This window comes from Garra rufa, chromosome 8 (assembly GCF_049309525.1).
Source record: "Garra rufa chromosome 8, GarRuf1.0, whole genome shotgun sequence".
In the NCBI taxonomy this organism is placed as follows: domain Eukaryota; kingdom Metazoa; phylum Chordata; class Actinopteri; order Cypriniformes; family Cyprinidae; genus Garra; species Garra rufa.
Genome location: NC_133368.1, coordinates 24,681,360 through 24,753,448, shown reverse-complemented (window position 1 = coordinate 24,753,448; position 72,089 = coordinate 24,681,360). Strand labels below are relative to the sequence as shown.

Genomic DNA, 72,089 nt, shown 5'->3' with positions numbered 1-72,089 from the left:
AGCCTTTCACACTTTCACCACAAAAACAGCTCAGATTCAGCATGAGGCAGAGAAAAATTACAACATAGCATAAAAAAGACAACAAACATTAAAGCTCACTGCAACATGATAAACACACACATTCAGGTACATTCACAGTGCAGAAGACACAGTATTGTGTCATATGAGTGTTTTTGGTCAAGTACATCCTGTGAAAGGAGGACATCTGATTTAAACATCAGACTACTTGGATGGACTGACAAACATCCTCAATATCCGTCCTCAATGACGTGAAGGTTAAATTGTGAATGGGTATCAGAAGCAAGAAAGGCACCGTTCTCTCATTTGATTCAGGATGACAAAGTATCATTTCAGCTCTCAGGTAAGCGATCCTGAATCAGTCTATCAGCCGTCATGAGCGGATCAAATGATGACGGATCAGATGGATGCTGCTGAGCAATGTGTGAGGAACACAGATGGACCACCAACAGGATTCAAACATTACAGTACAAAATAAAACAGAAAAGCTGTGCAGACAGCAACAATCTCATGGCTACTGTGACTGTGGCAGTGTTTCTAATAATTCATCTCAGGTTATAAGACTGTAGTATAACCATAAATATAACCGTGATGTGTTTTTAACACCACAAATTGTGCACAATGATATAAAATCATCATATTGCTTGTCAATCCAGTTCGTGAAACTCAAGATAACACCTCCAGACGGAACATTATGCTACTCAGACTTGCCTTTCAGCTTCAGCTAATGCAAAAGAGTGTTAATAAGAAGTGATCTGTCAAACACAGGTACTTCAGTACCTACATGCATTACATGTGCATTCAAAGCTAAATGGCTTAAGGCAGAAATGACAGATCGAAGATAGAACAGGCAAAGAAATCCAGTCACGCTCACATATAGACATGTGAACTGCAAAAAAGCTAAACAAACACCTAAAGCTGCTTTGACACCTTTAAAAGTCAACATGAAAATGCATTCGTAATCCATTTGTCTTCTGTAATGTAACATGTTAGATGTGTATATGATACACAATGTTTGCAAAAACTGACTGAATATTATGCTAACTGTCTGTAATGAATTGCAAAGGCACACAAAACTGTTAAATAATGCTATAATGTAATTAAAAAAATGTTGATATGGGGAATCAGAACTGAGGCAAATGCTTCTCAGAGTCAAATGAGAAAAGTAATAACATTATTTTAAATGAACAGAACAGTTCCCAATGGTTCACTATACTTTGAACTGTTCAGTCACTATCCACAATGCGATTATCTGAATCAATACAGAAAATAAAATAGTTCAAATTTACTTAGGTCGGAGCAAATGTAGTTAGTGTTCTCTGCTCCATTTCGCAATATGTGACCCTGGACCACAAAACCAGTCATAAGGTTAAATTTTACAAAACAGATATATACATCATATGAAAGCTCAATAAATAAGCTTTCTATTGATGTATGGTTTGTTAGGATAGGACAATATTTGGCTGAGATACATCTATTTGAAAATCTGAAATCTGAGGGTGCAAAAAATCTAAATACTGAGAAAAACACCTTTAAAGTTGTCCAAATTAAGTTCTTAGCAATGCATATTACTAATCAAAAATTACATTTTGATAGGTTTACAGTAGGAATTTTACAAAAAAAGTTTCATGGAACATGATCTTAATTTCCTAATGATTTTTGACATAAAAGAAAAATCAATAATTTTGACCCATACTATGTATTTTTGGCTATTGCTACAAATATACCCCAGCGACTTAAGACTGGTTTTGTGGTCCAGGGTCACATATTTATTTTTAAAAATTCTTTGGAAAAACATGCACTGAGTCATGGACGAAATCAGGAAGTAAACGGGGTGAATTGATTTTGAAATTCTGGCCGCTACGGATAAAAGATAATTATGTTATATATCATTTCATGTAAGTAGATTACAAATAAATCACTAAAAACAAAAAACAATCTTTTTAAGTTCTACAAGAGAATTTAGGAATGCCAAAATGAATATTTAAAAAGTATGGAAAAGAGTAATATCAGATACTGATAAATTAATACATAAATAAGTCAAATAAATAAATTAAATTGTAATATCCACTAAAAACCTAAATGATATTAATGTTTTGTGTATCCCTATCCCTATTATGATTTCATGTTGACCTTTATAATAACTAAATCTGACACATACACTCCCACACCAACACACACACAACAGTACAGGCTAGTTTCTCACACACTGATTAAAATTAGTCTTAGACTTTAGTTTAGTTCGGGCCGAGGCTTAACGTGTCTGGGAAACTAGCCTTACGAACAAGAGGTATTGCTCATGAATACAGACATACTGTACCACCAAAAACAAGTATAATACCCTGTACAGAAGATACAAATGATGACAAACGACAAGTCACATGACTCCAGATGTGCTGGTCCACTGATGTCACTAGTCCATGTGATCCCACTGAATACACACAGGGTTCTAAGGCTGTTTTGGTCTAATCTGGTCTGAATTCATACAAAGCCCAGGTCTTGTAATCTCAGTGCAGACTCACGTTTAAAGTTTGCAGGGAGGTCAAAAGTAGCAAGAACAGACCAAGAGGGTCAGGGCTGCAGACAGGAAATAAGTGACTCTGTAAATGTGCAGCGGACAAAAAGCCAGCATGCCCACACACAGCGGCAACAGTAGATGAAGCGTCAGATTCAGCATCAGTTTGCTGTAATACAAGTATAAATACAGACACACACCATTTTTATTACTTGTTACAACTGATTTGAAGTTGGCAAACATTACTGTTCAAAAGTTTGGGGTAAGATTTTTAAAGATACTTTTGCTTAGCAAGGATGCATTCAGTTAATCAAAATATACATTTATGGCATTATAAATGTTACAAATTATTTCTATTTCCGAAAAAAATATTAAAGGAGAAGGTGAAAATTTTCGGATAATTTACTGACCCCCATGTCATCCAAGATGTTCATGTCTTTCTTTCTTCAGTCGTAAAGAAATTAAGGTTTTTACAGAAAAACATTCCAGGTTTTTTCTCCATATAGTGGAGAATATACAGTGCCTTGCAAAAGTATTCATACCCCTTCGTTTTTTTCACATTTTGTTTTGTTGCAGCATTATGTTAAACTGCTTTAAATTAGTTTTTCCCCACATCAATTTACACTCCATAGCCATAATAATGACAAAGCAAAAACCAGATTTGCAAATTTTACAAATGTATTAAAAATAAAACACTGAAGTAAGTACATTGCGTAAGTATTCATACCCTTAACTCAGTACATAGTTGAAGCACCTTTACAGCCTCAAGTCTTTTTGGGTATGATGTGACAAGCTTTGCACATCTGCATTTGGCAATTATCTGCCATTCTTTGCCTCACTTTTTCACCTCTCAAGCTCTGTCAGCTTGGATGGGGGCTGGCAGACATTTTCTAGAGTCCTAGTTGTTCCAATCGTCTTCCATTATGGATAATGGAGGCTACATGTTTCTGTGAACCTTCAATGCAACAGATTTTTTTCTGAACTCTTCCCTAGATCATTGCCTTAACGCAAGTCTGTCACTGAGCTCTACAGGCAGCTATCTTGACCTCAGGACTTGGTTTTTGCTCTGATATGCATTTTCAGCTGTTAGAACTTTTCTGAGAGGTGTGTGCCTTTCTAAATCATACTCATTCAAATGAATTTGCCACAGTTTAACTCCACTCGAAGTGTAGTAACATCTAGAAGCAATATGAATGCTCCTGAGCTAAATTTCGAGTGTCCCAGAAAAGGGTATGAATACTTATGCAACAGGATCTTTTCAGTTTTTTAAATTTGCAAAGTTGTTACAAACCTGTTTTGTGCTTTGTCATTATGGTGTATGAGATGTAGATTGATGTGAAAAAAAGTAATTTAAAGCAGTTTAACATATGCTGCAACAAAACGTGAGAAAAAAAATAAAGGGGTATGAATACTTTTGCAAGGCACTGTATATATATATTTTTTTATTATAATAATACTTCACAATATTGTTCTTTTTACTGTATTTTTGATCAAATAAATGCATTAAAAACATATAACAAAAAAATCTTACCCACCCTAAACTTTCAAGAGTTTATATATATTGCATATATTACTTACTATATATTTGTGATGATTTCAAATTACAATTAAGCAACATCAAAACATCATTTAAAGCTCTTTGATATGGCAATATTAAGCTATTTGAAGTGTGCCATTAAAGGGTTAGTTCACAAAATAATAAATTCTGTCATTAACTACCCTCATGTCATTACAGACCTGTAATACCATTGTTCATCTTCAGAACAAAAATGTAAACATTTTTGATGAAATCAGAGCTTTCTGACCATCCACAGCAACACAACTGGCACTTTCAAGGCCCAGATAGGTAGTAAGGACATTGATAAAATAGTCCATGTGACATCAGTGGTTCAACTGTAATTTTATGAAGCTTCAAGAATACTTTTTGTGCGCAAAGAAAAAAAAAAACTTTATTCAGCAATTTCTTCTCTTGCCTGTTAGTATTTGACCACTGGTGTCACATGGACTATTTTATCAATGTTGTTACTACCTTTCTGGGCCTTGAATATCGTAGTTGTGCTGCTGTCAATGCAGGGTCAGAAAGCCTTTGGATTTCATCAAAAATATCTTAATTTGTGTTCCAAAGATGAACGAAGGTCTTATGGGTTTGGAACGACAGGAGAGTGAGTAATTAATGACAGAATTATCCTTTTGGGGTTACCTATCCCTTTAATAAACAAGACTATTTGAAATTACGTAAAACAACAATTAACTTTGTAAGAAATGCACACAAACCTGCGTTGGAGTGTATTTGTGTTACAGTTGATGAGCAGTACAGAGCTGATCAGCAGGGGTACAACGTGAGGCCAGCAGGGGTCAGGATCCAGATGAACCCAATATCTGAAGACACATACATGTGTACAAATTAAAATCACTCTTGGAGGCTGTAGAACACTTTCTCTTCACTGTCAGGCAGTTACTCTCGTGTAGAACTTTACTTGAAGCACTTACATGAAAATTCAGAGAGGAAAAAAAATAAATTATGAATTCATACCTTAAATGACTGTTACCTGAGATTGTGCTTCCAGTGGATAAGGGAAGGGATGCTGAACATCATGGTAAGAGTAAGTAGTGTGGACAGACTAAAGTGAAGCTGCAGATCATCTCTGACGTCTTGTAGCACTGATTCTGACAGTAAAGGGCTGCCGTTACATTCTTTAACCTTAGTGTGACAATCACCGGCATGAAAACCATTTTCAGATTTTTGTGAAACTTTCTGGGGCGCCTGGTTTAACAGAAACAAAGCATTTTGAAATTAGAGGTATTGTGACTCAACTAGAAATTCAAAAATTGACGTAAAAATAAGACATTCATACCAGGTTCAACATGTGGCTTAGTGATCTCTCTGTCATCTGTAATCTAAGCACCTGGACAAAGACAAATAATCACAAGAGATTAAAGTCACTATAAAGAAAACTGTACATTCAAATTACAAAAAAAATAAATATTCTAGTAAATATTATAGGCAACAGTATATGAATATGTGCTTGATTAAGGATGAAAAGGCCACTCACCCTGTAGAGGTGGAGAAGAGACGAGACCAAAAGAGCCAGAGCTCCACATGTGACACCTCCCAACACACTTAAAAAGATAATTAGAAGAATCTGACCATGACGACGAAGCGTGCCGCAATCCCGAGACACTGAAGGTCTGCAAACAAACACAGTGTCACACACATACACACGACTTATGGAAACATTTCTAAAAAAACTTGCATAAACAGTTACTAATTAGCTTCTATGGCAAAAAGTTCACAATTTCACATATTAACTGCACTGGGGTGGTTGTTATAACATATACATACATTTTTTCCCCCCCAAAATCAACAGTCAGGACTTTAGATCAAAATTCACATACTTTATATACAAGGAAGTCTCTTTATTTTTTTAAAAGACATTTCTTACGCTCATCAAGGCTGTATTTATTTAAAAACAGTAATATTGTGAAATATTATTTAAATGTAAAAAAAAAAAAAGTGAATATATTTTAAATTTTAATTTATTCCTGTGACACAAAGCTGAATTTTCAGTATAATTTCTCCAGTCTTCAGTGTCACATGATCCTTCAGAAATCAGTCTAATATGCTGATTTATCATCAACGTTGAAAACAGTTGCACTGCTTAATATTTTGATGGAACCTGTAATACTTTTTTCAAGAGTCTTTAATAAATAAAAAGAATTTATTTAAAATAGAAATATTTTGTAACAGTATACAGTGCCATTTAAAAGTTCATGTTCAGTGAATTTTTATTCTTTTTTGTTTTAAGAGAAATTAAAACTTCTATTCACCAAGGATGTGTTAAATTGCTAAAAAGTGATAACTAAGACTTATATTATTAGAAAGATTTCCATTTTAATAAATGCTGTTCTTTTTAAACTTCTTATTTATCAAAGAATCCTGAAAAAGGAATCACATGTTCCAAAAACAATATATATTTGTATAATAAATCAGCACATTTAGAATGATTTCTGAAAGGATCATGCAACGATGAAGACTGGAGTAATGGCTGATGAAAATTATAAAATAAATGATAATTGAAAAATATATTAAGATGCAAAACCATTATTTTAAACTGTAATAATATTTCACAATATTACAGTTTTTCCTGTACTTTTGATCAAGTAAATGGAGCCTTGATGAGCATAAGAAAATCATTAAAAAATGCTGAGCCCAAACTTTTTAATGGCAGTGTACAGTATGTCCTGTAACCAAAGTATAATAATGTATGCTGTGCTGCATTATATTTTATAATACTGACATAATGTTTATATTTAATTATTAATGAACATCTAAGATTAGTAGACCATTAACAGACCTTTAAAAACCATTAAAAAAAAATCAAGTATTTTGCAAAAGATAAAGTTATATTACAGAATAGTAATAATATTACTACAATTTACAAATCACTGTTTCCTATTTTAATACTTTTTAAAAGTAAAGCTGAATTTTTGACAGCCTTCAGTGCCAAATGATCCAGAAATTATAATATGCTAATTTGCTGCTCAGGAAAAAAATATTTGTAGAATTATCATCATTAATGTTAAAAACTGTTGTTTTACATACAAATTTGGCAGAAAGAGTGATCATTTTTTTCAGGAACGAAAAAATACATTATTGAACTCAATTGTTAATTTTAGTCTGATGTTTCATTTAGATTAAAACATTTACATTTAGATAAAACATAACACTTCAAAAATCATCTTTCAATCATTACAGCATTTTCTACATGACTTTTACCTGTGCAGTGGAGCAAGAACAAAGGACAGGAAGTAGACAAACGCTCTGAGTACTGTGCTACCCCAGAATGCAATGGATGCACCTAGCACACAGAGCAGTGGAGACACTAGACGGGGCCATTCCTGCATAGAGGGCTTTGGATCCTGGTATAGATCCTCCACAGAGTTTAGAGGAACAGCATCCACTGCAGGAAGACCCAGAGTGGACCAGACATCCTGAAACCAGCTCTGCCTACGGTTGAACAATAGGGGGGAGAAAAAAAGAAAAATGTATATACACCATGTATACAAAACGTATTTGTATTGTCAAAATGGAACACTGCTCGAAAAACAAAAACAAATCCTGTTTTAGGACTCACCTGAGCAGCAGAAGTAGCAGGAGGACGGGCAGTTCCAGTTTGTGGAGCTGTAAGGATTTACTCATGCCCTCAAGCATTTCAACAGGATGTCCTAACCTTTTAATAGAGCTCAGCTGAGACTTGATCATCAGAAGAAGCATTACAGCTGTGTAGACAGGCAGAACCGGACCACAGAAACGCAGAATCTAAAGAAAAACAATTTTGAATTCAAGTAATACTCAGGGTTCAAAAAGTTGAAAAGCATGCCAAATGAAATACCACAATGTAAGCACACCTGCCCAAGCACTTTGGGAAACGAAGTCCGAACAGACACCTACAGAGAAAAAAAATAAAATACAATTTTATTTGCCTAAATGATGAGTTCAACTTTGAGAAAACAACAAATGTGGTTGAAATACCTTGTATTGGCAGTTGGGGGCAGTGTGGAGCTGCAGGAGGGCACTGGAGGTGTTGTCTGGGCGGCTGGTGTGAAGCATGCTGTAGATTTCAGATACTGAAGGAATACTTTGGTGGGAAAAAAAAAAAAGAAAAACTTAAATGCAAAAAGAAATTTGAGGAGAGCTGATGAAAGTTGGCTGAATAATGACAAGACTTTCTACCTTGCTGTATCAAAGGAGTCTTCACGAAACCAAGGTACCCTCAGTCTGTACACACTGGGCAGTCTATCTGTATAACACAACATGAATAGTATAACACGTGAGTCTTTTAATTCACCATGCTTTATTTCTGGCAGATAAAGCTGATAACTTGTTACCTGTGGTGGTTTTGCAGTGACTCATGATAGTTATTCTGAAAGCTTGATAAATCTGAAGGAAAACAAACAGATTCACTTTTATTAAGCTTTCAGGTATATGTCTTATTTTAATTCAAAGTCAAGGTGTAACAGCATAGAACATCGACCTAAGAAACTATTGTAAAGATAATTATAGAATTGGAACCATCACAAAAGCTTCTACTATAAATAATATTTGGAAAAAAAAAAAAAAAAAAAAGAGGGATAAACTCTATGGAGAATCTGAGGGAAGAGCGATCACCTGATGAAAGTCTTGTAGTTGCAGTGTATGAAGCAGTCCAGAGGAGTTAATGCTGATGTCACTGACAGTCAGACCTACACACAAGTCACATACAGGTTAACAGTGTTGGGGAAAGTTACTTTTAAAAGTAATGCATTACAATATTGCGTTACTCCCTAAAAAAGTAACTAACGTTACTTAGTTACTTTTCATAGAAAGTAATGCATTACATTAATTTTGCATTACTTTTTAAATCCGGGCAGGGCTTGCTAGTTTTTATTAATATAAAAAGTTTGATTTTTAGAAAATGTAAAAGGCTTATCCATTTTTACTTTTTGGTGTAAAAGGGCTACGGCTGAAGGAAAAGTAAATTCAAGTCTGTACAGTAGAAATGTAGGAGGAGGAAGTCCACCACTTCAGCAATGATAAAAAAATAAAGCACTAAAGTAAGTTGTGCTTATTAGTATGGTTAAATTGGATGAACAAAGGTCAGCAGCAAAGACATTGGTTAATAAAATGGGATAAAATACATAAAGGAAACAAAAAGTAACTCAGATATTTTCTTGTAAACGGAAAAAGCAATGCATTACTTTACTAGTTACTTGAAAAAAAAAGTGATCTGATTTGACATCATTGGTTCACCCCTTATGGGTTTGTAAAGACATGAGGGTGAGTAATTAATGACAGAATTTTCATTTTTGGTCGAACTATCCCTTTAAAAGTAAAATGCAAAAACAAGTATCCAGTTTAGTGGCCTTACCAAAGGACAGCACATGCGGCACCTGCAATGAGACAGTCAAGCTCTCCTCTCTCTGCAGCTCACACTCCACTACAAACTACAACCAGACAATCAAACATTTAGAAAGTATCATAAACAATGAGCTTATACAAATTATGTTGACATAAATCATTTAATGCATGTTTTAAGATGGGAAATGTCTGCTAATGTGGTCTGTCATTGTGAACGTCATGATGTAGACTGTAAGTTAACCTCTAACCTGTGTTGCACTGGGGTTCGAGGCATCAATAATGAGATGAGAGACAGACAAAAGTTCACTGATTTTCACTGTAACAGCCTATAAAGAAACAAGACCGTTTATACATTAAATGTTATTTTAAATGTAGCCATATAAGGTGTGTCACTGAATAAACTAGAATGACCTTATAGGCTGGAAGTAGTTCCGTCTGAGATGAGAGATCTACTGCCTGAACACTGGGTAATAGAGAACAAATAGGTAAGAAAGCAATTTAGATTATCAACATGTACATTCACATCCAGAAGGATGTAGGGTTCAACATACGTATGTGACGCACCAAACTCATGAAAATGTGTACAGTCCTGTTAACCATTTCTCAAATGATGTTTTTGAAAGAGGAATACATGTGGTTCCTTTTACTCACCACATTGAGCCACTCATCTGTGTGCAGCCATACAACCAGCTGGTCATTTCCTGTTGAACATGTACAGACACACATCTTTTCAAAACCTGACCTGAATAAAATATTTCACATAAATTATGTCCACAAGAGAAAATAACAGTTGAATTAACAAAAAATGACCTTGTTCGGAAGTTTACATACACTTGATTCCTAATACTGTGTCCTGAACAATCCAAGGTTTTTATTTAGCACAGTGGCTAGATTAACAAATAACCAAACACCTCCTGACCTGAATATTCCTGCACAGTTTAACAGTAACGTCTTTATGAATTTCTTTACTGATAAAATAGACAACATTAGAAATACAATAACTAATATAGATACCACAGCAACTGATAGTTCAACATTAGTCATTACACCGGAAGAAAAACTGCAGTGCTTTACAACTATAGAACAGAAAGAATTAAATAAACTTATCACCACATCTAAACCAACAACATGCCTATTAGATCCTGTACCCACTAAATTACTAAAAGAGTTGTTACCTGTAGCAGAAGTACCGCTTCTTAATATTGTTAACTCATCGTTATCTTTAGGTCATGTCCCAAAACCATTCAAACTAGCGGTTATTAAACCTCTTATTAAGAAACCACAGCTAGACCCTAGTGAACTGGCAAATTACAGACCCATTTCTAATCTTCCATTTATGTCTAAAATCCTAGAAAAAGTTGTGTCTGCTCAATTGTGCTCCTTCTTGCAAAATAATAATATCTTTGAAGAATTTCAGTCAGGTTTCAGGCCCCATCATAGCACAGAAACTGCACTTGTAAAAATCACAAACGACTTGCTACTTGCGTCAGATCAAGGCTGCGTCTCATTGCTAGTTTTACTTGATCTTAGTGCTGCGTTCGACACTATAGATCATGACATACTCATAGATCGATTACAAAACTATACAGGTATTCAAGGGCAGGCTTTAGGATGGTTCAGATCATACCTGTCCGATCGCTACCACTTTGTTTATTTAAACGGGGAGTCATCGCAGCTAACACCAGTAAAGTATGGAGTGCCACAAGGATCTGTCCTAGGTCCACTACTATTTTCAATTTACATGTTACCCCTCGGTAATATTATTAGGAAATATGGGATTAGTTTCCATTGTTATGCTGATGACACTCAACTATATATTTCAACAAGACCAGATGAAACTTCTAACTTAGCAAAGTTAACAGAGTGTGTTAAAAATGTGAAAGACTGGATGACCAATAATTTTCTACTGTTAAATTCAGATAAGACTGAGATATTACTTATTGGACCAAAAAACAGTACACATAATCTCTTAAACTGCAACTTGCAACTAGATGGATGTACTGTTATTTCTTCTACAGTCAAAAATCTAGGTACTATATTAGACAGCAACCTGTCTTTTGAAAATCATAATTCCTATGTTACAAAAACAGCATTCTTTCATCTTCGAAACATTGCTAAGCTACGGAACATGTTACCTGTTTCTGATGCAGAAAAGTTAGTTCATGCATTCATGACGTCTAGACTGGACTATTGTAATGCACTACTAGGTGGTTGTCCTGCTTCTTCAATTAACAAGCTACAGGTAGTCCAAAATGCAGCTGCTAGAGTCCTTACCAGGTCAAGAAAATATGATCATATTACCCCAATTTTACAGTCTCTACACTGGCTACCTATTAGGTTCCGTATCACTTACAAAATATTACTTATTACCTATAAGGCCCTTAATTGTTTAGCTCCTGCATACCTAACTAGTCTCCTACTACGCTACAATCCCTCACGCTCCCTAAGGTCGCAAAACTCTGGACTTTTAGTAGTACCTAGGATAGCAAAGTCCACTAAAGGAGGGAGAGCCTTTTCTCATTTGGCTCCCAAACTCTGGAATAGCCTTCCTGTTTAAATCTAGATTAAAGACTCATCTCTTTAGCCAAGCATTCACATAATGTATCTCATAATGTTGTAATTTCAGTTACATCTGATCAAATGCACATTAATATTCTTCAGCTTGGGTTAACCATCATTTTTGTTTGGTCGGAAGTTGGAACAGCAGCTACGCTAATTATTTCTCTGTTTCTCTGTCTTTGCCACGGGATTTCCATCCCGTGGTAACTAGGATTTACACAAGATTCAGCCCGGATTCAGATGAAGAGATGATGCCAACCCCTCAGAGGACCGCAGATGATGCCAGCCTTGGAACAACATACAGCACTACATAATTTTCCTACAAGTTTGATTACAGCACATAACCATTGCAATTAGTGTTCATCTGTTTAATTACACAGTTACTGATTTAATATTTATATCATATGTACATAGACTCAACATACAGTATTCACCACTAATAAGCTACTAAATATATTGTAGTAGCCTAAAACTTTTGTGCAGCTGCTCTGCAACAATCTGTATTGTAAAAAGCGCTATACAAATAAACTTGAATTGAATTGAATTGAATAATCCTCAGCTGTTTTTTTTGTTTGTTTGTTTAGTGTGATAGGTGTTTATGTGTCCCCTGTCCCTTGCCCACTGATACTTCAGAAGGAAACACAACGTATTAAGAGCCAGGGGTGTAAACTTTTGAACAGTATGAAAGTGTACATTTTTCTTACTTTACCTAAATATCATATTTTATTTAGTACTGCCCTTTAGAAGCTACACAAGATACTTACAAGTTTCCCAGAAGACAAAATTCAAAGTTACCCTGATTTTCAAATTCTAAAAGTTTACATTCTTCAGCCCTTAATGCATTGTGTTTTCTTCTGAAGCATCAGTGAGTGTTTGAACCTTCTGTAAAAGTTACATATGAGTCCCTCAGCTGTCCCCAGTGTCAAAAGATTGATCTCAGAATCATACAGTCATTGCTGGAAAGGGTTCAAATACACAAAAATGCTGAAAAACCAAAGAATTTGTGGGACCTAAAGGATTTTTCTAAAGAACAGCGGGCAGTTTAACTGTTCAGGACAAACAAGGGACTCATGAACAATTATCACAAAAAGAAAACAACAAATTATTAAGAATCAATTTGAACGGGGCCATTTTTATAAATGTAACTATTATTTTCTCTTGTGGACTATATGTAAACGTCTCTTATGTGAAATATCTCATTCAGATCAGTACTAAATAAAATAAAAAATAACATGCATTTTGTATGAATGAATGAATGAATGAATGAATGATGCATTTGTATAGCGCTTTCATGTGTATTTCCGTACACCCAAAGCGCTTTACAATCATATGGGGGATCTCTCCTCAACCACCACCAGTGTGCAGCATCCACTTGGATGATGCGTCGGCAGCCACAGTACAACGGCGCCAGTGCGCTCACCACACACCAGCTACAGGTGGAGAGGAGAGAGTGATATAGCCAATTTAATGGAAGGGGATTATTAGGAGGCCACGATTGACTAGGGCCAGTGGAGGGAATTTGGCCAGGACACCGGGGTTACACCCCTACTCTTTACGAGAAGTGCCATGGGATTTTTTGTGACCACAGAGAGTCAGGACCTCGGTTTAACGTCTCATCCGAAGGACGGTGCTTTTTACAGTATAGTGTCCCCATCACTATACTGGGGCATTAGGACCCACATAGACCACAGGGTGAGCACCCCCTGCTGGCCTCACTAACACCTCTTCCAACAGCAACCTAGTTTTCCCAGGAGGTCTCCCATCCAGGTACTGACCAGGCTCAGCCCTGCTTAGCTTCAGTGAGCAACCGATCTTGGGCTGCAGGGTGATATGGCTGTGGTATGATCAATCTTATTTTGGTAAAAATGAAATCTTTCAGATTCTGCACAGTGTGTACATTTTTGACTTACTTTGCTTATAATATGCAAATGTTTTACAACTGTGAACTGAAGGGTACATTTTGCTTCATACTATTTGACTATAGTTTTAAAACAGGTCATTTAATGTAAAAATCTTTTGAATGCACAATAACAACAAGCATTTTCTTCACAACTGAGATGCCACAAAGAAACTTAAAAAAAAAATAATACTCTTAAATAGACCTAATTTCACCACATGTTTCGTGACATTCAGATCGAAGTGATTCTTAAAGGAAAAAATAGTTTCTGGGTGTGGTGCTGTTGGTCTCTCTCACCATATTATTACTGCGGCAGTGGAAATGACTGTAGGCTTTCCTTCGACTGGAGAGAGCAAACAGGAAGTACTTGACCTGAGCTTCCTGCCAAACGTTGTACAATGGTTTACATTAGTGCAATGTTCAGAGAAGTGCTTCTGGCATCATTTTGCATGAGATGATAAAACATATTGTCACCTTGGGGGCACTGTAGAACAGACGGAGTGTGTTGACCTCCTTCCACGCCTCAGGAGGAGCTGGAAGGATGGATGAATAGATTTGGATAAAAATAGCAGCAAAAGGAGAGACCGATATTATCTTCCAGCTATGATGAAAACTGATAAGCCTATAAATATACATGTGCACACAAACACAGACCTGAGAAAGTGACAGGGGCATCCTGTTCTCCTTCAGGCTGCAGCACTGGGTGTCTAAAGAAGTGGTAGTTCAGCACCGACATTCGATTCTCAGGACTCTCTGTGAACTAAAGAGAAACATGAGTCAATGCAAACACCTTAAGCACACATTTGAACATGACGGTATTAGAACATGACTCACCTGCCCTGTTTCAGGTTCAATAAGGTCAAAGAACGCCCTGACTGTGGCCAGAACCAGCTCCTTGCACCTTCAAAAGGATTTCACATTAGAAAGAATGAAATTCATTAGCCAAATAAGAACAAAATAATTACGCATCAGTTTTAATACTCTCTTTATTTTGATGAAACTGTGTTAGCATACAAAAACGTACCAAACGATGGAAATGTGGTCTGGGGAAAGCCAGGTTCGAGGAACTGCAGTCGCCTAAAACCAATTAAAACCAAACACTTATGTGCCTAGGTATAGAAAATAAAATTCAGGTTCTAATTGAAAAAAATGATCTTTAGTTAAAGGGGACATCGGATGCAAAGTTCACTTTTACATGGTGTTTGCATATAAATGTGTCTCAGCAGTGTGTGGACACAACCACCCTTCAATGGTAAAAATCCATTTACTCTATTTTTTAATCCCCAAAAAACCTCAACAGTCTCAATTATCAAGCTTTTGTAATTTGACGTCATATTTGGCGTATGACGCCATATTGCTGAGTCCACGGCCACAACTGCTGACTGAGGACGCAGTGGATTAGTTTTGTTTTTGATAATGTGCCACTAAATACACAAAAAAAGAGAAAAAAGGGGCGGAGTAAGCAGTAGCTCATTATCTTTGAAAGAGACATACACCAAAACGGGTCGCTGTGAACAGAGCTGTTTTTGACAAGGTAGAAAAGGGTTTTACACAACCATTTAGGAATTTTAATCAAAGTATTTTGCAGACATTACACAAAGAGCCTAAGAATCATACCAACTTGTGGACAACTGTCATCCGAAGTCACCTTTAGTTAAATATTTCAGCCTGAAACTTTAATGACTAGAAGACCTACCACTACTGACATCTTATTGAGGTCATCAATGGGACAGGACAGCACGGTCAAACCAGAGCGCACCTGGAAGTCAAGGTAACCACCACCCACAGAGAGAACGGTTACATTTCGAAGGTCTTCAGCCCTTGTGGTCCAGCGATGCCTGACTGCAGAGTAAAACTCTACCACAGACACAATTCAGACGTTAGTGTACAATTAATTAATTAAATAAAGTTTATGCCTTCAGAATAAACTGTAATCAAAAGAATATAGAAGCAGTATGTTTTTGAAAGATGTCTCTTATACAGTTAAAATACTATACTGTGAAATTATTGCAATTCACAATAAATGTTTTTCAATTTAAAGCTGAATTTTCAGCAGTCATTACTCCACATGATCCTTCGAAAATCATTGTGATATGCTGATTTTTTATTTCCAGTGTAAAAAATAGTTCAATATTTTTGTGGAAACTGTAATAAATATTTTTTCAGGATTCTTTGGGGAGTTGAAAGTTAAGCAATTATTTTAAATGGAATTATAGTTATCCTTACTGTTACATGTGACCAATTTAATGCAACCTTGCTAAATAAAATTACTAATTTTCTTTCAAAAGGATTTTTTGAACTGTACTGTAGTGTACCTTTAAAACTCTCAAACAACTCATTTATACATATTTAAGCATGTCTGTCCGTAGATTTTTTTTTTCCTAGTCCTACCCAGTATATAAGGATCCAGAGACAGGACAGGTGCCTGGTGGGGTGAGGCCTGGGTGATGATGAGGCTGACCAGGCGTGGGTTGAAACGCGCCAGGGTGAACAATGCTCTTGCCACCACTCCACCCATGGAGTGACCCACCAGGACCACACCTGTGGGAGGATCTGGACGGTCCTGCAGCCATTGGAGGGTAATAAAAATAACATTGGTTTGGGTTTAGATGATCTGATAGGAATGAAGTTCAATCACTAAGTCACTAAAAACTGTAATTAAATTCTAAACAGATTTCAACACAATATGCATCATACACTTGCGGACTTTGTGAATGGTTACAGAAAACAAAAAAGTCATCATACATCAAGATAAACAGCTGAAAATCAAACACAACTAGGCACATTGTTTAAACACAGCACATGCAGAAACGTGCCTTGTTGCTAGGAGATGCATGACAAATAAGAATAATATGCATTCTAAAATGAGCTCAAAGTATAAATCATGTTTGATATCATCAGATTTGTATATTTTAAATGATTTTACATCTACATGTATCCACTTAGCTTTTGGATAAGAGTCTGCAACTCATATTTCATTCAAGGTAAATATTTCATGTGTTCTTAGACCATGACCTTGCCGTTGCTAGCACAATAATCTCCTGTTTAAGCTACAGGATTTAAGCATTGTCTGTGTGTTGCAATGAACTCCCACAATATCCCACAATATTCTCCTTTTGCAAAGAGTAACCGAAAAGTTTCATTATCTGTGGAGTAAGTCAAAACCCAGCTTAAAGGGAAGGTAAACAAAAGTTATTCATATCGCATTTGTATGTAAAATATTGAAGAATGCTTTGTGATATCTACCAACTCTGACTGACGAAAATCTGCAAATAGTATTGATTCCTCCGGAATGAAACTCTATGCAGTAGGTTGTTTGCAATCACGTGATTCTGATGACGCACAAAATGCAGCTGGAAGGCAGGAATTGATTTTTCTCTATAGGAATCACTATCAGAAAGTCAAAATGCCTATGTTTTGAGTTGTTTATGGAAATCGGTCAAACCAAGAAATTTCATTTCGTATCGTGTTTTAAAATTTGCTGTTCATAAAGAGGAAAAGGCAAGAAATTGAAAAAACAAAACAAAACAAAAAACGCAAAGAAAAGTGGCTTGTAAACCTGCATCTGCGGTCAGGAAGAGAGTCGAATAATGCTTGTGTGTGCTCGAATGGTTAATAAGACAATAGTATTAAGATATAAAGAAATATATACATAGATACAGAGTGAAACAGTGAAAATGTAAAGAAGATATTATATTTGCAGTTGATTACAATGGAAACTTGTGAGATTGCGATACATTTTTAGTGACTATGTGGAAGCGCTATTTGCTCGCTTTCTAAACTATAATCAATTCAGAACTTATTTTTTTTGCTTTACATGGTGCTAACAGGACCAACAGCCAAAAACCCTGTACAGCAGTAGTTTCAGGAGTGACATATCCTGCATCCTTCATATAAATTTGGGAATCACTAGTGATAGTTTGTTTGAAATCAGACTTAGTTGCTTAGCTTATATCGACTGCCTCGATAGCAGGCAACTATTTCAATTTAGTTGAAAAATCACTCCTCTTCATAACATAAAGATCACATCCAACATATGTTGTGATCTTCTGTTTATACATTTCTCTGGTTTAGTGTCTAAACCAGTACTGTACCGACTTTCCTCCATCGTTTCCTCCACCGTTATGCATGTCATACACTCAAAGCAAAAACTTTATTCAAACTCTGAATTGATTAAATAACCTAGAAAGCGAGCAAATAGCGCTTCAATGTAGTCACTAAAAATCTGTCACTCACTTCAACTTATTGCAATCTCACAATGTTCCGTTAAAATCAATGAAGATCTCAAAACTACAAATATAATATTGTGTCTATGTGTGGCGTTTAGCATTAAGGGAATTCTCACTGTCTCACCCTGTATCTATTTATATATTTCTCCATTAATAATTATAACCTTTCCTTAACCATTTGCACAGACAAGCATTTTCCAACTCTCCTCCTGACCACAGACGGAGGTTTACAAGCCACTTTTTTCCTGCACTTTTCAGTCAATTTCTTGCCTTTCCCCCCTTATGAACAGCAAACTTTCATACATGATAAAAGCTCCTTGTGGTTTCTCCGTTTGATCATTTTGAGCATCCATAAACAACGCAAAACACAGGCGTTTTGAGTTTTTGCTAGTGATTCCTATGGAGAAAAATCACTTCCTGCCCTCCAGCTGCATTTCGTGCCACAGCAATGACGTCATGTGCAAACAACCTATATTTTTGTAGTTTATTTTAACCTTGAAGGAATATAAACATATATATCATAGATTTTCCCATAAGAGCGGGTGTGGACTGCAGCCATTTGTAAATTTTATGCGTCTGCCTTCCATTCTCATCCAGCTATTTTTAGCTGTACAAAATAGCTTGTTTTGCTGCTTGATATTGCAAACTGGTGTATCTTACCATATTATTTTAATGTATTATCTTAATTATGAACACAATGGTTTGTAGTGCAAACAGTTTTACCGTTTACTGCACTTTGTTATTCTGGAAGTGCTATGGATACAATAAAAGAAAAGTCTAGTTGTGATCTGTAATTCTTACAAAGGGACAGAAATAGATGGAAAGAAATGAGAGAAAAGGTGAAGTAGGGAAAAGATGCCCTTGACCTCTGACCTTGTAAAGGCGCAAGATGGCTTTGATGCTTTCGTGTAGAAACTGAGTCTGTCTGCGCAAACTGCCCCCGTACAGGGCCACCAACTCCTCGTTGAAGTCAATGGTGAACACGTTCATATGAACTCGTCTGTCCAGGTTCTCAGCCTTCCTCAAGGCCACTGATCCCAGAGAACGAGCTGCAAAAGAGAATATAACAACATTTCTGTGTGAGCTAACACCTATGTTTTCCTCTTTTTGTAATAAACAATTAAAATAATTCATTAATCAGTAGGAGGATCAAGACTAATTGAGCAAACAACAAACCACCCAACAGTCAAAACCCACCCTGAAGAGAAAGTAAACAAAACCAAGCTATTCAAATCACATAAGATGTGCTGTAATACTAAAGAAAAACTAGTTCCATCTCACCCTGCTTGTAGCTGCCCGCATTCCCAGGCAAGAAGAGCACAGGAGCCCCGGTGAGCTTGAGTCCCCTGGTCTCCTGAGCATATGAGCCCTCTCCATACAGATACAGCCCGTATGATGGGTACTGGCGGGCGACACGCCTCGGAAGCTGAACGCGCTGCAAACGTGCACGCACACAAACATACACTACAGGTGTGAATATTCATGCGCAGAGGACAATGTAGGACCACAAGCAAATCAAGTTGTAAAACAGGATTCTGGAAACAAACCAAACTTTAAATGCATGTTCAGGTTGCAGTGCAGGTTTGGATGTTTGGCAGGTAGAGCTTCATTTTAAGACATTCTCTTATACGTTTGTTATATTTATACAGAAAAAAAGCATACTTTTGAAGTGAATATTGTCTAGTACCATGAATCCCCTGCAGTAAAAATATTTAAGCCCTGTGTGAGGAATTCCAGAAGGTTAAAGAGGTTTTGCCCATAGAAATTGTGTATGACTGATGTTGCTGATTAAGAAGGTTTGTTGTTGCCAAAACAACAGGTAGAATGACAGGTATGAGGAACTGATGCATGGCCTGCCAATGAATTGTGAGCTAGTGATGTTGCTCTAATTACAAGAAACGCATTTTGCTAGTTGCAAACTAAACGTGTGAAGAAAGCAACAATGATACAGACTGTGTTTGCAGTGATACTTACGCGGTATTCTGGGTACTCGAACATGTATGTCATGCTGCATCGGTTCTCCCCGAAACCAAACAATAATTCCCGCAAACCCACGAGCAGAAGCCCAAGCGCAAAGCCGTAAAACGCGTATACAGCGAGTCTCATGTCTCAAAATCAGGTTGGTTTTACTCACAAATTCATTGTAATCGTGTCTCCGCTTTCCTCGTTGTAAACCCACACTGCCTGTTTAAACCTATAGGAAACCTTCTACGGACCCGTCACGCAGCTGCTGGGATAACGTCACGGCGCAGACAGGAGAGTAGCCAATGGAGGGGGAGAATAGGTTCTGGCTTTGGCCAATCAAAATTAATAGTGGGAGGGATGGCAAGAGCTGCGTCCCAATTCGGTGAAGAAAAAGTACATACTTTTGAGTATCTAGCAGACAGAGCTGGGTAGATTGCTTTCAAATTGTAATCAGCTACTGATTCCAGATTACATGACAAAAATCTTTGTTTTAAAATAACAATTAAAACACTTACTAAAAAAGATGAAATATTTTGCATGCCATCTGACCATTAACATCCTAGAAACCAAGGGGTTTTTAAAATAAAATATGTCCTTAAAGTAAGGATAAGGTTGAAATGACAAAAATTTGGAATGCCTGCATTACATGTAAATATGAAATAACATGAATATATGCATTTTAATGAGTTTGAAAGACAAAAGCCTTCCAAAGACATAATAATACATGGTTAAAAAACCTACAGTGTGATAATTCAAATAAAAAATGAATGTGTTCATCAGTAGTTGATGCAATGTTGAAACCCTTCTTAAAGGAACACTCCACTTTTTTTGGAAGTAGGCTAATTCTCCAACTCCCCCCCACCCCCAAGTTAATAAATTGATTTTTACCGTTTTAAAATCCATTCAGTCGAATCAATGAATTATGAATAATTTATTGCTATTGTGTGAATACTAATCATGTAATCCATAAAAAAGGAACTGTAGTCTGATTAAGAGTATTTTTTTTAACATGTAACTTACTCTAATAACAAGTACTTAATTTTTGGAATCTGACATGTGTTTTGTGTTTGCATAATGATGCATTTAAAAGTTAAATGACCAAACGTACCATTGATTCACATTGTTGATGCAGATGAAATATAACGCGCATAACATTAAATAGCTTTTTATCAGATTATATCGGCCATGTTTGTAGTTTTTTAACACTTTATGTGTGTTTGTAGTTCTAATAGAATCCTTGTCCACCAAATGCCAGAAGGAGTGCCATGCAGGAATCTTTGGCATACTCTTTTTCAATTACTACAATTTGGGACATACTAATTCTATGTTTGAAAACAATAAAGGATGGACAGTATGTGCGCAGAGTAACCTCGGTTCCCTGAGAGCAGAAACAAGACATTAGGCTCGTTGATGCATTGCGAAGCATTGCTGTGGAAACTCCTCCTCTACTCTAAACTGGCCAATTGACCCTTTGCAAACAGCTTGATTGACAGGCGATCTGACCAATCATAACGTAGAATCTGCCATTTTGTAAATGAACTTCGGTGGACTTAAACTTGAAAAAATGTATTGACACCTTTCCGCAATTGAAATAAAATACGTTTATTTTGTGCTTTAAATAAATAAGATGATTGGTTCACATGTCGATTGATCTAAGGCAAAACAGTGATTTGTCATGACACATTAAAGAGCCACAAAATGGTATTTATTGTTTGAATTTCTTTAAAAAATGACAACGTTTTAAAGCTGACACCTTGTTTCATAATAGAAGTAAGCTGCTCTGTCTTGTCTGTCGGCATTATGTCAGTTTCCTCTTTGTTATGTGATATATTTTTTACTGCGTGAGAACAAGATGTGTAGTGTGAGAGTGGCATTGTTTGTCGGACACTGCAACAGTAACTAAGGAGGGCGGGTTTTTGTGAAAAGCGGCCACATAAACCTTTAGCGTTGACGGCAGACTCACAATATCTAGCCTGTACTGCAGAAAATGTGGGACATCAGATATGCCGGGTCGATATCTCTATCTCAGCACCATTTCACACACATTCTCTATTTAGCATTCAGATGCCTAGTAAAAGGTGCACAAGGCTCACTGAGTGTGTGAAGCACACTGGCAGGCTATTAAAATAATGTTTAAAAAAAAAAACAAGGTAACCAATTGCATTCCTTGAATGGACAGTCTTCACTGAAACTCATTCAACCTTCTACACAGAGAAAAAGATTGCAGAAATACTATAAACCTAAAATATATGACAACTAGCATCTGGTTATGGTTGCTGTAAAGGTGCTCATCACTATATCTAACTGCAGTTATCATATAACTGTCTATTATCTCATGATAAACATTAACTATAATGCGCTTTATAAAATACCACTACTGACCAGATTTCCAAAAGGCCAATGAATGCGTTAAAATGTAATTTGTAATTTCTTCAACATTCTGGCAAGTGTGCTTGAGGAACACTGAAATGAATGAGTTTAAATGCTATTGGTTGTTTTGGAACTATTGGCTGCTCCATGACACGCTTTACTTCCCCATTCCTCAGTTCCTAGAAGCCTTTGGGAGTGTCGCAACTCTGTTTCTCAGTATGTTACATTGTCAGCTTGAGACCACAGTTCAAGTCATAGTTTGGTTAAGGTGTGTGCAGTGGATCATTTAAATTAACAGCCTTGTAAATGTTTATCGTTTCATTTTTATGTTCACTCAAGAATGCTTTAATTCTGCAATAACACCAGAACAATAAAAGAACATTTCGCAGTGCACAACAAGGCTTTATGATTCCTCAAACACATACAAAGTCAGTAGGAAACTATTCTAAAATTAATTTACTAATAATGCAAAAATTTGTTGAAAATGTCAAAAATGGATGACTGGCAATAAAAGCAACAGTTCCAAATAGAGTGTTTTCACAACGTCATCAATTGGCCATATTGGTGACACCGAATGAAACTTGCATAGTTTGCTGATTATTGCTGCTGAAAATGATCAATTATTGTCATGTTTTGGGCTGTACTAATCGGTCGGACCGGGAAAAACATTTGGACCGCTGAATGTTATAAATCAAGGAGAAGAGTTCAAAAACTGTCTGAGGAACCAAAACACGTTTGTGGTTGGCCAAACTGAACCAGGATTCCCAGGGCAAGAATCTTGACAATATTTGTATTTGTTCTTATCATTTCCAGTCAGGTAGGTGAAATATTAAGCTCATATCTTAATCAATACTGCTTGTATGTATCTTTACCACCTATTAACTTTAGTTTGTCAAAATGTTGCACTCTTTCCTGCCTTCTCTATATGATTTAGCAGCTTCCAACTTTTTTTTCTGTGGTTTAGACAGCATAAATTAACAGAACAACGTATTCAGTAGTACATTAATCGTGCAATGCATGCATCCAGGTGACCAAATTGTGTCTATTAAACTTGTAAATTCGTATTACCTCAATGATATTTTAATTCTATTTATATATGACATAGGGATGGCGAAAACTAAAAAATTTCTTGACCGACCACCGAGCCTCATTAGCCGGTTGAAACCGGTTAACCGATTAGTTTAAAATATGGTACGCTATTTGAAATAACAGCCATTTCGAGCCGCGCCTGCAATTTCGCAACTCTGTCGCATCTCTCTGCCGCTCTGCCTCCCGCACACACACACACACACACACACACACACACACTGCCACTCACGTCACTTTTTTAAAATCCCCTACAGCGGGAAACATGAGTCCCGCAAACGCGGCGCCGAAGAGCTTGTTGTATGTAATCGTAGGACAAATGGCTCCTTAGTTTCAAATGGTTTGGGTACAAGGTGATCGCTTTGAAAATAAAGGCGTTTGTCTAGGTTAGAAGCTCATTTGAAACATTGCCACGGCTCATTTAAGAAAATGACAGCTCCGAAGAGACGCCGCTTTAGTTGAGGTAGTGCTAACCATAATAAAGAAAGATGATGCCTGCTACTATATTTAAGCACTGTATCACACAAGTTGCAACTTACATCTGTCTCATTCTTTTTGGTGAAATGGTCCCACACACTACTTTTCTTTGCACGCTTCATCCTGTCGTCTGCCCTGGCTCTAACCTCGAGTGTTTTAGCCTGTTGCCTTTACTTTTCGCAAACCTTGTGAGCGCGCGAACCCAAACGCTGTGACCTCGCGCCAAATGTTTTTATTGGTTTATTAAGTACAAACAGGCGAGTTATGAAAAATTGAGTGTGAGGGATAATTTGTTCACTTAACACAAAAAGATGAGGAATGAGATGGCTAACTGTAGTAGCGTATAGTCCACTGTCTATAATAGCCTAATTTAGATATCACTTTTTTTTAACCGACTACCGACAACTTTGACCGATTAACGTTGATACGGTCAACCACCGGTCAAACGGTCATCGGTTAACATCCCTAATATGACATCTCATCAGTAAAAAGCTTTTTTTTAAAAAGCTTTAGAATGAGCGTATGGGCCTAATATCTTAATATGGTGTGTTATCCAAGTGATTATTAATTAAATAAAGATAAGAATCTATCAATATTTAACCATGTCTTATTAGTCACGTTAGCGAGTGTGGTTACACATATGCTTTCATTTTTTAACAAATGCTATTGGCTGCTGGCCAAATTCTGTATTGATTGGCTGCTCGTCTTCGGACTGGCTGTTGATTGGCCCTCTCCTGAGGAGGATGAAGACAGATGCTGCGTCCCAATTCGCCTACTTATACTACGCCCTGAAAGTATGTACTCTTTTTGTGAAGAAAAAGTACATACTTTTGAGTATGTAGCAGAATAGTAGGCAAGCTTTGGGACATACTACTTCGTCATAACTGTGTCTTTAACGGACGCTCTGTTGCTTAGTTACCTTAATCCTGTCACTGTTTAAACTGCCCTGTCAATCATCACAGTTAACACTATCTACATTTCATTTCATTTAATTTCCTACCATATTAGAGAGAAATGAAGAGGCACGTTCCTTCATGAGTCTTTCATGCCGAGAACTTTGCTCTTGTGTTTGCATAATTATGCATTTAAACGTTAACGACCAAACCTATCATTATAAAAGTTCATAATGTTGCTGCACATGAAATATAACGCGGATAACATTTAAAAATATTTTTTATCAGGTTACACACTGATTATTTATCACTCAAACCCCTTTCTCTACCTGTCCGTTGGTCGCGCATATCCTCCATGTTTGTAGTTTTTTAACACTTTTTATGCGTGTTTGTAGTTCTAATCGAATCCTCGTTCACCGCGCAATGTGTTCTGGGCAATATTAGCCGTTAGAGTGTGCACTGATCCGCACTTCGAATTCCGAAGTTAAGTAGTAGACCATCCGGGAATCTTTGGAATACTTTTTTAAACGTACTACGATTTGGGACATACTAATTCTATTTTCGAATACTATTTAGGACGGATAGTATGCGAATTGGGACGCAGCAAGAGTGTGGGATGGGGTGATATAAGTAAATCATTGCATGTAAAAAATTACAGAAAACAGCAAAGTAAAAAAAAAAAAAAAAAACGAAGTTTAAAAGTTCTAAAAGTCTAAAAGTTTTCTGCTAAAGAGAAACACCGCTAACTTACTACTTACCACAAGCGTATGTTTTAGTTATGTTCAAAAATATACTGCATTTTATGCTCAATGGAAAAAAAGCATATACAAGAGCAAGAAAAATAACAATGATATGAAAAAAAAAACTGCACTGTATATAAATAGATTCTATTAGAACTCCTAACCGTTTATCATATTAAAAAAAAATTTAAATGTACAATATTTTTATGAGTTATGATATTTTATTAGATCATGTTGTTGTTCTTAAACCTAAAGCATTTTACATAACATGGAAGTTTTGATAAAACCATTACAGAACTGGTCAATTCTTCATTTTGGATGAGCCTGTCTTTCAAAGGATCCAGGCAGTAGCCTTTGTGTCTTCAATACTAAAGAATTGCTCTTTTTCAGATGCTCCCAATTTTTCTTGTGTAGTTTTACACCTTAGTTGCACAGTTTGTGCAATGTGCAGTCAACTTGACCCCAAAACTCATCATGCAAAGTTAATAAAAATTACAAAACATTAAAATAGTTAATAATATGAGATCAGTTAGATGCAATACACTGACGCAGACAGAAAATCAACATTTATAACCTTCTATTCCCCATGTAAAAGATATCTGGAGCTGACAATATTGCAGCATTATTTCCACTGAGGGTTAGTGCCTACATGTTTTGGCATGATGAGCAATATTAAACAAAAAAGCATGGAAAAAAAAAAACTCCTATACAAATTAAACACACTTAGTCAAGAAGTTTTGAGTGCTCTATTCTCGTGATGATCCAATCTGGAGTCACACCTTGGGTAAACTCCCTTTGGAATCTGCCAAAAAAAGAACACGACAGACATAAACGTTACTAATGTTTATATTATAATTTACTACAGTTATAACATTAACTCAAGGTATTAAAATTGTAGTATGTAAGTTAAACTGTAATCCTACACTGTTACGAAGCATTTCTTTTTTAAATTAATGCTGTTCTTTTTAACATTTTATTCATCAAAGAACCCTGAAAATAGTATCACAAATTCCAAAACTATATATAATAAAAAAATAAGCAACACTGATAACAAATCAGCATATTATAATGTTTTTTGAAGCATCATGTGACACTGAAGACTGGAGTAATGGTGCTGAAAATTCAGCTTTGTGTCACAGGAATAAATTCTATTTTAAAGTATATTAAAATAGAAAACCACAATTTTAAATTGCAAAAATATTTCATAATAATATTTCATAATGTTTTTTCTGTATTTTTAATTAAATAAATACAGCCTTGATGTGCAGAAAAGTCTTCTTAAAAAAAAATATAGCTTTAAAAGGCAGTGTATTTTGTAATACTCACTCATAGTTGGCTGTCAGCAATCTCTTGGTCTCTGGTCTCTCTTCCTCTTCACCAATGGTAACCTGGAATATTCTTGCTCCCTCCATACTCTCATCAGGAAGTTTGGCACTCGTCAAGTACCAAAAACGCATCAAAATACTTACATATTTTCTCCCTGAAAGCAATGGAAAAACACTGCAATTATTATCGTCATACAAATTCATTTATTACATTACTCCAAATTATTTTCTAAATAGCAGGCTAACTTACTAAATGCATTAAACTTGGCTATAACAAGTAACAGTCTGATAAAAAGGATACATATGCTGGATTCAAGTTACAAAGCTTATATTTCCTAAATTACACGCCCACAAACAATGATTAAACATAATATTACCTGTGTGAATATTGCGTGGTATGAAGCTTATAGGGTCTCACCGTTATCGTCATAGTAAATGCCCACATCTCCTGTTGTTGTGTAAAAAATCTCTTCGAAGTCGGCTGACAGCGCCCTCTGGTGGCTTAAAGGCAACTGAGCACATTTTTCCTCAAGTTTCCCTATTAGCTATGGGAGGGAATATTAGATTAGTTACTCTAAATGAAATCATTAATCTTAAAGAGGTAAATAATAAAGTGTTCGGTATCTTTATGTGCTTACATCTTTAGCTACTAATCCCTCAAGACTCTCAAACTGACACTGAGACAGCAATTGTGACACGTGTGAGAAAGCCTGAGAGTAAAAGAGACGTTTAAGCAATCTGTTCATTATCTGCATGATTATGTAAGTCAAAACTGCATTGAAATTTGTTTCCTTGTTAAAAAAGGTCTACACTAAAAAAATAAAAATAAAACACAATTTACTTATACACTACCAGTCAAAAGTTTTTGAACATATTTTTAATGTATTTTTAAGAAGACTCACCAAGCCTGAATTTATTTGATCCAAAAGAAAGCAAAAGCAGTAATACTGTGAAATATTATTATAATTTAAAGTAACTGCTTTCTATTTGAATATATTTTACAATGTAATTTACTGCTGTGATCAAAGCTAAATTTTCAGCATCATTACTTCAGTGTCACATGATCCTTCAGAAATCATTGTAATATGCTGATTTACTGTTCAAGAAACTTTTTTATTACTATTATTATCAACATTTAAGACAGTTGAGCACATTTTTTAGGATTGTGATGAATAGTAAAATCCAAAGATCAGCATTTATCTGAAATAAAAAAGCTTTTGTAACATTATACACTACACCATTCAAAAGCTTGGTGACGTGTGCAAATTTTATATTTTGAGTTAAAGAAATAAAATTAATAAATTAACTATTATTTAGCAAAGATGCTTTAAATTGATCAAAAGTGATGATAATGACATTTATGATGTTACAAAAGATTTCTATTTCAGATAAATGCTGTTCTCCTGAACTTCCTATTTCTAAAATAAACCTGAAAAAAATCTACTAAAGCTGTTTTCACCATAATAATAATAATAATAATAATAATAATAATAATAATAATAATTCTGAACAGCAAATCAGAATATTAGAATGATTTCTGAAGGATCATCACAGGAATAAGTTACATTTTAAAATACATTCAAATAGAAAGCAGTTATTTTACATAGCAAAAATATTTCAAAATGTTACTGTTTCTGCTGTACTTTGGATCAAATAAATGCAGGCCTGATCAGCAGAGGAGACTTTTTTTTAAATTAAAAATCTCACTGTTCAAAAACTTTTGATTGGTAGTGTGTTGTACACTACCAGTCAAAAGTTTTTGAACAGTGAGATTTTTATTTTTTAAGAAGTCTCCTCTGCTCACCAGGCCTGCATTTAGAAGCATATTAAAATATACATTATCAGCCAATAAAATATAAACAAAGAAAAAAAAATGTTGTTTACAGACTTTAAAATGGTATAATTTTCCTATATCCTTACAATAAATAAATAAACACAACATACAAAAAAAAAAAAAAAAAAAAAATAGCATTTGAATGTTCATTAACTTTCATCCAATTTAAAATGCATAAAAGATTAATGTATAAAAGGCGAGACATTAAAATATGTCTATAACTATGATAGCACAGGCATTGTCATAACTGACATTTGTATTTTCTATTAAATAACGCTTTGTCAGGTATTGGCATTCACCTGTATGGCTCCTTCCGTGAACTCCTCAATGCTAAACTCTTTGTCGAAGTAAGTTCGGATGAGAAAGAAGTAGATGCGGGTTCGGAACCAGATGAAGGGGTTCGCGATCCCAACAACCACTACCTTATGGTTCTGCTTGTGTCTCCCCTGCTCAGAGCTGTACTGACGAGCATCACACACTGCAGACGCTACAGGGGCGAGTCGTTTGGACTGGTTCGCCAAAAATGACTTTGGTGTAAAGTACCGGATCAGAATCGAAACGGGCCTGTTACAGCTGCAGCACCTCAGTAAGGGCAACGCCATCTTTCTCCCATCACCCTCAGTGGCACATCTGTTATGAAAATCCGACTGACAACATACTGAAGAGACAAAAGTTCCACATTAATATATATAACAGATAACAGATTTTAACACCATATCAGTATTTTTCGGGCAAAGCAGACTGCATACATTTTTAAATAAATGTATACTATCTGTGTTGTTATCAAAAATAATACGTTAAAGACGTAGCTATGCCTAATTTGTTCACGAACGAGTCGGTTCACTTAAACGATTCAATTGACTGAATTGGTCTGAGGAGTTCTCGGGTCAAAAACTCACCTACTCATTTAAACACACTTCTTGAAACGTAATAAACAACGATATATGTCTACATGGCGTTATTTGGATAGTTTGGTTCAGAACATTTGGGGACTCGTCTTTTAAATCGGTTCATTGAAACAGTTTAAAAGAGTCGACTCGCAAAAACGAGTCGGACTTCCTAGAACCATATTCTAAAGGCAGAATGGTGCAGATGCCAGCGAATGGACAGTAGACTTCGGGCTGTTAGAAATGGATTGTCAGGAAAAGCTGGAGGTGCCCGTCTACACCGATGTGGACAGAGAAACTTTCTTGAGAGACATATATCCATTGGTAACTCGTGTAATATATATTAAACAACCATTTCATGCAGTGTTGTGGGTAAATGAATCACACGTGTCTTGTTTAGCGTAGACCGGCGGTTCTAAAGCGCGTCAATCTGGGGTCCTGTGTGCGCGCGTGGACGGTGAGTTATCTCGCGCAGAAGGGGGGAGACCGCGAGGTCAAAGTGCATGTGTCCCCAGAGCCCAGGATGGACTTTCTGCATAAGAACTTTGTGTACAGGTGTGTGATTTAACATGAATGCTTTATACTTGAGCCCAACACAAAACGGTGGAAGCATAACATTTCTGTATTTCAGGACACTGCCATTTGACAAGTTTATTCAGAGAGCTGCAGAGGCAAAGCACTCAGATTTCTTTATTAGTGAGGTTAGTTACCTTAAAAAGTATAATTTGATTATAACATTCCATTTGATATATATTTTGTACCATGTTAATTAGTACATTTAAGGTTAGCTGCACTTTTTTTTTTACAATTAGCATGCCCTCTGCTATAATGTCTTGGCCCACAGGTTCAAAACCGCTGACATAGATCTCTTGCTTCCAACAGGATGAAAGCTACTACTTGCGCTCACTTGGAGAAGATGTTCGTAAGGTAGTCTAAATTACTCTTAGTAGTGAATACCATAGCTGTTTGGGACTGTAGAGTTTAAAGGAGAAGTTCACTTCAGAGCAAAAATTTACAGATAATTTACTCACCCCCTTGTCATCCAAGATGTTCATGTCTTTTTTTCTTTAGTCGTAAAGAAATTATATTTTTTGAGGAAAACATTTCTCTTCATATAGTGGACTTCTATGGTGTTCATGAGTTTGAACTTCCAAAATGCAGTTTAAATGCAGCTTCAAAGGGCTCTAAATGATCCCAGCCGAGGAAAAAGGGTCTTAGCTAGCAAAATTGTTATTGGTTATTTTCTAAAAAAAAAAAAAAGACAGTTTATACACTTTTTAACCTCAAATGCTCATCTTGTCTAGCTCTGCATGTACTGTTCAAGACAGTTAGGGTATGTAAAAAAAAAAAAAAAACCTCCTATCTCATTTTCTCCTCTAACTTAAAAAATCATTGTACATCACTGCAGAAGACCCAGTGTTTACAAAGTGTACGTGCAAAGAAGATCAAACGCCCTTTACAAAAAAAAAAAAAAAAAAATGTAAAACAGCAATTTAGAACGTTTTTGAAGAAAGAATACCGCATGTATTCAGATATTTCGAGATCAGTTTCAGATCTCGATTTTACTCGAATTTGAGGTTTTCACAAAAATGAGTTCATTAAGCCCTTGTCTAACGATCCCAAACGCTCCAAATAGTAATTAAACTTTTAAAGTGATCTTTATTTGTACATTTTCTGAGAGGAGTACCTTTTCTCCGATCACTTCTCGCATGAACATCTTGAATGGCAAGGGGGTGAGTAAATTATCTGTAAATTTCTGTTTCAAGTGTCAGCATATTCACTGTAGAATGCCTGGAATATATTTTTCACATAAAAATTCTCCTTTTAGGAACCAGCTGATTTAAGGAAGCAGTTCCCTGAGCTGGCTGAGGATTTCCATATACCCCAGTTCTTCGAGCCAGAGCAGTTTTTCTCCAGTGTCTTTCGCATCAGTTCTCCTGGTCTTCAGCTCTGGACACACTATGATGTGAGTACTCCATATAATCAATTGAATGCATCCCTGCCAAATAATTCTTTTAAAAGGATCAGAGTGTACACTGTATTCAAAAAGATTCTGGTACTTTACTTGGGCAATGCGGCTAAATTTTCCTGGTGAAAGAGAAACAAATATATGTATAGAATAATTCTTGCATCAAGCAAAAAAGCTATAACTAGATGTTGGTATAAAACTAACCTCCACAAATACAGGATTGAATCGATGTTTTTAATAGAATATTTACTATGGACATTTATTATACATATTGTGTGAACTTTCAGAAGGATATTTGTTGGTTTCTGGACCAAATGAATTGCGTATATAACTTTGGATTTAGATTGAGTCCTAAATATAGACTCTCTGGTTCCTTCCGTTCACCACCAGAGAGCTTGCTCACCTGAATATTGACCTTGGGCTCCATTTTCCCATAATCCCCATATCTGGAACTGATGCTGCCATGTCATAATTACCGTAATTCCAAGATGACAATCCGTGACGTTCTACTAAGAGCTGCCTATGTTCTCGGACTCAGAGGTAGCTCCTAAATGAAAAAGGTGGCGTTCACGTGGTACAGCTGTCACATGAACCTTGTAACTTGTAACACAACATTCTGAGCTTAGTTGTAATTAAATTGTAATTACGAGTACTGGAGCATGTGAAGGCTTTGGCTTTGATAGTGTTGCCATAGAAACACATAATTCAGCTCCGAGTAGACTGTCATTTCTCGAATTACGGGAATTATGACATGGCGTGAAATAGGGATGGGGCCGATCCGATCCAGTATCGGTATCGGGTTCCGATACCAGCTTAATTAATGGATCGGAAATTTCCGATCCAACCTAGAGAAATTTCCGATCCAGAGTTATGTCTACGTACAGTGCTGTCTGCTGAAATGACTTCACAAGTGATCCCGGGCTAGATGACGTGTCTGTGCTCCAATGAGACACTGAGAGAGATGACATGCCTCCTTTCAGGAAATCTTCAGTTTGCAGGTAGCAGTTTAGCATTGAACTTCATACAACATGTCCGCTGTGTGGAAATACTTTACCGTCGGAAACGCCACAAAGACAGCAACGTGCAATGTTTGCAAAGCCGTTGTTCCGAGAGGTGGCACCTCGTGGATTTATTTAGTAGATTAACTGTTAAATATTACCCATCATAGAGTAAAAGTTTATAATTTGTAGACTTCGTGCGTGTTATTTTCTGTTTTTAACGTTGCCGCACACACCTGAAGCGAGCACGCGCACAGAGAGAGAGAGAGAGAGAGAGAGAGAGAGAGAGACGTGATTCAAACTGCGCGATTCACAGACTGATTACTCTTTAACGTCTCTTGAACAGAAACATACATACAGAGTTATGTTTAAATACCCGTTGTTTTATTCTGGTAACACCGTCGGTTATGTCTTCAGTGAACCGAAACAGCTGAGAAGGGGATTCGTGCCAGTATTACGTGCGTTAGGCCTTAAAGAGACAGCATCCTATAAATACCTGCAGTGAGAAGCACTAGTTATTTATCAATGAATTATTAAATTTCTGCACCTGAATACTAGTATTATTGATTTTATTAGTAACTTTATGTTGTATTCATCTACACTTGTCATTTGTGTTAGTGTTCTTGTTTTGTTACTTATTATATTAGTTCAGCTAGTTTTTGCTGTGGATTAGAAGTACTTAAAGTAAGCATTCAGTAATTAATAAACAACAAACTTTTTTTGTTTTGTTTGTTTTTTGCTGATCCGAAAAGTGCACTTATTGCACTTTTATTCAAAATGTTTAACATTTGAAAACCTTATTTTGTTGCTGCTACACAAGCAAGAATTTACTGAATTTATGTTGATCAGATGCACATTGTTCTATTTATAGTGTGAATATTTATTTTTTTATTTCAAATATTTGAAAACCTTTATGTTTTATGCAACAAGAGTGTATATTGCACTAGTATCTAGTAACCCTGTCTTGAAATTTAAATAATTATCAATTTAAACCCTTAAAGTTGCATATTTGTTTTCAGGATGGGATTTCTGCCATTTTCTAACCTCATACTTACCTCAAGTTGCTTTTTGGGAGATACTTAGACTTGCTTGTAGAGAAGTTTGTTACAGCCTCATAAAATCAACAATAATTAAAGCTGCAAGCAGCGATGAACGGGCCCTCGCACACGGGCTCACCGCCGACCGGTGGCTTTTGGAACACAGCTAATGGTGGGCAGTATGCTTTTAATCCAGTAAAAATAGGAAAAATATGTCAAAGTCACTTAAATGTGCCAAATTTCCTGCTGCCAGCTGGTGGCGCTATGCCTGTAACTGATTATTGGCATGTAGATGTGTTTAGGCTGGCACTTTCATCAAACATATGAAGTTTGGTGCAGATTGACCTTGGTATTTTTGAGTTAGTGAAAGATATGATATATCCTGCTGCCAACAGGTGGCGCTATGATAATATCTGAATATTGGTCTTTAGGTGTCTTCAGGCCAGGACTCTCACCAAACCTGTGAAGTTTGAGGCAGATCGGACATTTTATGGCTGAGTTATAACAACTTCTATGTCCATGGCGAAACATCAAACTTTGTCATGCAGCCACAGACACGCCCTTTAACGAAAACTCAAGATCTTCGCAATTTAACATCTTTAAGGCCTCTAGATCAGACTGACCAAATATAATGTTGATATCATTAAATCTCTAAGAGGAGTTTGATACAAGTCATTTCCTGTTGCCAACAGGTGGCGCTGTGATTATAATAGAATATTGGCCTTCAGATTGGTTCAGGTCAGGACTCTTATCGAACATGTGAAGTTTGAGGCAAATCGGACATTTTATGGCTGAGTTATAACAAGTGTATTATCCATGGCGAGACCTCGAAATTTGCCAGGCCGCCACGGACACGCCCTTCAACGAAAACTCAAGATCTTCGCAATTTAACATCGCTAAAGCCTTTTTATTAGACTGACCGAGTTTGGTGTTGATCTGATAAAATCTCTTGGAGGAGTTTGTTGCAGAGTACAGCATGACACTTCCTGTTGCCAGCAGGTGGCGCTATGAGTAAAACTGAATATGGGCATGTAGATGTCATCAGGTCAGGAGTGTTATCACACATGTGAAGTTTGGGACGGATCGGACATTGTATGCCTGAGTTATAGCAACTTCCTTTTTCATGGCGAAACATCGAAATTTGCGAGGCCGCCACGGATACGCCCTCCGATGAAAACTCTAGATCTTCGCAATTTAACGTCACAAAGGGCTTTAGATTGGACTCACCAAATTCGGCATTGATCCGAATCAATCTCTAGGAGGAGTTCGTTCAAGTACGAAGCCTGAAAATGGCAAAAATGACACAAATTTTGCTGAGAAAATTAATATTAACCGACTTCCTGTTGGGTTCCGTATTTTGCTCCAAGAGGCTTTTTTGTAGGTTTTGGTGTGTTACATGTGTGTACCGATTTCCGTGTACGTACGTGAATCACAGCTGAAAGCGCACACCGCTGAACGTCTAAAGGTGGCGCTGTCGAGCCATTTTGCCACACCCACTTCTGAAACCCAAATCAGACGTAAATTTTCGCCAGGTTTGATGTGTGTGCAAAGTTTTGTGAGTTTTCGGGAATGTTTAGGTCCTCTAAAATGCGATTCACTTTGGAGAAGAAGAAGAATAATAATAATTAAAGCTGCAAGCAGCGATGAACGGGCCCTCGCACCCGGGCTCACCGCCGACCGGTGGCTTTAGGAAAACAGCAAATGGTGGGTAGTATGCTTTTAATACAGTAAAAATAGGAGAAATATGTCAAAGTCACTTAAATGTGCCAAATTTCCTGATGCCAGCTGGTGGCGCTATGCCTATAACTGATTATTGGCATGTAGATGTGTTCAGGCCACCACTTTCATCAAACATATGAAGTTTGGTGCAGATTGACCTTGGTATGTTTGAGTTAGTGAAAGATATGATATATCCTGCTGCCAACAGGTGGCGCTATGATAATATCTGAATATTGGCCTTTAGGTGTCTTCAGGCCAGGACTCTTACCAAACCTGTGAAGTTTGAGGCAGATCGGACATTTTATACCTGAGTTATAACAACTTCTATGTCCATGGCGAAACATCAAACTTTGTCACGCCGCCACAGACACGCCATTTAACGAAAACTCAAGATCTTCGCAATTTAACATCTCTAAGGCCTCTAGATCAGACTGAACAAATATAAAGTTGATATCATTAAATCTCTAGGAGGAGTTTGCTACAAGTAATTTCCTGTTGCCAACAGGTGGCGCTGTGATTATAATAGAATATTGGCCTTCAGATTTGTTCAGGCCAGGACTCTTATCGAATATGTGAAGTTTGAGGCAAATCGGACATTTTATGGCTGAGTTATAACAAGTTTTATATCCATGGCGAGACCTCGAAATTTGTCAGGCCGCCACGGACACGCCCTTCAACGAAAACTCAAGATCTTCGCAATTTAACATCACTAAAGCCTTTTGCTTAGACTGACCGATTTTGGTGTTGATCTGTATAAATCTCTAGGAGGAGTTTGTTGCAGAGTAAAGCATGACACTTCCTGTTGCCAGCAGGTGGCGCTATGACTATAACTGAATATGGACATATAGATGTCATCAGGTCAGGAGTGTTATCACACATGTGAAGTTTGGGACACATCGGACATTTTATGCCTGAGTTGTAGCAACTTCCTTTTTCATGGCGAAGCATCGAAATTTGCCAGGCCGCCACGGACACGCCCTCTGATGAAAACTCTAGATCTTCGCAATTTAACGTCACAAAGGGCTTTAGATTAAACTCAGCAAATTTGGCGTTGATCCGAATAAATCTCTAGGAGGAGTTCGTTCAAGTACGAGGCCTGAAAATGGCAAAAATGACACAAAATTTGCTGAGAAAATTAAAAATAACCGACTTCCTGTTGGGTGTCAAATTTTGCTCCAAGAGGCTTTTTTGTAGGTATTGGTGTGTTACATGTGTGTACCGATTTCCGTGCATGTACGTGAATCACAGCTGAAAGCGCACACCGCTGAACGTCTAAAGGTGGCGCTGTCGAGCCATTTTGCCACACCCATCTCTGAAACCCATATCAGACGTAAATTTTCGCCAGGATTGATGTGTGTGCACAGTTTCATGAGTTTTCGGGTATGTCTAAGCCCTCAAAAATGCGATTCATTTTGGAGAAGAATAATAATAATTAAAGCTGCAAGCAGCGATGGTAGGGCCCTCGCACTCGGGCTCACCGCCAATCGGTGGCGAATGGTGGGCACTATGCTATTAACACAGTAAATGTAGGAGGAATATGTCAAAGTCATTGATATGTGCCAATCTTCCTGCTGCCAGCTGGTGGCGCTATGCCTATAACTGAATATTGGCATGCAGATGTGTTCAGGCCAGTGCTTTCATGAAACATATGAAGTTTGGTGAAGCTTGAACATGGCATGCTTGAGTGTAAGTCATGACATATCCTGCTGCCAACAGGTGGCACTATTACGAAATATTGGCTTTTAGATGTCTTCAGGCCAGGACTATTGGCAAACATGTCAAGTTTGGTGCAAATTGTACATTGCATGCTTATGTTAGTGTAAAACAAGTAATTTGCTGTTGCCAGCTGGTGGCGCTATGACTATAACTAAATACTGGCATGTAAATGTATTCAGGCCAGGACTCTTATCAAACATATTAAGTTTGGGGCTGATTGGACATTGCATGCCTGAGTTACAGTAACTTCCTGTTTCATTGCATTAAGAGTATGCTTTAGCACTTAGCTAAATGTTGCTAACATGTTTCTAGCATGTTGCTACCCTATTTAACACTTGTTGATATTTTTAAAATGTTGCTTGGCATCCACAACAGTATTAAACATGTGACTTCCTGTTGCCAGCAGGTGGCACTATGACTATAACTGAATATGGGCATTGGCTTGTGTTCATACCAGCACTCTTATCAAACATATTAAGCTTGGGTCAGATTGGACATTGTATGCATGAGTTACACTTATTTTTCTTTGTATTAATATCATGCTTTAGCTCTTAGCTAAGTGTTGCTAGCATGTTTTAACATGATTCTAGCATGATTCTTGCCTATTTAAAACTCGCTAAAGCTTTTTAATATGTTGATAGGAGTCCGTAACACCATTAAACATCACTTCCTGTTGTCAGCAGGTGGCGCTGTGACTATAACTGAATATGGGCATGTATATATCTTCAGGACAAGAGTCTTATCAAACATGTGAAGTTTGGGGCTGATTGGACATTGCATGCCTGAGTTACAGTAACTTCCTGTTTTATGTCTTTAACAACATGCTTTAGCACTAAGTAAGTGTTGCTAGCATGTTTGAGTACGTTTTAAACTAGTTTAGCACTCAATGGCTTTTTTAGTGTGTTGCTAATAGTGTGTCACAGTGTTAAACATGTCACTTCCTGTTGACAGTAGGTGGCGCTATAACTATAACTGAATATTGGCATGTAGACATCTTCAGGTCACGACTGTTATCAAACATGTGAAGTTTGGGGCTGATTGGACATTGCATGCCTGAGTTAGAGTAACTTCCTGTTTCATTGCATTAAGAGCATGCTTTAGCACTTAGCTAAATGTTGCTAACATGTTATAGCATGTTTCTAGCATGTTTCTACCCTTTTTAACAGTTGTTGATTTTTTTTAAATGTTGCTAGTCATCCACAACAGTATTAAACATATGGCTTCCTGTTACCAGCTGGTGGCGCTATGACTATAACTGAATACAGGCATGGGCGTGTGTTTAGGCCAGGATTCTTATCAAACGTGTTAAGTTTGGGGCTGATTGGACATGGTATGCCTGAGTTAGAGTAACTTCCTGTTTTATTGTATTATTAGCATGCTTTAGCATATTAGCTAAGTGTTGCTAGCATGCTTTATTATTTTTGTAGCATGTTGAATATTAAGTTTGGGTCAGATTCAACAGTATATACATGAGTTACAGCAATTTCCTTTTGTATTTTTATTAATAGCATGCTTTAGCTCTTAGCTAAGTGTTGTTAGCATGTTTTAGCATGTTTGTAGCATGTTGCTAGCCTATTTACGACTTGTTAACGCTTTTCAATATGTTGCTAAGAGTCCGTAACAGTGTTAAACATGTCATTTCCTGTTGTCAGCAGGTGGCGCTATGACTATAACTGAATTTGGGCACTGACATGTGTTCAAGACCAGACTGTCATCAAACATGTGAAGTTTGAGGCAGATCGGACATCGTATGCCTGAGTTATAGCAACTTCCTTTTTCATGGCGAAACATCAAAGTTTGTCAGGCCGCCACGGACACGCCCATCGACGAAAACTCTAAAGCTTCGCAATTTAACATCGCAAAGGCCTTATGATGACACTCAGCAAATTTGAAGATGATCAGATAAAAACTGTAGGAGGAGTTCGTTAAAGTACGAGGCCTGAAAATGGCAAAAACTGCACAAAAATCGTACAGGAAATTCAATATAACGGACTTCCTGTTGGGTTTCGGATGTTGCACCAGGAGACTTTTTTGTAGGTATTGGTGTGTTACATATGTGTACCGAGTTTCGTACATGTACGAGAAACGTAGCTCGAGGCGCACTCCGTTGAAATTTTATAGGTGGCGCTATCGAGCCATTTTGCCACACCCACTTTTGAAAACCATATCAGATGTAAATTTTCGCCAGGTCTGATGCGTGTGCAAAGTTTCGTGAGTTTTCGGGCATGTTTAGGCCCTCAAAAAGACTTTTCATTTTGGAGAAGAAGAAGAAGAATAATAATAAACGGAGCAATTCCAATAGGGTCCTCGCACTGTAGTGCTCGGGCCCTAATAATAATATTAAAGCTGCAAGCAGCGATGAACGGGCCCTCGCACACGGGCTCACCGCCGACCGGTGGCTTTAGGAACACAGCAAACGGTGGGCAGTATGCTTTTAATACAGTAAATGTAGGAAAAATAGATCAAAGTCACTTAAATGTGCCAAATTACCTGCTGCCAGCTGGTGGCGCTATGCATATAACTGATTATTGGCATGTAGATGTGTTCAGGCCACCACTTTCATCAATCATATGAAGTTTGGTGCAGATTGACCTTGGTATGTTTGAGTTAGTGAAAGATATGATATATCCTGCTGCCAACAGGTGGCACTATGATAATATCTGAATATTGGCCTTTAGGTGTCTTCAGGCCAGGACTCTTACCAAACCAGTGAAGTTTGAGGCAGATCGGACATTTTATGGCTGAGTTATAACAACTTATATGTCTATGGCGAAACATCAAACTTTGTCATGCCGCCACAGACACGCCCTTTAACGAAAACTCAAGATCTTCACAATTTAACATCTCTAAGGCCTCTAGATCAGAATGGCCAAATATAATGTTGACATCATTAAATCTCTAGGAGGAGTTTGATACAAGTCATTTCCTGTTGCCAACAGGTGGCGCTGTGATTATAATAGAATATTGGCCTTCAGATGTGTTCAGGCCAGGACTCTTATCGAATATGTGAAGTTTGAGGCAAATCGGACATTTTATGGCTGAGTTATAACAAGTTTTATATCCATGGCGAGACCTCGAAATTTGTCAGGCCGCCACGGACACGCCCTTTACCGAAAACTCAAGATCTTCACAATTTAACATCGCTACGGCCTTTATATTAGACTGACCGATTTTGGTGTTGATCTGAATAAATCTCTAGGAGGAGTTGGTTGTAGAGTACAGCATGACACTTCCTGTTGCCTGCAGGTGGCGCTATGACTATAACTGAATATGGGCATCTAGATGTCTTCAGGTCAGGAGTGTTATCACACATGTGAAGTTTGGGACAGATAGGACATTGTATGCCTGAGTTATAGCAACTTCCTTTTTCATGGCGAAACATCGAAATTTGCGAGGCCGCCACGGACACGCCCTCCGATGAAAACTCTAGATCTTCGCAATTTAACGTCGCAAAGGGCTTTAGATTAGACTCAGCAAATTTGGCGTTGATCCGAATAAATCTGTAGGAGGAGTTCGTTCAAGTACGACACCTGAAAAAGGCAAAAATGACACAAATTTTGCTGAGAATATTAATATTAACCGACTTCCTGTTGGGTTCCGGATTTTGTTCCAAGAGGCTTTTTTGTAGGTATTGGTGAGTTACATGTGTGTACCGATTTCGGTGCATGTACGTGAATCACAGCTGAAAGCGCACACCGCTGAACGTCTAAAGGTGGCGCTGTCGAGCCATTTTGCCACACCCACTTCTGAAACCCAAATCAGACGTAAATTTTCGCCAGGTTTGATGTGTGTGCAAAGTTTTGTGAGTTTTCGGGAATGTTTAGGTCCTCTAAAATGCGATTCACTTTGGAGAAGAAGAATAATAATAATAATTAAAGCTGCAAGCAGCGATGAACGGGCCCTCGCACACGGGCTCACCGCCGACCGGTGGCTTTAGGAACACAGCAAATGGTGGGTAGTATGCTTTTAATACAGTAAATATAGGAGAAATATGTCAAAGTCACTTAAATGTGCCACATTTCCTGCTGCCAGCTGGTGGTGCTATGCATATAACTGATTATTGGCATGTAGATGTGTTCAGGCCACCACTTTCATCAAACATATGAAGTTTGGTGCAGATTGACCTTGGTTTGATTGAGTTAGTGAAAGATATGATATATCCTGCTGCCAACAGGTGGCGCTATGATAATATCTGAATATTGGCCTTTAGGTGTCTTCAGGCCAGGACTCTTACCAAACCTGTGAAGTTTGAGGCAGATCGGACATTTTATGGCTGAGTTATAACAACTTCTATGTCCATGGCGAAACATCAAACTTTGTCAGGCCGCCACAGACACGCCCTTTAACGAAAACTCAAGATCTTCGCAATTTAACATCTCTAAGGCCTCTAGATCAGAATGACCAAATATAATGTTGATATCATTAAATCTCTAGGAGGAGTTTGATACAAGTCATTTCCTGTTGCCAACAGGTGGCGCTGTGATTATAATAGAATATTGGCTTTCAGATTTGTTCAGGCCAGGACTCTTATTGAATATGTGAAGTTTGAGGCAAATCGGACATTTTATGGCTGAGTTATAACAAGTTTTTTATCCATGGCGAGACCTCGAAATTTGTCAGGCCGCCACGGAAACGCCCTTTACCGAAAACTCAAGATCTTCGCAATTTAACATCGCCAAGGCCTTTATATTAGACTGACCGATTTTGGTGTTGATCTGTATAAATCTCTAGGAGGAGTTGGTTGTAGAGTACAGCATGACACTTCCTGTTGCCTGCAGGTGGCGCTATGACTATAACTGAATATGGGCATGTAGATGTCTTCAGGTCAGGAGTGTTATCACACATGTGAAGTTTGGGACAGATCGGACATTTTATGCCTAAGTTATAGCAACTTCCTTTTTCATGGCGAAACATCGAAATTTGCGAGGCTGCCACGGACACGCCCTCCGATGAAAACTCTAGATCTTCACAATTTAACGTCACAAAGGGCTTTAGATTAGACTCACCAAATTTGGTGTTGATCGGAATAAATCTCTAGGAGGAGTTCGTTCAAGTATGACACCTGAAAATGGCAAAAATGACACAAATTTTGCTGAGAAAATTAATAATAACCGACTTCCTGTTGGGTTTCGGATTTTATCTTAAGAGGCTTTTTTGTAGGTATTGGTGAGTTACATGTGTGTACCGATTTTTGTGCATGTACGATAATCACAGCTGAATGCGCACACCGCGGAACGTGTAAAGGTGGCGCTATTGAGCCATTTTGCCACACCCACTTCTGCAACCCATATCAGACGTCCATTTTCGCCAGGTCTGATGTGTGTGCAAAGTTTCGTTAGTTTTCGGGTATGTTTAGGCCCTCAAAAATGCGATTCATTCCGGATAAGAAGAATAATAATAATAATAATAATAATAATAAACGGAGCAGATTCAATAGGGTCCTCACACCATCGGTGCTCGGGCCCTAATAATAATAATAAACGGAGCAGATTCAATAGGGTCCTCACACCATCGGTGCTCGGGCCCTAAATAATAATTAAAGCTGCAAGCAGCAATGAACGGGCCCTCGCACATGGGCTCACCACCGACCGGTGGCCTTAAGAACACAGCAAATGGTGGGTAGTATGCTTTTAATACAGTAAAAATAGGAGAAATATGTCAAAGTCACTTAAATATGCCAAATTTCCTGCTGCCAGCTGGTGGCGTTATGCCTATAACTGATTATTGGCATGTAGATGTGTTCAGGCCACCACTTTCATCAAACATATGAAGTTTGGTGCAGATTGACCTTGGTATGTTTGAGTTAGTGAAAGATATGATATATCCTACTGCCAACAGGTGGCGCTATGATAATATCTGAATATTGGCCTTTAGGTGTCTTCAGGCCAGGACTCTTACCAAACCTGTGAAGTTTGAGGCAGATCGGACATTTTATGGCTGAGTTATAACAACTTATATGTCCATGGCGAAACATCAAACTTTGTCACGCCGCCACAGACACGCCCTTTAACGAAAACTCAAGATCTTCGCAATTTAACATCTCTAAGGCCTCTAGATCAGACTGACCAAATATAATGTTGATATCATTAAGTCTCTAGGAGGAGTTTGATACAAGTCATTTCCTGTTGCCAACAGGTGGCGCTGTGATTATAATAGAATATTGGCCTTCAGATGTGTTCAGGCCAGGACTCTTATCGAATATGTGAAGTTTGAGGCAAATCGGACATTTTATGGCTGAGTTATAACAAGTTTTATATCCATGGCGAGACCTCGAAATTTGTCAGGCCGCCACGGACACGCCCTTCAACGAAAACTCAAGATCTTCGCAATTTAACATCACTAAAGCCTTTTTATTAGACTGACCGATTTTTGTGTTGATCTGATAAAATCTCTTGGAGGAGTTTGTTGCAGAGTACAGCATGACACTTCCTGTTGCCAGCAGGTGGCGCTATGAGTAAAACTGAATATGGGCATGTAGATGTCATCAGGTCAGGAGTGTTATCACACATGTGAAGTTTGGGACGGATCGGACATTGTATGCCTGAGTTATAGCAACTTCCTTTTTCATGGCGAAACATCGAAATTTGCGAGGCCGCCACGGACACGCCCTTCGATGAAAACTCTAGATCTTCACAATTTAACGTCACAAAGGGCTTTAGATTAGACTCACCAAATTTGCTGTTGATCGGAGTAAATCTCTAGGAGGAGTTCGTTCAAGTACGACGCCTGAAAATGGCAAAAATGACACAAATTTTGCTAAGAAAATTAATAATAACCGACTTCCTGTTGGGTCTCGGATTTTGTCCCAGGAGGCTTTTTTGTAGGTATTGGTGAGCTACATGTGTGTACCGATTTTCATGCATGTACGTGAATCATAGCTGAAAGCGCACACCGCGGAACGTGTAAAGGTGGCGCTATCGAGCCGTTTTGCCACACCCATCTCTGAAACCCATATCAGACATCCATTTTCGCCAGGTTTGATGTGTGTGCAAAGTTTCATGAGTTTTCGGGTATGTTTAGGCCCTCAAAAATGCGATTCATTCCGGAGAAGAAGAATAATAATAATAAGAAACGGAGCAGATCCAATAGGGTCCTCACACCATCGGTGCTCGGGCCCTAATAATAATTAAAGCTGCAAGCAGCGATGAACGGGCCCTCGCACACGGGCTCACCGCCGACCGGTGGCTTTAGGAACACAGCAAATGGTGGGTAGTATGCTTTTAATACAGTAAAAATAGGAGAAATATGTCAAAGTCACTTAAATGTGCCAAATTTCCTGCTTCCAGCTGGTGGCGCTATGCCTATAACTGATTATTGGCATGTAGATGTGTTCAGGCTGGCACTTTCATCAAACATATAAAGTTTGGTGCAGATTGACCTTGGTATGTTTGAGTTAGTGAAATATATGATATATCCTGCTGCCAACAGGTGGCGCTATGATAATATCTGAATATTGGCCTTTAGGTGTCTTCAGGCCAGGACTCTTACAAAACCTGTGAAGTTTGAGGCAGATCGGACATTTTATGGCTGAGTTATAACAACTTCTATGTCCATGGCGAAACATCAAACTTTGTGACGCCGCCACGGACACGCCCTTTAACGAAAACTCAAGTTCTTCGCAATTTAACATCTCTAAGACCTCTAGATCAGACTGACTGAAGATAATGTTGATATCATTAAATCTCTAGGAGGAGTTTGCTACAAGTAATTTCCTATTGCCAACAGGTGGCGCTGTGATTATAATAGAATATTGGCCTTCAGATGTGTTCAGGCCAGGACTCTTATCGAACATGTGAAGTTTGAGGCAAATCGGACATTTTATGGCTGAGTTATAACAAGTTTTATATCCATGGCGAGACCACGAAATTTGCCAGGCCGCCACGGACACACCCTTCAACGAAAACTCAAGATCTTCACAATTTAACATCGTTAAAGCCTTTTTATTAGACTGACCGATTTTGGTGTTGATCTGATTAAATCTTTTGGAGGAGTTTGTTGCAGAGTACAGCATGACACTTCCTGGTGCCAGCAGGTGGCGCTATGAGTAAAACTGAATATGGGCATGTAGATGTCATCAGGTCAGGAGTGTTATCACACATGTGAAGTTTGGGGTAGATCGGGCATTTTATGCCTGAGTTATAGCAACTTCCTTTTTCATGGCGAAGCATCGAAATTTGCCAGGCCGCCACGGACACGCCCTCCGATGAAAACTCTAGATCTTCGCAATTTAACGTCACAAAGGGCTTTAGATTAGACTCACCAAATTTGCCGTTGATCCGAATAAATCTCTAGGAGGAGTTCGTTCAAGTATGACGCCTGAAAATGGCAAAAATTACACAAATTTTGCTAAGAAAATTAAAAATAACCGACTTCCTGTTGGGTGCCAAATTTTGCTCCAAGAGGCTTTTTTGTAGGTATTGGTGAGCTACATGTGTGTACCGATTTTCGTGCATGTACGTGAATCACAACTGAAAGCGCACACCGCGGAACGTGTAAAGGTGGCGCTATCGAGCCATTTTGCCACACCCACTTCTGCAACCCATATCAGACGTAAATTTTCGCCAGGTCTGATGTGTGTGCGAAGTTTCATGAGTTTTCGGGTATGTCTAAGCCCTCAAAAATGCGATTCATTTTGGAGAAGAATAATAATAATAATTAAAGCTGCAAGCAGCGATGAACGGGCCCTCGCACACGGGCTCACCGCCGACCGGTGGCTTTAGGAACACAGCAAACGGTGGGCAGTATGCTTTTAATACAGTAAATGTAGGAAAAATAGATCAAAGTCACTTAAATGTGCCAAATTACCTGCTGCCAGCTGGTGGCGCTATGCATATAACTGATTATTGGCATGTAGATGTGTTCAGGCCACCACTTTCATCAATCATATGAAGTTTGGTGCAGATTGACCTTGGTATGTTTGAGTTAGTGAAAGATATGATATATCCTGCTGCCAACAGGTGGCACTATGATAATATCTGAATATTGGCCTTTAGGTGTCTTCAGGCCAGGACTCTTAGCAAACCTCTGAAGTTTGAGGCAGATCGGACATTTTATGGCTGAGTTATAACAACTTATATGTCTATGGCGAAACATCAAACTTTGTCATGACGCCACAGACACGCCCTTTAACGAAAACTCAAGATCTTCACAATTTAACATCTCTAAAGCCTCTAGATCAGAATGGCCAAATATAATGTTGACATCATTAAATCTCTAGGAGGAGTTTGATACAAGTCATTTCCTGTTGCCAACAGGTGGCGCTGTGATTATAATATAAGATTGGCCTTCAGATGTGTTCAGGCCAGGACTCTTATCGAATATGTGAAGTTTGAGGCAAATCGGACATTTTATGGCTGAGTTATAACAAGTTTTATATCCATGGCGAGACCTCGAAATTTGTCAGGCCGCCACGGACACGCCCTTTACCGAAAACTCAAGATCTTCACAATTTAACATCGCTACGGCCTTTATATTAGACTGACCGATTTTGGTGTTGATCTGAATAAATCTCTAGGAGGAGTTGGTTGTAGAGTACAGCATGACACTTCCTGTTGCCTGCAGGTGGCGCTATGACTATAACTGAATATGGGCATCTAGATGTCTTCAGGTCAGGAGTGTTATCACACATGTGAAGTTTGGGACAGATAGGACATTGTATGCCTGAGTTATAGCAACTTCCTTTTTCATGGCGAAACATCGAAATTTGCGAGGCCACGACGGACACGCCCTCCGATGAAAACTCTAGATCTTCACAATTTAACGTCACAAAGGGCTTTAGACTAGACTCTGCAAATTTGGCGTTGATCCGAATAAATCTGTAGGAGGAGTTCGTTCAAGTACGACACCTGAAAAAGGCAAAAATGACACAAATTTTGCAGAGAATATTAATATTAACCGACTTCCTGTTGGGTTCCGGATTTTGTTCCAAGAGGCTTTTTTGTAGGTATTGGTGAGTTACATGTGTGTACCGATTTCGGTGCATGTACGTGAATCACAGCTGAAAGCGCACACCGCTGAACGTCTAAAGGTGGCGCTGTCGAGCCATTTTGCCACACCCACTTCTGAAACCCAAATCAGACGTGAATTTTCGCCAGGTTTGATGTGTGTGCAAAGTTTTGTGAGTTTTCGGGAATGTTTAGGTCCTCTAAAATGCGATTCACTTTGGAGAAGAATAATAATAATAATAATAATAATAATAATTAAAGCTGCAAGCAGCGATGAACGGGCCCTCGCACACGGGCTCACCGCCGACCGGTGGCTTTAGGAACACAGCAAATGGTGGGTAGTATGCTTTTAATACAGTAAAAATATGAGAAATATGTAAAAGTCACTTAAATGTGCCAAATTTCCTGCTGCCAGCTGGTGGCGCTATGCCTATAACTGATTATTGGCATGTAGATGTGTTCAGGCCACCACTTTCATCAAACATATGAAGTTTGGTGCAGATTGACCTTGGTATGTTTGAGTTAGTGAAATATATGATATATCCTGCTGCCAACAGGTGGCGCTATGATAATATCTGAATATTGGCCTTTAGGTGTCTTCAGGCCAGGACTCTTACCAAACATGTGAAGTTTGAGGCAGATCGGACATTTTATGGCTGAGTTATAACAACTTTTATGTCCATGGCGAAACATCAAACTTTGTCAGGCCGCCACGGACACGCCCTTTAACGAAAACTCAAGATCTTCACAATTTAACATCTCTAAGGCCTCGAGATCAGACTGACCAAATATAATGTTGATATCATTAAATCTCTAGGAGGAGTTTGGTACAAGTCATTTCCTATTGCCAACAGATGGCGCTGTGATTATAATAGAATATAGGCCTTCAGATTGGTTCAGGCCAGGACTCTTATCGAACATGTGAAGTTTGAGGCAAATCGGACATTTTATGGCTGAGTTATAACAAGTTTTATATCCATGGCGAGACCACGAAATTTGCCAGGTCGCCACGGACACACCCTTCAACGAAAACTCAAGATCTTCGCAATTTAACATCATTAAGGCCTTTATATTAGACTGACAGATTTTGGTGTTGATCTGATTAAATCTTTTGGAGGAGTTTGTTGCAGAGTACAGCATGACACTTCCTGGTGCCAGCAGGTGGCGCTATGAGTAAAACTGAATATGGGCATGTAGATGTCATCAGGTCAGGAGTGTTATCACACATGTGAAGTTTGGGGCAGATCGGGCATTTTATGCCTGAGTTATAGCAACTTCCTTTTTCATGGCGAAGCATCGAAATTTGCCAGGCCGCCACGGACACGCCCTCCGATGAAAACTCTAGATCTTCGCAATTTAACGTCACAAAGGGCTTTAGATTAGACTCACCAAATTTGCCGTTGATCCGAATAAATCTCTAGGAGGAGTTCGTTCAAGTATGACGCCTGAAAATGGCAAAAATTACACAAATTTTGCTAAGAAAATTAAAAATAACCGACTTCCTGTTGGGTGTCAAATTTTGCTCCAAGAGGCTTTTTTGTAGGTATTGGTGAGCTAGATGTGTGTACCGATTTTCGTGCATGTACGTGAATCACAACTGAAAGCGCACACCGCGGAACGTGTAAAGGTGGCGCTATCGAGCCATTTTGCCACACCCACTTCTGCAACCCATATCAGACGTAAATTTTCGCCAGGTCTGATGTGTGTGCGAAGTTTCATGAGTTTTCGGGTATGTCTAAGCCCTCAAAAATGCGATTCATTTTGGAGAAGAATAATAATAATAATAATAATAATAAACGAAGCAGATCCAATAGGGTCCTCACACCATCGGTGCTCGGGCCCTAATAATAATAATAAACGAAGCAGATCCAATAGGGTCCTCACACCATCGGTGCTCGGGCCCTAATTAAAGCTGCAAGCAGCGATGAACGGGCCCTCGCACACGGGCTCACCGCCGACCGGTGGATTTAGGAACACAGCAAATGGTGGGTAGTATGCTTTTAATACAGTAAAAATAGGAGAAATATGTCAAAGTCACTTAAATGTGCCAAATTCCCTGCTGCCAGCTGGTGGCGCTATGCCTATAACTGATTATTGGCATGTAGATGTGTTCAGGCCAGCACTTTCATCAAACATATGAAGTTTGGTGCAGATTGACCTTGGTATGTTTGAGTTAGTGAAAGATATGATATATCCTGCTGCCAACAGGTGGCACTATGATACTATCTGAATATTGGCCTTTAGGTGTCTTCAGGCCAGGACTCTTACCAAACCTGTGAAGTTTGAGGCAGATCGGACATTTTATGGCTTAGTTATAACAACTTCTATGTCCATGGCGAAACATCAAACTTTGTCACGCCGCCACGGACACGCCCTTTAACGAAAACTCAAGATCTTCGCAATTTAACATCTCTAAGACCTCTAAATCAGACTGACCAAATATAATGTTGATATCATTAAATCTCTAGGAGGAGTTTGATACAAGTCATTTCCTGTTGCCAACAGGTGGCGCTGTGATTATAATAGAATATTGGCCTTCAGATGTGTTCAGCCCAGGACTTTAATCGAACATGTGAAGTTTGAGGCAAATCGGACATTTTATGGCTGAGTTATAACAAGTTTTATATCCATGGCGAGACCTCGAAATTTGTCACGCCGCCACGGACACGCCCTTCAACGAAAACTCAAGATCTTCGCAATTTAACATCACTAAAGCCTTTTTATTAGACTGACCGATTTTGGTGTTGATCTGTATAAATCTCTAGGAGGAGTTTGTTGCAGAGTACAGCATGACACTTCCTGTTGCCAGCAGGTGGCGCTATGACTATAACTGAATATGGACATGTGGATGTAATCAGGTCAGGAGTGTTATCACACATGTGAAGTTTGGGGCAGATCGGACATTTTATGCCTGAGTTATAGCAACTTCCTTTTTCATGGCGAAACATCGAAATTTGCGAGGCCGCCACGGACACGCCCTCCGATGAAAACTCTAGATCTTCACAATTTAACGTCACAAAGGGCTTTAGATTAGACTCACCAAATTTGGCGTTGATCCGTATAAATCTCTAGGAGGAGTTCGTTCATGTATGACGCCTGAAAATGGCAAAAATGACAGAAATTTTGCTGAGAAAATTAATAATAACCGACTTCTTGTTGGGTTTCGGATTTTATCCCAAGAGGCTTTTTTGTAGGTATTGGTGAGTTACATGTGTGTACCGATTTTCGTGCATGTACGTGAATCACAGCTGAAAGCGCACACCGCGGAACGTGTAAAGGTGGCGCTATCGAGCTATTTTGCCACACCCATCTCTGAAACCCATATCAGACGTACATTTTCGCCAGGTTTGATGTCTGTGCAAAGTTTCATGAGTTTTCGGGTATGTTTAGGCCCTCAAAAATGCGATTCATTCCGGAGAAGAAGAATAATAATTAAAGCTGCAAGCAGCGATGAACGGGCCCTCGCACCCGGGCTCACCGCCGACCGGTGGCTTTAGGAAAACAGCAAACGGTGGGCAGTATGCTTTTAATAAAGTAAATGTAGGAAAAATAGATCAAAGTCACTTAAATGTGCCAAACTTCCTGCTGCCAGCTGGTGGCGCTATGCCTATAACTGATTATTGGCATGTAGATGTGTTCAGGCCAGCACTTTCATCAAACATATGAAGTTTGGTGCAGATTGACCTTGGTATGTTTAAGTTAATGCAAGATATGACATATCCTGCTGTCAATAGGTGGCGCTATGATAATATCTGAATATTGGCCTGTAGATGTCTTCAGGCCAGGACTCTTACCAAACATGTGAAGTTTGAGGCAGATCGGACATTTTATGGCTGAGTTATAACAACTTCTATGTCCATGGCGAATCATCAAACTTTGTCACGCCGCCACGGACACGCCCTTTAACGAAAACTCAAGATCTTCGCAATTTAACATCTCTAAGGCCTCTAGATCAGACTGACCAAATATAATGTTGATATCATTAAATCTCTAGGAGGAGTTTGATACAAGTCATTTCCTGTTGCCAACAGGTGGCGCTGTGATTATAATAGAATATTGGTCTTCAGATGTGTTCAGGCCAGGACTCTTATCGAATATGTGAAGTTTGAGGCAAATCGGACATTTTATGGCTGAGTTATAACAAGTTTTATATCCATGGCGAGACCTCGAAATTTGTCAGGCCGCCACGGACACGCCCTTTACCGAAAACTCAAGATCTTCACAATTTAACATCGCTAAGGCCTTTATATTAGACTGACCGATTTTGGTGTTGATCTGTATAAATCTCTAGGAGGAGTTGGTTGTAGAGTACAGCATGACACTTCCTGTTGCCTGCAGGTGGCGCTATGACTATAACTGAATATGGGCATGTAGATGTCATCAGGTCAGGAGTGTTATCACACATGTGAAGTTTGGGACAGATCGGACATTTTATGCCTAAGTTATAGCAACTTCCTTTTTCATGGCGAAACATCGAAATTTGCGAGGCCGCCACGGACACGCCCTCCGATGAAAACTCTAGATCTTCACAATTTAACGTCACAAAGGGCTTTAGATTAGACTCACCAAATTTGGTGTTGATCGGAATAAATCTCTAGGAGGAGTTCGTTCAAGTATGACACCTGAAAATGGCAAAAATGACACAAATTTTGCTGAGAAAATTAATAATAACCGACTTCCTGTTGGGTTTCGGATTTTATCTCAAGAGGCTTTTTTGTAGGTATTGGTGTGCTACATGTGTGTACCGATTTTTGTGCATGTACGATAATCACAGCTGAATGCGCACACCGCGGAACGTGTAAAGGTGGCGCTATTGAGCCATTTTGCCACACCCACTTCTGCAACCCATATCAGACGTCCATTTTCGCCAGGTCTGATGTGTGTGCGAAGTTTCGTTAGTTTTCGGGTATGTCTAGGCCCTCAAAAATGCGATTCATTCCGGATAAGAAGAATAATAATAATAATAATAATAATAATAAACGGAGCAGATTCAATAGGGTCCTCACACCATCGGTGCTCGGGCCCTAATTAAAGCTGCAAGCAGCGATGAACGGGCCCTCGCACCCGGGCTCACCGCCGACCGGTGGCTTTAGGAAACCAGCAAACGGTGGGCATTATGCTTTTAAAACAGTAAATGTAGGAAAAATAGATCAAAGTCACTTAAATGTGCCAAACCTCCTGCTGCCAGCTGGTGGCGCTATGCCTGTAACTGATTATTGACATGTAGATGTGTTCAGGCCAGCACTTTCATCAAACATATGAAGTCTGGTGCAGATTGACCTTGGTATGTTTAAGTTAGTGCAAGATATGATATATCCTGCTGTCAATAGGTGGCGCTATGATAATATCTGAATATTGGCCTTAAGATGTCTTCAGGCCAGGACTCTTATCAAACATGTGAAGTTTGAGGCAGATTGGACATTTTATGGCTGAGTTATAACAACTTCTATGTCCATGACCAAACATCAAACTTTGTCAGGCCACCACGGACATGCCCTTCAACGAAAACTCAAGATCTTCGCAATTTAACATCACTAAAGCCTTTATATTAGACTGACCGATTTTAGTGTTGATCTGTATAAATCTCTTGGAGGAGTTTGTTGTAGAGTACAGCATGACACTTCCTGTTGCCAGCAGGTGGCGCTATGACTATAACTGAATATGGGAATGTAGATGTCTTCAGGTCAGGAGTGTTATCACATATGTGAAGTTTGGGACAGATCGGACATTGTATGCCTGAGTTATAGAAACTTCCTTTTTCATGGCGAAACATCGAAATTTGCGAGACCGCTATGGACACGCCCTCCAATGAAAACTCCAGATCTTTGCAATTTAACGTCACAAAGTGCTTTAGATTACACTCAGCAAATTTGGCGTTAATCCGGATAAATCTTTAGGAGGAGTTCGTTCAAGTACGAGGCCTGAAAATGGCAAAAATGACAAAATTTGCTGAGAAAATTAAAAATAACCGACTTCCTGTTGGGTGTCAAATTTTGCTCCAAGAGGCTTTTTTGTAGGTATTGGACCCTATTTTAAATAGTTACCATGTTTTATGGTCTACAAGCATTTTTAAATATTATTTTAATAGTCTATAAGCATCTGTGAAATAATTATAAACAAATATATTGAAAATAAATACATATTAACTTAGTTGACTTTTTGGCCTTTTTGTATTTGTTTCTCATTCTAATTAAGTGAACTGAGCAGTATAGTGTCATACTTATAAGATACTTTGTTCTATCAGTGAGAGTGTATATATGTATTTAAATCACATAATTTTTCCTTAAAAGATAAAAAAAATATTTTAATGCTCTTTAAGCACCTATACAAAATAATTATGTAAAATTACACTGACAGTACAGTACATATCAACTGATTCTATGGATTATTTTCATTCTTATACACTGACAATGAGCTAAATAGCATTAGAGGTCAAACGATTCCTTATCTTATGAGGACCTCTAGTGTTCATCCCTGGTATTAGAGCTTTAATCTGACGAATTTATTTGACACTTTTAATGTTTTTGGGGCCTCTGAGCATGATAACATTTTGAAACTACACGTATTTCCTAAGAATTTCTTGTTCTTTATATGTAAAAAGTTTTGATGAGTAAGAATAATGCAATTTAAAGATATATGAAAATAACTCTTCATCTTTTTTATTGTTACTTTCATAAATCACCACATCAACACCGTTCAAGATATCCCAAAGCCGTTCACAATATAGGGAACATTTTCCCTATATTCTGAGGATGATGATAAGAACATGTAATTCATGATGATAACAAAATGTTATTATTGCTTGCTTTACGTCCACCACTTCTGTTTAAATGTCATCGTTACCTATCTGTTCCATTTGTGTGTGGATATTGCTTTGCAGGTGACTCCTGTTATAAGACATCACTCTTAAGCGCTACATAACTAAGAATCAATTAGGAAAACGGTGCCCAGTTGGCACATGCATTCACAGTAACCCTCTGCCAGTTTGGATTTAAAGTTTACAGAAATGAAAGGGTTACATTTTTAAATCAACACACAGACAAATACACACTAAATATACAACTTTACCATCCAGTTTCATTTGTTAACATTGTTAACATGAACAATAATAAATAGCATTTATTAATGTTAATTAATATTAACCTAAAAAAGTACTCATATATTGTTTAAAGGTAAATTAGTATCTTTTAACATAGTGTATGTACTGTGAATTAACATGAACATGAACACAGTTCATGTGGGTATACAACAATAAACAATAAAGTGCTCAATAAACGCTTCATTCTTTCAAAATATCTTTAAAAATCAAGTTGGGTATTGTAATGGGGCGATATATAAATATAACTCATCTTAAAATGGTACAATTTTCAGATGTTTTGAACAGATAACAGCAAAGTTTGTTTTGTTGTCAAAGTTTGTCTTGAAATTGTTAGTGTTTTTTTTATTGAATCAAAAATTTTAATTATGAAAATAAATGTCTATCAATGAAGATAAATCGCTCATGCTAAAAAGCTGTATTTTTCTTAATCTTTTGCTATGTGACTGAATAGGACAAGTTCATGGTACAGTTCAGTAAAAAATAAATAAAAAACAACAACTGCAATATACAAAGAATGAAAGAGTTCGTGACCCTTTATATTTTCTCAAAGATCAGACTCTCAAAGTTCAGACTTATTTATGCAGATTAAACTACAGCAATGTGCAATGTGCAAATTGCATCTTCCTCAAAGATGGTCTTAAGCAAAACAGCATGTTCCACTGGTCTCTCTCCCTTTCACCCCTCCCCCCTTCAGTCACTCTTAGTGTCAACACAGACTGTCAGCCCAGTGACAACAGTTTACTGATTTCTTTTTTTAATTTTCTTTAATTCATAGAAGCTTGAATAACTATGATATTACCAGCACTTGCTCATAATGATTAGATCTCTGTGTGAAAAAAGTTTTAAAGAGTTTGGATGCTGCACTTTAAAGATATAAAAAATTAGGGTTATGTTTTTTAAAAAATCACCACGTCAACACCGTTCAAGATATCCCAAATCCGCTCGCAATTTAACATCTTCAGAATCTTCTCTTCATGTTAAAAAAGTTTGGTGTGAATACCTTGTTATTCTTAGAAGGAGTGTGAATTTGTTTACAGCCTGATTTTTCCAAAAATCCACATTCAAATCAAAATAGCCGGCTTCCTGTTGGTCTTAGCTAATGAGTTTGATTTAGAAAGTTGTCCAGATTGATGAGAACAATATATGTACAGAGTTTGGTGACTGTAGGAAAAACTAACCCCCCAACTTTTGTCAAAAGATGGCGCTATAGAGTGCCTGCTCCACGCCCATTTATGACCTTTTGCCAGTGTCTAACTATCATTAATATTGATGTGTGTGTTGAGTTTCATGAAATTCTAAACATGTTATCTGCTTCGAAAAGACAGGAATCTAATTTTAAAGTTTAACACGTTGCCATGGCAACAGCATTTGATTTATCATCGTACCCTTTACATATTCTTATCGGCCGTGTTTTGACATTATTTTGATGAAGTTTGAAGAAAATCAAGTAAAATTAAGAGGCTGATTTCAACGCATTTTGAAAATGACACGCTTCCTGCTACCAGTTGGTGGCGCTATAACTTTGACTCATAATAGTCACATTTATGGAATCGGCATCATACAACGAACAAACTGGTGAAGTTTCATCAGAATCAGGCAATGTGGTCAACAGTTATTAGACACTTCCTGTTTCTCATTTCTCGCCATAACTTTGTCGCCTTGCCACGGCCAAACCGTTCGAGATATCAAAAATCCCCTCGCAATTTAGCGTCCCCAATGTCTTGAGATCATGCTGACCGAGTTTGGTGACAATCGTATGGAAATCCTGGGAGGAGTACGTTAAATTCCAGAGCATGCGCTTTTTAAACAGCCCTAAATATCTCACTTCCTGTTGCGTTAAGAAAATGACATAGAGTACAAAAGTTGTTCAGCTCAATGAGTTCTATATGTGTACCGAGTTTCATATGTGTACGTTCAAGTATGTGTGCTATATGGCCCTAAAAATTCCAGGGGGCGCTGTAGAGTCCCCTTGCCACGCCCCGGTACCAGCCTCTGTGACGTCCTGATGGCCGCAGATTCCGACATGTGTGCAAATTTTCAAGAGTTTTTGAGCATGTTAAGACCCCCTTAAGTGCCCGGAAGGTTAACAAAAAAAAAAAAAAATAAAAATTAAAGCTGCAAGCAGCGTTGACCGGGCCCTCGCCGTCTGGCAGTCGCCATCCCAATAGCATCAGGAAAACGGTGCCCAGTTGGCACATGCATTCACAATAACCCTTTGGACTAACCCTAACTGTCTCTCCTCCTGTCTGACTCTTTCTCTTACCACCCATCCCACCTCCTTACACTCAGCCACTTACCACACAAACACACACATAGAGTGCAGAGCAGAGTGAGATCAGATTTGTTTTTTAATTTTCTTTCATTCGTGGAGTTTTATATAATTATGAAATGAACTGTGTTTAATCAGAATGAATAGTTATTTGTATGAAAAAAGTTTCAAAGAGTTAGGATGCTGCACTTTAAATATATAATAAATCATTGAAAATTGAAAATGGGAAATGAAATTCTAGGCACGCTATCTGCCTCAAAAACACAGGAAACAAATATTTGAATGTATTTTTTATTTTTATTTATTTGCCATGGCAACAGCATTTGATGCATCAGGGGCGCCTTTACAGACTCGGCCGTGTTTTTACATTATTCTGATGAAGTTTGAATAAAATCGAGTACAAATATATTGTCCGTTGTTCGTTCGTGTTTGTTAGTTCATTAACCAATGTTAACAAAAGAGACCCTATTTTAAATAGTTACCATGTTTTATGATCTACATCCATTTTTTTATATTTTTTTAATGATCTATAAGCATCTGTGAAATAATTATAAACAAATATATTAAAAATAAATACATATTTACTTAGTTGATGTATTTGTTTCTCATTCTAATTAAGTGAACTGAGCAGTATAGTGTCATACTTATAATATTTTTTATTCTATCAGTGAGATTGTATATATGTATATAAATCATATAATTTTTCCTTAAAAGATTAAAAAAAAGATTTTAATGCTCTTTAAGCACCTATACAAAATAATTATGTAAAAGTACACTGACAGTACAGTCTATATCAACTGATTCTATGGATTATTTTCATTCTTATACACTGAGAATGAGCTAAATAGCATTAGAGGTCAAACGATTCCTTATCTTATGAGGACCTCTAGTGTTCATCCCTGGTATTAGAGCTTTAATCTGACAAATTTATGTGACACTTTTAATGTTTTTGGGGCCTCTGAGCATGATAACATTTTGAAACTACACGTATTTCCTAAGAATTTCTTGTTCTTTATATGTAAAAAGTTTTGATGAGTTAGAATAATGCAATTTAAAGATATATGAAAATAACTCTTCATCTTTTTTATTGTTACTTTCATAAATCACCACATCAACACCGTTCAAGATGTCCCAAAGCCGTTCACAATTTAACATCTTCAGTATCTTGGCATCATGTTGACAAAGTTTGGTGTGAACTGTCTGATTCTGCTATGAGTGATATGAATTTATTCACAGCTATATTTAAAAACACAGGAAACAAATGTTAAAGTTTGACATGTTGCCATGGCAACAGCATTTGATGTATCAAGGACCCCTTCACAGATTCTCATCGGCCGTGTTTTGATATTATTCTGATGAAGTTTGAAGCAAATTGAGTAAAATTAAGAGGTTGATTTAAAAGCGTTTTGCAAGCAACACACTTCCTGCTGCCAGTTGGTGGCGCTATAACTTTGACTCATAATAGTCACATCTCTGTGATCGGTATCATACGACGAACAAACTGCTTAAGTTTGGTCAAAATCAGATAAAGTGTGTCAAAATTATTAGACATTTCCTGTTTCTCATTTCTCGCCATAATTTGTCGCCCTGCCACGGCCAAACCGTTCGAGATACCAAAAATCCCCTGGCAATTTTGCATTCCCAATATCTTGAGATCATGCTGACCGAGTTTGGTGGCCATCGGTGGAAAGGTCTAGGAGGAGTATTTCAAATTCCACAGCTTGATTTTTCCAAAAATCCATATTTAAATAAAAATAGCTGACTTCCTGTTGGTCGTAGCTAATGGGTGTAAATTAGAAAGTTGTCCGGCTTGATGAGTCCAATATATGTACCGAGTTTGGTGACTGTAGGACAAAGTAACCCCCCAACTTTTGTCAAAAGGTGGCGCTATGGAGCGCCTGCTCCACGCCCATTTATGGGCTTTTATCAGTGTTTAGCTGTCATTAATACAGATGTGTGTGTTGAGTTTAATGAAATTCTAAGCATTTTAAGTGGCTCAAAAACACAAAAAACTAAAGTTAAAGTTTGACACGTTGCCATGGCAACATGATAAAAGTTATGGATAACGCCCTTCACAGATTCTTATCGGTCGTGTTTTGACATTATTGGGATGAAGTTTGAAGCAAATTGAGTAAAATTAAGAGGCTGAGTTTAAAGCGTTTCAAAAACGTCACGCTTTCTGCTGCCAGTTGGTGGCGCTATAACTTTGACTCATAATAGTCACATCTCTGTGATCGGCATCAGACGATGAACAAACTGCTGAAGTTTGGTCAAAATCAGACAAAGTATGTCAAAGTTATTAGGCACTTCCTGTTTCTCATTTCTCGCCATAAATTTGTCGCCCCATCACGGTCAAACCGTTCGAGATATCAAAAATCCCCTGGCAATTTTGCGTCCCCAATGTCTTGAGATCATGCTGACCGAGTTTGGTGGCCATCGGTGGAAAGGCCTAGTAGGAGTATTTCAAATTCCATTGCATGCACTTTTTAGACATCCCTGAATAGCCAACTTCCTGTTTGGCGAAGCATGGACTATGAGTGTGAAATTTGTTCGGCCCGATGAGGTCTATATGTGTATGTATTTTGTTGACTGTAAGTCAACCGTTGTGCGCTCCAGAGCCCTTCAAAAGTCGCAATTTTTAACGCTGTGCCACGCCCCCCCCAGGTGACCCCCCCATGTCAAAGTCTGTCCGGCCCTGATGGCCGCAGGTTCCAATGTGTGTGCAAAGTTTCAAGAGTTTTCGTGTATGTTAAGGCCCCCGAAATCCCCCAAAACATTGAAAAAAAAATAATAATAATAATAATAATAATCCTTAGAAAAACAATAGGGCCTTCGCCCTTTTGGGCTCGGGCCCTAATAAGAATCCTTAGGAAAACAAGAGGGCCTTCGCCCATTCTGGGCTCGGGCCCTAATTAAAGCTGCAAGCAGCGTTGACCGGGCCCTCGCCGTCTGGCAGTCGCCATCCCGATAGCATCAGGAAAACGGTGCCCAGTTGGCACATGCATTCACAGTAACCCTTTGGACTAACCCTAACTGTCTCTCCTCCTGTCTGACTCTTTCTCTTACCACCCATCCCCCCTCCTTACACTCAGCCACTTACCACACACATAGAGTGCAGAGCAGAGTGAGATCAGATATGTTTTTTAATTTTCTTTCATTCGTGGAGTTTTGTATAATTATGAAATGAACTGTGTTTGATCAGAATGAATAGTTATTTGTATGAAAAAAGTTTCAAAGAGTTAGGATGCTGCACTTTAAATATATAATAAATAATTGAAAATTGAAAATTGAAAATTGAAAATGGAAAATGAAATTCTAGGCACGCTATCTGCCTCAAAAACAAAGGAAACAAATATTTGAATGTATTTTGTATTTTTATTTATTTGCCATGGCAACAGCTTTTGATGCATCAGAGATGCCTTTACAGACTCTCATCGGCCGTGTTTTTACATCATTCTGATGAAGTTTGAAGAAAATCGAGTACAAACATATTGTTCGTTGTTCGTTCGTGTGTTAGTTCATTAACCATTGTTAACAAAAGAGACCCTATTTTAAATAGTTACCATGTTTTATGATCTACAACCATTTTTAAATATTATTTTAATGATCTATAAGCATCTGTGAAATAATTATAAACAAATATATTAAAAATAAATACATATTAACTTAGTTGATGTATTTGTTTCTCATTCTAATTAAGTGAACTGAGCAGTATAGTGTCATACTTATAAGATTTTTTATTCTATCAGTGAGATTGTATATATGTATATAAATCATATAATTTTTCCTTAAAAGATTAAAAAAAGATTTTAATGCTCTTTAAGCACCTATACAAAATAATTATGTAAAAGTACACTGACAGTACATTATATATCAACTGATTCTATGGATTATTTTCATTCTTATACACTGAGAATGAGCTAAATAGCATTATTGTTCAAACGATTCCTTATCTTATGAGGACCTCTAGTGTTCATCCCTGGTACTAGAGCTTTAATCTGACAATTTATATGACACTTTTAATGTTTTTGGGGCCTCTGAGCATGATAACATTTTGAAACTACACATATTTCCTAAGAATTTCTTGTTCTTTATATGTAAAAAGTTTTGATGAGTTAGAATAATGCAATTTAAAGATATATGGAAATAACTCTCCATCTTTTTTACTGTTACTTTCATAAATCGCCACATCAACACCGTTCAAGATATCCCAAAGCCGTTCACATTTTAACATCTTCAGTATCTTGGCATCAAGTTGACAACGTTTGGTGTGCACTGTCTGATTCTGCTATGAGTGATATGAATTTATTCAGCTATATTTTTCCAAAAATCCACATTCAAATCAAAATAGCTGACTTCCTGTTGGTTGTAGCTAATGGGTGTAAATTTTTTGCAAAAAAAAATCTGGTGATCAAAAAATATTAGGCTTTAGTTAAGATCTGTTAGTTTTATGGACAGTTAGAATGTTTTGTATATGCAGACAAGGGCTTTATGATGGGCCTGATTTGAATTTAGAAAAAAAAAAAATATTTCTTAAACATGTTTGAAGTTCTTAATAGATTTCACTGTTGCACATTTAGTCTTTTTATTTTTTTACAGTAATGTGCTTTTTGCAGTTTGTTTACATGGTGTACATTGGATGCACATATTTATGACTTCTTGTTACAGTATTCATTTAAAATAAAAGTTGTTTAAAATAAACAACTGTGTGCACCCTATTATTAATGTAGATGTGTATTTCAGTAATAAACTTAAGTAGGGGAGTTTTAAGTTACCAGGATTTATATCAAAATAGTGATCCCATGTCTGCAAAACTAACATTTTAAATGAAATATTGATAGCTAATCGATATCGAATCGAATATAATCGAATCGAAACCATAAAAATAACAATCGAATCGAATTGCCAAATTGGTCACAATACCCAGCCCTAATTCACATCCTAATGAATAAACAACCAAGAGTTTAAATATTCCCTTCTATCTCCTCCTCTCTGACTCTCTCTTTCCACCCATCCCCCCTCCCCACTCTCACCCTAACACTCAACAAACACACACCCACTTACCACGCACACACATAAGTGCAGAGCAGAGAGGGATCAGATTTGTTTTTTTAATTTTCATTAATTCATAGATCTTTGTATAATTATGAAATGAACGGTGTCTGATCAGAATGACTAGTAGTCTGTATGAAAAAAGTTTCAAAGACTTTGGATGCTGCACTTTAAAGATATAATAAAATTACGGCTATCTTGTTTTACTCCGATTTCAATCAATCACCACATCAACACCGTTCAAGATATCCTAAATCTGCTCGCAATTTAGAATCTTCAGAATGTTGGCAACATGTCAAAAAAGTTTGGTGTGAATTGGTTGGTTTTCCTGAGAGAAGTATATAAAATTCCACAGCCTGATTTTTCCAAATATCCACATTCAAATCAAAATAGCCGACTTCCTGTCGATCGTAGCTAATGGGTGTAAATTAGAAATGTTTCTGGCTTGATGAGATCAATATATGTACCGAGTTTGGTGACTGTAGGACAAACTAAACCCCCAACTTTTGTCAAAAGGTGGCGCTATGGAGCGCCTGCTCCACGCCCATTTATGGGCTTTTATCAGTGTCTAAATATCATTAATACAGATGTGTGTGTGAAGTTTCATGAAATTCTGAGTATTTTAAGTGGCTTCAAAACACAAAAAGCTAAAGTTAAAGTTTGACACGTTGCCATGGCAACATGATAAAAGTTATCGATAAGGCAATTCACAGATTCTCATTGGCCGTGTTTCAACATTATTGAGATGAAGTTTGAAGCAAATTGAGTAAAATTAAGAGGTTGATTTAAAAGCATTTAGAAAACGTTGCGCTTTGTGTTGCCAGTTGGTGGCGCTATAACTTTGACTCCTAATAGTCACATCTCTGTGATCGGCATCATAAGATGAACAAACTGCTGATGTTTGGTCAAAATCAGACAAAGTGTGTTAAAGTAATTAGACACTTCCTGTTTCTCATTTCTCGCCATAACTTTGTCGCCCCGCCACGGCCAAACCGTTCGAGATATCAAAAATCCCCTGGCAATTTTGCGTCCCCAATGTCTTGAGATCATGCTGACCGAGTTTGGTGGCCATCGGTTGGAAGGTCTAGGAGGAGTATTTCAAATTCCATTGCATGCGCTTTTTAGACATCCCTGAATAGCTGACTTCCTGTTTGGTGAAGCACGGACTGTGAGCACGGAAGTTGGTCGGCCCGATGAGGTCTATATGTGTATGAATTTTGGTGACTGTAGATCAATTGGTGTGCGCTCCAGAGTCCCTCAAAAGTCGCAATTTTTAACGCTGTGCCACGCCCCCCCCCAGGTGACCCCCCCATGTCAAAGTCTGTCCGGCCCTGATGGCCGCAGGTTCCAATGTGTGTGCAAATTTTCAAGAGTTTTCGTGTATGTTAAGGGCCCCAAAATCACCCAAAACATTGAAAAAAAAATAATAATAATAATAATCCTTAGAAAAACAATAGGGCCTTCGCCCTTTTGGGCTCGGGCCCTAATTAAAGCTGCAAGCAGCGATGAACGGGCCCTCGCACACGGGCTCACCGCCGACCGGTGGCTTTAGGAACACAGCAAATGGTGGGTAGTATGCTTTTAATACAGTAAAAATATGAGAAATATGTCAAAGTCACTTAAATGTGCCAAATTTCCTGCTGCCAGCTGGTGGCGCTATGCCTATAACTGATTATTGGCATGTAGATGTGTTCAGGCCACCACTTTCATCAAACATATGAAGTTTGGTGCAGATTGACCTTGGTATGTTTGAGTTAGTGAAATATATGATATATCCTGCTGCCAACAGGTGGCGCTATGATAATATCTGAATATTGGCCTTTAGGTGTCTTCAGGCCAGGACTCTTACCAAACATGTGAAGTTTGAGGCAGATCGGACATTTTATGGCTGAGTTATAACAACTTCTATGTCCATGGCGAAACATCAAACTTTGTCACGCCGCCACGGACAAGCCCTTTAACGAAAACTCAAGATCTTCGCAATTTAACATCTCTAAGGCCTCTAGATCAGACTGACCAAATATAATGTTGATATCATTAAATCTCTAGGAGGAGTTTGATACAAGTCATTTCCTGTTGCCAACAGGTGGCGCTGTGATTATAATAGAATATTGGCCTTCAGATGTGTCCAGGCCAGGACTCTTATCGAATATGTGAAGTTTGAGGCAAATCGGACATTTTATGGATGAGTTATAACAAGTTTTATATCCATGGCGAGACCTCAAAATTTGTCAGGCCGCCACGGACACGCCCTTTACCGAAAACTCAAGATTTTCACAATTTAACATCACTAAGGCCTTTATATTAGACTGACCGATTTTGGTGTTGATCTGTATAAATCTCTAGGAGGAGTTGGTTGTAGAGTACAGCATGACACTTCCTGTTGCCAGCAGGTGGCGCTATGACTATAACTGAATATGGATATGTAGATGTCATCAGGTCAGGAGTGTTATCACACATGTGAAGTTTGGGACAGATCGGACATTTTATGTCTCAGTTATAGCAACTTCCTTTTTCATGGCGAAACATCGAAATTTGCGAGGCCGCCACGGACACGCCCTCCGATGAAAACTCTAGATCTTCACAATTTAACGTCACAAAGGGCTTTAGATTAGACTCACCAAATTTGCTGTTGATCGGAGTAAATCTCTAGGAGGAGTTCGTTCAAGTACGACGCCTGAAAATGGCAAAAATGACACAAATTTTGCTAAGAAAATTAATAATAACCGACTTCCTGTTGGGTTTCGGATTTTGTCCCAGGAGGCTTTTTTGTAGGTATTGGTGAGTTACATGTGTGTACCGATTTTCATGCATGTACGTGAATCATAGCTGAAAGCGCACACCGCGGAACGTGTAAAGGTGGCGCTATCGAGCCGTTTTGCCACACCCATCTCTGAAACCCATATCAGACATCCATTTTCGCCAGGTTTGATGTGTGTGCAAAGTTTCATGAGTTTTCGGGTATGTTTAGGCCCTCAAAAATGCGATTCATTCCGGAGAAGAAGAATAATAATAATAATTAAAGCTGCGAGCAGCGATGAACGGGCCCTCGCACCTGGGCTCACCGCCGACCGGTGACTTCAGGAAATCAGCAAACGGTGGGCAGTATGCTTTTAAAACAGTAAATATAGAAAAAATATGTCATAAGTCATTTAAATGTGCCAAACTTGCCGCTGCCAGATGGTGGCGCTATGCCTATAACTGATTATTGGCATGTAGATGTGTTCAGGCCAGCACTATTATCAAACATATGAAGTTTGGTGCAGATTGACCTTGGTATGTTTGAGTTAGTGAAAGATATGATATATCCTGCTGCCAACAAGTGGCGCTATGATAATATCTGAATATTGGCCTTTAGGTGTCTTCAGGCCAGGACTCTTACCAAACCTGTGAATTTTGTGGCAGATCAGACATTTTATGGCTAAGTTATAACAACTCAATGAAAACTCAAGATCCTCACAATTCAACATCTCTAAGGCCTCAAGATCAGACTGACCAAATATAATGTTGATTTAATTAAATGCAATCAATGCAAGGACTTCAGATAATGCCAACTGTGAACCAATATGCAAAATTTTCCCTATACTCTGATGATGATGATAAGAACATGATTCATGATGATAACAAAATGTTATTATTGCTTGCTTTACGTCCACCACTTCTGCTTAAATGTCATTGTTACCTATCTGTACAAGTTTTGTGTGGATATTGCTTTGCTGGTGACTCCTCCTGTTACAAGGCATCACTCTTAAGCGCTACATAACTAAGAATCAATAAGGAAAACAGTGCCCAGTTGGCACATGCATTCACAGTAACCCTCTGCTAGTTTGGATTTTAAGTTTACAGAATTGAAAGGGTTAGACTTTAAAATCAACACACAGACACATACACACAAAATATAAAATGTTGCCATCCAGTTTCATTTGTTAAAATTAACTATATTAGTTAACATGACCAATAAATAAATAGCATTTATTAATGTTAATTAATATTAAGCTAAAAGAAGTATTCATATAAAGTTTATGTACTGTGTATTAACATGAACACAGTTCATGTGGGTGTACAGCAATACACAAAGTGCTCTATAAACGCTTCATTCTTTCAAAATATCTTTAAAAATCAAGTTGAGTATTTTAACGGGGTGATACATATATATATATAACTTATCTTAAAATTATGGTTTTCAGATGTTTTGAAGAGATAACAGTAACGTTTGTTTTGTTGTCAAAGTTTGTCTTAATTTTTTATTATTATTATTTTATATTCAATAAATAACACTATGTAAATATTGTCTATCAATGAAGATAAATTGATCATGCTAAAAAGTTGTATTTTTTTAAATCTTTTGCTATGTGACTGAATAGGACAAGTTCATGGTACAGTTAAGTAAAAAATAAATAAAATCAACAACTGCAAAATACGAACAATGAAAGACTTAGTGACCCTTTATATTTTCTCAAAATATCAGACTCTCAAAGATCAGACATATTTATGTAATTACAATACATATGTGCATTTTTTGTTCAAAGATGGTCTGTAGAATGGCTCTCTACTCTGTCACCCTCTCTGCCTCTCACCCCTCCCCCCTGCAATAATGAGCTTCTCTGTGCCTGACTGAACGCACACACATACTGTAGAGACATTCACCAGAGTGACAGCAGGTTTCTGAGTTATTTTTTTAATTTTCTTTAATTCATTGAAGCTTGTATAAAATTTATATTTCCAGCACTTGCTCAGAATGATTAGATCCCTGTGTGAAAAAAGTTTTAAAGAGTTTGGATGCTGCACTTTAAAGATATAAAAAATTAGGGTTATGTTTTTTACTACATCTTTAAAAAATCACCATGTCAACACCGTTCGAGATATCCAAAATCCGCTCGCAATTTAACATCTTCAGAATCTTCTCTTCATGTTAAAAAAGTTTGGTGTGAACAGCTGGTTGTTCTTAGGAGTAGTGTGAATTTGTTTACTACCTGATTTTTCAAAAAATCCACCTTCAAATCAAAATAGCCGGCTTTCTGTTGGTCTTAGCTAATGAGTTTGATTTAGAAAGTTGTCCAGATTGATGAGAACAATATAAGTACAGAGTTTGGTGACTGTAGGAAAAACTAACCCCCCAACTTTTGTCAAAAGATGGCGCTATAGAGTGCCTGCTCCACGCCCATTTATGACCTTTTGCCAGTGTCTAACTATCATTAATATTGATGCGTGTGTTGAGTTTCATGAAATTCTAAGCATGTTATCTGCCTCGAAAAGACAGGAATGTAATTTTAAAGTTTGACACGTTGCCATGGCAACAGCATTTGATTTATCATCGACCCCTTTACATATTCTTATTGGCCGTGTTTTGACATGATTTTGATGAAGTTTAAAGAAAATCGATTAAAATTAAGAGGCTGATTTCAAAGCATTTTGAAAATGACACGTTTCCTGCTGCCAGTTGGTGGCGCTATAACTTTGACTCATAATAGTCACATTTATGGAATCGGCATCATACAAGGAACAAACTGGTGAAGTTTCATCAGAATCAGGCAATGTGTGCAACAGTTATTAGACACTTCCTGTTTCTCATTTCTCGCCATAACTTTGTCGCCTTGCCACGCCCAAACCGTTCGAGATATCAAAAATCTCCTCGCAATTTAGCGTCCCCAATGTCTTGAGATCATGCTGACCGAGTTTGGTGACAATCCTATAGAAATCCTGGGAGGAGTACGTTAAATTCCAGAGCATGCGCTTTTTAAACAGCCCTAAATATCTCACTTCCTGTTGCGTGGAGCCCATGACATAGAGTACAAAAGTTGTTCAGCTCGATGAGTTCTATATGTGTACCGAGTTTCATATCAATACGCGCAAGTATGTGTGCGCAGTACATCAAGTTTTCAAACTGTGTTCCAGGGGGCGCTGTAGAGGCCCTGAACCACGCCCGGGTCCCAGCCTCTGTGGCGTCCGGACGACGGCAGATTCCGACGTGTGTGCAAATTTTCAAGAGTTTTTGAGTATGTTAAGGCCCCCAAAAGTGCCCCAACGGTTGAAAAAAAAAAAAAATAAAAAAAAAAAAAACAAATTAAAGCTGCAAGCAGCGATGAACGGGCCCTCGCACACGGGCTCACCGCTGACCGGTGGCTTTAGGAACACAGCAAATGGTGGGTAGTATGCTTTTAATACAGTAAAAATAGGAGAAATATGTCAAAGTCACTTAAATGTGCCAAATTTACTGCCGCCAGCTGGTGGCGCTATGCCTATAACTGATTATTGGCATGTAGATGTGTTTAGGCTACCACTTTCATCAAACATATGAAGTTTGGTGCAGATTGACCTTGGTATGTTTGAGTTAGTGAAAGATATGATATATCCTGCTACCAACAGGTGGCGCTATGATAATATCTGAATATTGGCCTTTAGGTGTCTTCAGGCCAGGACTCTTACCAAACCTGTGAAGTTTGAGGCAGATCGGACATTTTATGGCTGAGTTATAATAACTTCTATGTCCATGGCGAAACATCAAACTTTGTCAAGCAGCCACGGACACGCCCTTTAACGAAAACTCAAGATCTTCGCAATTTAACATCTCTAAGGCCTCTAGATCAGACTGACCAAATATAATGTCGATATCATTAAATCTCTAGGAGGAGTTTGATACAAGTCATTTCCTGTTGCCAACAGGTGGCGCTGTGATTATAATAGATTATTGGCCTTCAGATGTGTTCAGGCCAGGACTCTTATCGAATATGTGAAGTTTGAGGCAAATCGGACATTTTATGGCTGAGTTATAACAAGTTTTATATCCATGGCGAGACCTCGAAATTTGTCAGGCCGCCACGGACACGCCCTTCAACGAAAACTCAAGATCTTCACAATTTAACATCACTAAGGCCTTTATATTAGACTGACCGATTTTGGTGTTGATCTGTATAAATCTCTAGGAGGAGTTGGTTGTGGAGTACAGCATGACACTTCCTGTTGCCAGCAGGTGGCGCTATGACTATAACTGAATATGGATATGTAGATGTCATCAGGTCAGGAGTGTTATCACACATGTGAAGTTTGGGACAGATCGGACATTTTATGCCTAAGTTATAGCAACTTCCTTTTTCATGGCGAAACATCGAAAATTGCGAGGCCGCCACGGACACGCCCTCCGATGAAAACTCTAGATCTTCACAATTTAACGTCACAAAGGGCTTTAGATTAGACTCACCAAATTTGCTGTTGATCGGAGTAAATCTCTAGGAGGAGTTCGTTCAAGTACGACGCCTGAAAATGGCAAAAATGACACAAATTTTGCTAAGAAAATTAATAATAACCGACTTCCTGTTGGGTTTCGGATTTTGTCCCAGGAGGCTTTTTTGTAGGTATTGGTGAGTTACATGTGTGTACCGATTTTCATGCATGTACGTGAATCATAGCTGAAAGCGCACACCGCGGAACGTGTAAAGGTGGCGCTATCGAGCCGTTTTGCCACACCCATCTCTGAAACCCATATCAGACATCCATTTTCGCCAGGTTTGATGTGTGTGCAAAGTTTCATGAGTTTTCGGGTATGTTTAGGCCCTCAAAAATGCGATTCATTCCGGAGAAGAAGAATAATAATAATAATAATAAACGAAGCAGATCCAATAGGGTCCTCACACCATCGGTGCTCGGGCCCTAATAAGAATCCTTAGAAGAACAATAGGGCCTTCGCCCTTTTGGGCTCGGGCCCTAATAATAAACGAAGCAGATCCAATAGGGTCCTCACACCATCGGTGCTCGGGCCCTAATTAAAGCTGCAAGCAGCGATGAACGGGCCCTCGCACACGGGCTCACCGCCGACCGGTGGCTTTAGGAACACAGCAAATGGTGGGTAGTATGCTTTTAATACAGCAAAAATAGGAGAAATATGTCAAAGTCACTTAAATGTGCCAAATTTCCTGCTGCCAGCTGGTGGCGCTATGCCTATAACTGATTATTGGCATGTAGATGTGTTCAGGCCACCACTTTCATCAAACATATGAAGTTTGGTGCAGATTGACCTTGGTATGTTTGAGTTAGTGAAAGATATGATATATCTTGCTGCCAACAGGTGGCGCTATGATAATATCTGAATATTGGCCTTTAGGTGTCTTCAGGCCAGGACTCTTACCAAACCTGTGAAGTTTGAGGCAGATCGGACATTTTATGGCTGAGTTATAACAACTTCTATGTCCATGGCGAAACATCAAACTTTGTCACGCCGCCACAGACACGCCCTTTAACGAAAACTCAAGATCTTCGCAATTTAAAATCTCTAAGGCCTCTACATCAGACTGACCAAATATAATGTTGATATCATTAAATCTCTAGGAGGAGTTTGATACAAGTCATTTCCTGTTGCCAACAGGTGGCGCTGTGATTATAATAGAATATTGGCCTTCAGATGTGTTCAGGCCAGGACTCTTATCTAATATGTGAAGTTTGAGGCAAATCGGACATTTTATGGCTGTGTTATAACAAGTTTTATATCCATGGCGAGACCTCGAAATTTGTCAGGCCGCCACGGACACGCCCTTTACCGAAAACTCAAGATCTTCACAATTTAACATCGCTACGGCCTTTATATTAGACTGACCGATTTTGGTGTTGATCTGAATAAATCTCTAGGAGGAGTTGGTTGTAGAGTACAGCATGATACTTCCTATTGCCTGCAGGTGGCGCTATGACTATAACTGAATATGGGCATGTAGATGTCTTCAGGTCAGGAGTGTTATCACACATGTGAAGTTTGGGACAGATAGGACATTGTATGCCTGAGTTATAGCAACTTCCTTTTTCATGGCGAAACATCGAAATTTGCGAGGCCGCCACGGACACGCCCTCCGATGAAAACTCTAGATCTTCACAATTTAACGTCACAAAAGGCTTTAGACTAGACTCAGCAAATTTGGCGTTGATCCGAATAAATCTGTAGGAGGAGTTCGTTCAAGTACGACACCTGAAAAAGGCAAAAATGACACAAATTTTGTTGAGAATATTAATATTAACCGACTTCCTGTTGGGTTCTGGATTTTGCTCCAAGAGGCTTTTTTGTAGGTTTTGGTGTGTTACATGTGTGTACCGATTTCCGTGCATGTACGTGAATCACAGCTGAAAGCGCACACTGCTGAACGTCTAAAGGTGGCGCTGTCGAGCCATTTTGCCACACCCACTTCTGAAACCCAAATCAGACGTAAATTTTCGCCAGGTTTGATGTGTGTGCAAAGTTTTGTGAGTTTTCGGGAATGTTTAGGTCCTCTAAAATGCGATTCACTTTGGAGAAGAATAATAATAATAATAATAATAATAATTAAAGCTGCAAGCAGCGATGAACGGGCCCTCGCACACGGGCTCACCGCCGACCGGTGGCTTTAGGAACACAGCAAATGGTGGGTAGTATGCTTTTAATACAGTAAAAAAAGGAGAAATATGTCAAAGTCACTTAAATGTGCCAAATTTCCTGCTGCCAGCTGGTGGCGCTATGCCTATAACTGATTATTGGCATGTAGATGTGTTCAGGCCACCACTTTCATCAAACATATGAAGTTTGGTGCAGATTGACCTTGGTATGTTTGAGTTAGTGAAAGATATGATATATCCTGCTGCCAACAGGTGGCGCTATGATAATATCTGAATATTGGCCTTTAGGTGTCTTCAGGCCAGGGCTCTTACCAAACCTGTGAAGTTTGAGGCAGATCGGACATTTTATGCCTGAGTTATAACAACTTCTTTGTCCATGGCGAAACATCAAACTTTGTCACGCCGCCACGGACACGCCCTTTAACGAAAACTCAAGATCTTTGCAATTTAACATCTCTAAGGCCTCTAGATCAGACTGACCAAATATAATGTTGATATCATTAAATCTCTAGGAGGAGTTTGATACAAGTCATTTCCTGTTGCCAACAGGTGGCGCTGTGATTATAATAGAATATTGGCCTTCAGATGTGTTCAGGCCAGGACTCTTATCGAATATGTGAAGTTTGAGGCAAATCGGACATTTTATGGCTGAGTTATAACAAGTTTTATATCCATGGCGAGACCTCGAAATTTGTCAGGCCGCCACGGACACGCCCTTTACCGAAAACTCAAGATCTTCACAATTTAACATCACTAAGGCCTTTATATTAGACTGACCTATTTTGGTGTTGATCTGTATAAATCTCTAGGAGGAGTTGGTTGTAGAGTACAGCGTGACACTTCCTGTTGCCAGCAGGTGGCGCTATGACTATAACTGAATATGGATATGTAGATGTCATCAGGTCAGGAGTGTTATCACACATGTGAAGTTTGGGACAGATCGGACATTTTATGCCTAAGTTATAGCAACTTCCTTTTTCATGGCGAAACATCGAAATTTGCGAGGCCGCCACGGACACGCCCTTCGATGAAAACTCTAGATCTTCACAATTTAACGTCACAAAGGGCTTTAGATTAGACTCACCAAATTTGCTGTTGATCGGAGTAAATCTCTAGGAGGAGTTCGTTCAAGTACCACGCCTGAAAATGGCAAAAATGACACAAATTTTGCTAAGAAAATTAATAATAACCGACTTCCTGTTGGGTTTCGGATTTTGTCCCAGGAGGCTTTTTTGTAGGTAT

At 38.2% G+C, this 72,089-nt stretch overlaps 3 protein-coding genes across 3 annotated transcripts in view; 1 reads left to right on the top strand and 2 right to left on the bottom strand.

Moving 5' to 3' along the window:
• pgap1 (post-GPI attachment to proteins inositol deacylase 1) overlaps nucleotides 1–20,264 on the bottom strand; it is a 21,994-nt gene extending 1,730 nt beyond the window's left edge. Inside the window, exons 1-26 of the mRNA XM_073846275.1 lie at nucleotides 20,091–20,264; nucleotides 19,398–19,551; nucleotides 18,990–19,165; nucleotides 16,279–16,450; nucleotides 15,584–15,744; nucleotides 14,912–14,964; nucleotides 14,722–14,788; nucleotides 14,542–14,647; nucleotides 14,362–14,420; nucleotides 14,185–14,268; nucleotides 10,083–10,132; nucleotides 9,843–9,894; nucleotides 9,680–9,757; nucleotides 9,442–9,517; nucleotides 8,703–8,776; nucleotides 8,423–8,474; nucleotides 8,268–8,334; nucleotides 8,067–8,172; nucleotides 7,943–7,981; nucleotides 7,669–7,853; nucleotides 7,311–7,541; nucleotides 5,587–5,722; nucleotides 5,389–5,439; nucleotides 5,083–5,297; nucleotides 4,808–4,912; nucleotides 1–2,702 (exon numbers count right to left, since the gene is read on the bottom strand). The exon at nucleotides 1–2,702 is cut by the window's left edge and continues 1,730 nt beyond it. Of these exons, the coding sequence (XP_073702376.1) occupies nucleotides 2,561–2,702; nucleotides 4,808–4,912; nucleotides 5,083–5,297; nucleotides 5,389–5,439; nucleotides 5,587–5,722; nucleotides 7,311–7,541; nucleotides 7,669–7,853; nucleotides 7,943–7,981; nucleotides 8,067–8,172; nucleotides 8,268–8,334; nucleotides 8,423–8,474; nucleotides 8,703–8,776; nucleotides 9,442–9,517; nucleotides 9,680–9,757; nucleotides 9,843–9,894; nucleotides 10,083–10,132; nucleotides 14,185–14,268; nucleotides 14,362–14,420; nucleotides 14,542–14,647; nucleotides 14,722–14,788; nucleotides 14,912–14,964; nucleotides 15,584–15,744; nucleotides 16,279–16,450; nucleotides 18,990–19,165; nucleotides 19,398–19,551; nucleotides 20,091–20,222 (2,823 nt within the window). The 5' untranslated portion in view covers nucleotides 20,223–20,264 and the 3' untranslated portion in view covers nucleotides 1–2,560. The remainder of the gene's footprint in view (nucleotides 2,703–4,807; nucleotides 4,913–5,082; nucleotides 5,298–5,388; nucleotides 5,440–5,586; nucleotides 5,723–7,310; nucleotides 7,542–7,668; nucleotides 7,854–7,942; nucleotides 7,982–8,066; nucleotides 8,173–8,267; nucleotides 8,335–8,422; nucleotides 8,475–8,702; nucleotides 8,777–9,441; nucleotides 9,518–9,679; nucleotides 9,758–9,842; nucleotides 9,895–10,082; nucleotides 10,133–14,184; nucleotides 14,269–14,361; nucleotides 14,421–14,541; nucleotides 14,648–14,721; nucleotides 14,789–14,911; nucleotides 14,965–15,583; nucleotides 15,745–16,278; nucleotides 16,451–18,989; nucleotides 19,166–19,397; nucleotides 19,552–20,090) is intronic.
• A 5,553-nt stretch (nucleotides 20,265–25,817) lies between these two features.
• Nucleotides 25,818–32,202, bottom strand: maip1 (matrix AAA peptidase interacting protein 1). Its single transcript, XM_073846022.1, has 6 exons — nucleotides 32,066–32,202; nucleotides 29,106–29,464; nucleotides 27,611–27,682; nucleotides 27,391–27,517; nucleotides 26,974–27,127; nucleotides 25,818–26,449 (listed from the first exon to the last, which is right to left on the bottom strand). The coding sequence occupies exons 1-6, from the start codon at nucleotides 32,130–32,132 to the stop codon at nucleotides 26,371–26,373; spliced, it is 858 nt and encodes a 285-aa protein (XP_073702123.1). The 5' UTR covers nucleotides 32,133–32,202; the 3' UTR covers nucleotides 25,818–26,370.
• Nucleotides 29,435–31,886, top strand: tyw5 (tRNA-yW synthesizing protein 5). The gene is made up of 6 exons (XM_073845853.1): nucleotides 29,435–30,017; nucleotides 30,094–30,248; nucleotides 30,325–30,394; nucleotides 30,576–30,620; nucleotides 31,522–31,659; nucleotides 31,881–31,886. The coding sequence occupies exons 1-6, from the start codon at nucleotides 29,937–29,939 to the stop codon at nucleotides 31,884–31,886; spliced, it is 495 nt and encodes a 164-aa protein (XP_073701954.1). The 5' UTR covers nucleotides 29,435–29,936.
• Nucleotides 32,203–72,089: the final 39,887 nt, after the last annotated feature.

Bases quoted from the DNA above. Each gene is read 5' to 3' on its own strand.
- tyw5 (XM_073845853.1), top strand. From the start codon at position 29,937: ATGGATTGTCAGGAAAAGCTGGAGGTGCCCGTCTACACCGATGTGGAC. The intron at 30,018-30,093 runs GTAACTCGTGTA...TGTCTTGTTTAG, and splicing joins TGAGAGACATATATCCATTG to CGTAGACCGGCGGTTCTAAA. The intron at 30,621-31,521 runs GTAGTCTAAATT...TTCTCCTTTTAG, and splicing joins TTGGAGAAGATGTTCGTAAG to GAACCAGCTGATTTAAGGAA.
- maip1 (XM_073846022.1), bottom strand. From the start codon at position 32,132: ATGACATGGCAGCATCAGTTCCAGATATGGGGATTATGGGAAAATGGA. The intron at 29,465-32,065 runs GTGAGCAAGCTC...TTGTCTCTTCAG, and splicing joins AGCCCAAGGTCAATATTCAG to TATGTTGTCAGTCGGATTTT. The intron at 27,518-27,610 runs GTAAGCACATAA...TCCCTCCCATAG, and splicing joins AGGGATTAGTAGCTAAAGAT to CTAATAGGGAAACTTGAGGA.